Source organism: Euleptes europaea, chromosome 8 (assembly GCF_029931775.1).
Source record: "Euleptes europaea isolate rEulEur1 chromosome 8, rEulEur1.hap1, whole genome shotgun sequence".
NCBI classification, from domain to species: Eukaryota; Metazoa; Chordata; class Lepidosauria; order Squamata; family Sphaerodactylidae; genus Euleptes; species Euleptes europaea.
In genome coordinates, this window is record NC_079319.1 from 75,149,575 (window position 1) to 75,221,663 (window position 72,089).

A 72,089-nucleotide genomic window follows, 5' to 3' on the forward strand; every position below is an offset into this window, starting at 1 on the left:
ACAGATGCCTTTGGAAACTCACCAGCATGATATGAAGGGAAACAACCATCCCTCATTTTGTCCCCAGTAGTCCTGGATGGCCCAGGCTAGCCTGATCTTGTCAGACCTCAGACGCTAAGCAGGGTCAGCCCTGGTTAGTATTTGGATGGGAGACCACCAAGGAATACCAGGCTTGCTGTGCAGAGGAAGGCACTGGCAAACCACCTCTGTTAGTCTCTTGCCATGAAAACCCCCAAAAGGGGTTGCCATAGGTCGGCACTTTACACACACACAGTCCAAGAGGTACTCCCTCTGTACAGAGAAGTTCCATTTAGCTACCATGTTTAATAGCTCAACATGTCATTCTTCCAAGAATCTAAGGCTAAATCCTGATTACTTGAAAGAAATCTACTCCTTTTTTTTTTTTTAATAGAAAAGTCAAAATAATTTACTCTCTGGGCTCCCAATCCTAGACACGGGGTAAGTGATTCCTACCTACTCCATTCTGAAGAAAAATAAGGTATACTACTTTAAAACAAAAGTTCCCAAATTACCACAGGGAACCTCCAGAAATCCAACTAAAGACTTCTCAAATAGTAACTGAAACAGCAAATGGGCTGGTTGATAGTACTAATCTTTTGAGGCCCAAGGACAAACAAATACAGTAGAGAGAAGACACAAAACCACATCAGCTTGCAAGAATTCTTAACATCCTAAGGACATGCGCCCCAGAGTAGCATAGTGAGGTAACGTGCCCCAAATGATTCTTCTAGATCACTGGCTCCCAACCTTTTTTTGACCAGGGACCACTAGGACTTTTTTGTTCAGTGCAGGGACCCCAAAGTTCAAAATAAAAATTCCGAGAATTTGAAAATAAACTTTAATCATAACTGTTAGTTAAACATTAAACTTATAAAAATATATATTCAAATATTATTCTAATAGAGAACTTTTAATTGGAAATATTAATTTATTATGGGTTTATAACTTGGTTTCGCGGACCTTAATTTCGTACTCACGGACCCCCGGTTGGGAACCAGTGTTCTAGATCGATCTGAACACCTCTGCACAGATATCCCTTTTACAACCATGAAGGAAGGATAACTCAATATATCTCTTCTTAAGCTAATACAGATCACTGATCTGGGAACCTGTCCATTTCCCTACAGATGTAAAATTTCTAAAAAATTTGAAGCCACAGTTATTGGTTTTTCTGGGGTGGGTAGGGGAATTGAAATATATGCAATGCTTACTTCCCTATAAAGCCTATTTTACTGATTTAACAACATAAGAGGCATCGTTCCTAACTTTGCATATAAGAATATTTTGAACATTGATGGCATTTTAAAGTATAAATACTTGCATTCTCTGTAAGAAAAATTGCAAATATACCCAATACTTTATGAGGAATTACCCTATGCCACCTTAGAACATGTATCTTCATTTTTGCTATCTGAGAGGTAAGAAAAAATAAGAAGTGACAGTAGAAAAGTTCTGTAGTAAACAAAAGAATCAGTCACAAGAGCTACCAGAAAATCTGGGTATCAAGTTATTTATAACACTATCATTAAACACTAAGCATATTAATCGTTGCCAATTAAATAGGCCTATTCTTGAAAATATGTTGTGTATGTCTAGAATATATATAGGAATTACCATATGTAGATTGTCATAAAATCTTCATTACACATTTCCGGTAAACCTTGCCTTAAACATTTCACTCATTCTAAAGGAGAAAAAAAATCATACACTTTTTCCAGTGTTTCCAAAATTTCCCCATTTTTCCACCGGAAAAACTGGAAAGTCTTTGGGTTGGAATCTCTCTCCCAATTTTCCTGGTTTTTCTCGGCCTTCCCATCTCTACCCTTTCCTGGCAACCTACACCTCACCTAGCAACCAGCTGTAACCCACAAGGAGGCCTGAGTTTTTGTGAAGTCTGGCTTTAAACATGCACAGAAAGGTGTACAATTTCTCCACACCCCTCCTTAACGGGCGGTGGTAAGTTCATCATTAAATTGCAACTTACTACTATTATAATTACCACCTCATTATTAGGTTTAAAACAATCTCCCACCCTTCCTCCAAGGAGCTCAGGGATTCATACTGAATCAAACTTGGGTTTGTCCTGCATAACTTAATACTGGTACCCTCATTCCATTATATGTTCTCAACAGCCCTGTGAGGTACCTTAGGTTGACACAGACTGACACTAGCCCAAGGATATCCACTGAGCTCCTGAAACAAGTGAGAACCATTTCAATGGCTTTATCCACTGGCTCCAAGGAAGACTAGATTCTACCAGATAAACTTTTCAAAGACGGTCTACTTATTTTGAATTTTCATTTCTTGCTTGAATTTGAAGGGTGGAATCTATAAAAGGACTCATGAAATGGATGACCGAATCAGTTCATCATCCAGTTGCAGAGAGTACAAGTCTGGGAGTTAACTCATTCTTAGGATACCGCGCCGGCTGTTTTGAGCTTCAATAATAAAGCTAAACCAAAGCTGAAGTGCACATACAGAATTAGTTAAAAACAACCAGAGAGGAACAGGGGAGAACACAATAGATCCTATATGTCAAAATCCAGTCTATACATTAAGCCAATCTGAAGACAGACCTCCATTTCAACATCTTGACACTGTAAAATTAACTATGAACTCAACACAATTCACATATATTATCTCAATCATATTTAAGGGACTGAAACTAGGGTTGCCAACCTCCAGATACTAGCTGGAGATCTCCTACTATTACAACTGATCTCCAGCCAACAGAGATCAGTTCACCTGGAGAAAATGGCTGCTTTGGCAATTGGACTCTACAGTACTGAAGTCCCTACCTTCCCCAAACCCCACCCTCCTCAGGCTCCACCCCAAAAACCTCCCGCCGGTGTTGAAGAGGGACCTGGAAACCCTAACTGGAACCAAGAGTCATGGCTTAAGGGTCACCTAACCCTACGGGGTCACCATAAGTCGGGTGCAACTTGACGGTACTTTACACACACACAATGGTTCAGTGCTGATGCCACCACTGCCCCACTGCTTAACTGTGGTTTGGTATTTGAGATCAGCAAGTAGACATACAGGATCTTTCCCTTCTCCAAATATCCCCCCCAATTTTGGAGTTAGTGCTTCAAATACTATCTGTAGCTGTCTCCAAAACTAGAACTGGAGAGACCCCTACACGAGAGAGGAGCAGACCAAAAGATGTTATCAAATGATGATTAACCTATCACACAATGTTAACATCTGACCAGCCTGGTGAGTTGTTGGCCAAGGCAAGATTTGAAGGGAAAACTCCCCAGTTCCTTCTCTTAGCCACTATACTGGCCTCATTTCTGAAACTTGGGTTTGTCCTGCTTAACTTAGTGTGTGTGTGTGTGTGTGTGTGTGTGTGTAAAGTGCCGTCAAGTCGCAGCCGACCTATGGCGACCCCTTTTGGGGGGTTTTCATGGCAAGAGACTAACAGGTGGTTTGCCAGTGCCTTCCTCTGCACAGCAACCCTGGTCTTCCTTGGTGGTCTCCCATCCAAATACTAACCAGGGCTGACCCTGCTTAGCGTCTGAGATCTGACGAGATCAGGCTAGCCTGGGCCATCCAGGTCAGGGCGCTTAACTTAATATTGTTACGATAAAAGGGCCTTTTCCCCCCTCTGTGAATACAGTTTCCTAAAGAAAAGTCGATTTTTAAATAAAATAATCCCTTAAAATAAAAGTAAATGTGTTTCTGTCTCAAAGGAAGAAAGCAGATAAATATTTAAAGCTTCTAAAGACCATATTTAAGGGCAGACATTGTAGCCAACATGCGATACTAATTATCTGGGTATTTTCCATACTTCCAAATTCCTCACCCACCCACCCCAAAAAAACCAGCCTTCATCTCTCTCCCTTCCTGGAAACATTGCTCTATAGGGAATATACCAAATCAACACTTAATGCTCTAAACCTAAGCACTTATACCATATTAAAACTTAACCCCAGCAGAGTGCTTCAGAGATGCAGGTGTTAAGTACCTGGGAAGGCAGAGTCAGAGCCTTTTACATTTCAAATGGATGCATTTGTGAACTTGTTACAGCCCCCTTCCCCAAGGGTCAGTGGCATCTCAAAGAAAGGACTCACTAATTCTCTAAAAACAAGAATAGAAGGCAGACAAGGGACTAAAGCAGATGAAAAATAAACAAAACCCCTAGAACTTCAAAAGCAGATAATAATCCCTTATCAGAGTATTTAAGATGCAACAATGCCTTTGTGGGGGGTTTCAATTGCTTTGCCCTACCCTGTTGGTACCACCCTCCTGGAGGTCTGCAGGTGAATCCTTCTTAAAACTATTCAGCTAGCCTGTCTCAGAGGCCTTCAAATTCCCTTAGCATTACTTACTTGAACTGCATTGAATAAACAGTCCCCACCCATTGCCTAGTTCTTTTGTCTACAACACCTATTCACAGAGAGTTAGCTACCTTTATTGACTGCAAGGCAGGTTAGCATGAAAAGCTGGAGAGGTACTAAAAGCAAGATGCAGGGAAGGAAGAAGATCCACAGACTTGCTGTGTTGTGTGTGTGTGTGCGTGTCTGTGTGTTAAGAACCATCGAGTCACTTCCGACTCAGGGCGACCCTATGAATCAATGTCCTCCAAAACGTCCTATCATTAATAGCCTCGCTCAGGTCTCGCAAACTGAGGGCCGTGGCTTCCTTTATAGAGTCAATCCATCTTGTGTTGGGTCTTCCTCTTTTCTGTGTTCCACGGATGCAATCCATCCCAAATGTATTCTCCCTGACCATAAGATGGAGTCAGATCAGCCTGGCACAGTTAACAAGCCTGTGATTTTTCAAGCTCAGTCATACTCAGCTGTTTTAAGGCATGCTTTTTTACTTATTTCACAGCAGAGCAACAGTCATGGGGCATAGCTATTCATCTTTTCAACAGAACTTAGAAGTATATAACTTAAGGCCTTCAAGAGGCAAAATTCAAGCCACAAACAAAACCAGGATGCTTTAGTTTGGCTGTTTCTGCTGCAAATGGCTGTTGCTGTCTTAAATAATGCATGTCCTACCTTTAAAATGCTGCCCTATTTAACACCAACAAATGGCTGAATCTGGGTTGAAAGTGGAAAAGTTCCAAAGACTTGGATGGATTTAAATAAGAACTACCATCCAATTTCTGTACTAAGAAATTTAGTGGCACCCCTTATTTTTAATGCTAATGTCCCTTATTCCAGAGCAAAACACTCCATAAGGCAGATGTCCTTTGTTTCAGAACTCTCTGGCTTCATATTACTGCTACCAAAAATAGGATGGTTCAAAGTTGGAGCTTATTTTTGACAACTGGGTTTAGCACAGGCCTACTTGTTTCCTGAAACACTGAACAAAAAGCTAATCTCCCCAAATTCCTTCCACCCTTTTATACTCTATGAATCATCATTGCCTGCTGGTTCACCCAATATTTCTATCCTAGGGGAAGCAGCAAAGATGGACAACAGGATGCTAAACTTGCCTAAAGCCACATGGAAAAGACCGGAAGCATACATTCTTGCAGAATCTGGTAGCAAGCAGATGCAATATCAACTTGGCTTCCACCTCTACCCAATACTTTCCTTCCAGAAACAACATCAACAAAGAAATATGACCAAACAAGAAGTCCACCGAAAGCCAGTTGATATATTTTTGGTATTCCAACAACAGGCAGTGTGGTCTGGTGGGCAGAAATACAGCTATTTAGGAAACCTTGGACTAGATGACCTTTGGTGCATCACTACCATACAACCTGTTGTACCTCACATGGTTGCTGCGCTCAGAGAACCAGGCTAGCCCACCTTAGAGGAAGGCCAAACAAAGAGTGAATAGTTTTCTGGTCAATGTACTTAATAGGTAAATGAACAGTACATAGAATGCTTTGGGCAACAACTAAGCCCTACACTGGCAAAACAGGGAGATGTGCTGGCATAACACCCAGCTAAGGCTGTGCCAATTAAAGTCCAGAGCTGGTGTAACTGCACTGGTCCATAAACTGGTGATGCCAGGGGAGGAAGAAACTGGCATTCTAAGCCCATGTCCCAGCACTGATATAATGTTACATGGGTGAATATGCTACTGTAAATATAAGAATTCGCAAAGTCAATTGGTTTTCAGTTCCAAGTGCCCCCTACCTGCCCCATCCAGCTCAACTACACAGCCATGATGCACCTTAGGATACCAGCTAAGCCTGCAGTCAAAGCACACCTATTCACTACATAAACCCAAGGGAGGACACCCACATGTCACGTGACATGACCTAATGCATGAGTTTCATCTCTCTGACCTCATGGAGTGCACATGTAGAAGCCATATGGTGGGAACTCTTTGGAAGGGTACTCAGCATTTTTTTAAAAGCCATGAAGGAGAACACAGTTACACCCTATTGCTAGTACTACTATGTTCAGTGTTCGCTACTTCCAGATAGTCCAAATCAGGACACTAACAGCAGCCTGGATCCTCCATTCCTCCAGCTGGAGGGTGCAGAGACAGTACATACCACACAGGTAAGCAAGGGGGAGGGATTCCCCGCCTCAAACTTCAATGTGGTGTAGTGGTTAAGAGTGGTGGACTCTAATCTGGTGAACTGGGTTGGTTTCCTCACTCCTACACATGAAGCATGCTGGGTGACCTTGGGCCAGTCACAGTTCTCCCCGAACTCTCTCACCTACCTCACAAGATGACTGTTGTGGGGAGAGGAAGGTGATTGTAAGCCAGTTTGAAACTACTTAAAGGTAAAGAAAACTGGGGTATAAAAACCAGCTCTTCTTCCTCTTCTGCTAATGTCCACAGACACATACCTAGTGCAGAATGGCTTCCCAGCCCTTCCTGTTCACTCAGTAGTTGCTAGCAGTGTCTCTAGTGGAGGGGGTGCAAGATATATCTCCACAGTACCAAAAGGAAAGCCCACTTGGAGATACACCAAGGGCGAAAACACATGGTCGCTTTAGCCTCCTTTATTCCCTGTTTCAGCCAGGATCCAGCCAGGATTGAACGCATGCGTTTCGCCGAACGTGCATTCGATCCTGGCTACATCCTGGCTGAAGCGACCATGCATTTTCACCCTAACAGAACTTTACTATGATATCATGCTGGTATGTCATCACATGCAAATGAAATAGGGAACACAACAACATTTCTGGGTCCAACCACTGAAATTACTGGCCAAACACCACTTGTCTTGTGAAGGCAGAGCCCTGTGGAGAAGCCCAAACAAAAGCTGCAGAGTCTCAATGCAGCTCCTTGCAAGAGACAGGTAAGTATTAGCCCAAAAGCTACATCATGTCCCACAACTGGTAAATCCATTACATTCCACCTCTCAGCACCAGAAGAGTTGTATAGAATCAGCCCTGAACTTTCTGAGGGGATATGCTGTGTGAGCTGTAGAGATGTCTGGCCGTGCCTGATTGATGGGTAGGGTTGCCAGCTCTGGGTTGGGAAATACCTGGAGATTTTGGGAGTGGAGCCTGAGTAGGGCAGGGTTTGGGGAGACTTCAATGGGGTATAATGCCATAGAATCCACCTTTCAAAGCGACCATTTTCTCTAGGTGAACCATCGCTGTCACCTAGAGATCAGGTGGAATAGCGGGAGATCTCCAGCTACCACCTGGAGGTTGGCAACCCTATTGGTGGATCATGCTTCTTTCCCTGTGCATCAAAAGGGTACGTGTGAAGGATGGCATTCCAACCCACATCAGGAGTATAATAGTTACAGGTTTCATACCACAGTTCTTCTCCAGACTGTGTATGTGGATGAAGTCAGGGCAACATCAGGAATGTGTGCTGACATCACTGGACATTCATTGGCTGTTTCCATACAATTGCTAGCATGGGGGCATCAGTTACATGCCACTCTGTGATAGGAAAGTATGGGCAGGAAAGTATGGGCAAGGTCTCTAAGAATTCCAGGGCAGTCTCTATGCTTCTCTGATCACTGGAGCAGGGGGTGTTTTTTTGGTGGTGGTGAACCAAAGTATTATTATTGTTTATTATTTTATTCCAATTATACCCCGCTCTATTTCCCAGCCAGGGCCGGGCTCAGAGAAGCTTTTGGTCTCCAATCCTTACTATTAGTTTCAAGTCCAATGCTCTACTCATCCCACACCCACGAGGGCTAGAAACCTCAGGCTTCCACCTCAGATGTTGCAGGTGGCACAAACTCATTTAAGGACCATATGTTGCACACCCTGGTGTTGATACAACTATTCTTTGTCACTCCACTTCAGGCCAACATCCTGACCCACTGCATACATTAAGGCTGAGAATCTGGAATAGGATCCCACATTAATCAATAAGGTCCTGGTTACTATCATCATTTCCCTGGACAAGAATAGTTTAAATTAATATTAGTTTTCCAAAGACACTTCTTAACAAGGGGGAAAATAAAAATTTTAAAAGAGAAAAAAAGAAGAAGAAACAATTCCTACCACTTTCTAAGCTTCAGATTGCTCTTCGGAATTGCACTTTATATCTGTAACGGGAGGGGGGGGAAGAGAGAGAGATTCAGTGAAGGTACCATGACAAGGCATAAAGTGAAAAAAATTGAACTTTTAAGAAGCAGAAAAGCTGCAGCAGATAAATTAAACATCATTCGCTGAGCAGATTAAGCATAGTTGAGCTTAACTGAAGACCTGGGCAACAATGCAAAAAACAAGTGTCAATGTAAAATCACCAAAGCCACACATCCCTAATGGGACCTAACAGTCCAGTTTGTTTCCAATACACATCACATCTCCAATGTTGTTTCTTGCGCAAACATGACATTCCACCCATGTTTGAACTCACCACATTGCTCAGAACCTGCAAGCGGCAGGGGCGGAAATCAAGAGATTTGTATATGCAGATTGATCACGGATTTTTAAAAACTACTGCTATAAAGGAAGTTTTGTGATTACTCCTAAGCAATTGTGGTTAAGCAGGACTCACTGAACTAAGCATATTATCTGTTTCTGAGGAAACGCAGTAGGCAGCACGCTGCCCTTTATGTATGGCTAAGATGTCACATGTTTTAAAACATACAACTAAAATCTATCCTTTGTCAGGGATTGTATTAAAGCAATATCTCACAATAGAATTCTGCTAGTTACTTGACAGTGCCATCCTCGGCAGACTTATACCCTTCTAACTCCATTAACTGCAATAGGCTTAGAAGGGCGTAAGTTTGCTTAGGATGGTACTGTAAGTACATGAATTTATTCTCAACAAAAGTTCAAGCAAACATTCAGAATTTATTCTTCAACCAAAATTTTGAATTCTTGAACTGTCAAGTTTGGGGTTCTTTTTAAGTTAGAGATGTCACATATGTTAATTACGACCAAATAGGATTTCATGTCATTTACAAAAGAAAAAGAACAGGAGAATGAACCCCTGAGAGATGCACTTGGGTTAATTTTAGCAACCTTCTCTTTAGCTGCTTAGCAACACTTATCCTATGACCTTCCATGCACTATCTACTTTTGCAGGGATAACAAGTATAACCCCAGTGAACTAGCAATGATAGCTGGTTTTGATTGGCTGCATAAGACTACCCCCCCCCCACAAAAAAAAGACACCCAAACTAGTTCAGGACAATACATCTCTAACAAGACACTTCCAGAATGGGGAATGACATTTAAGGATGCAATCTGGGTAATAATAATTATGTAAGTGATGGAAACATATGGCAAGAATGACAATTCATAAAAGTGCTGGAGGGAGGAAAAAGTCTTCAGACACTGCATTTACCCTTGGGCCAACCACAGGTTCATCTGTAACGCACAAAGGACTTTCAGTTTTCACATCTGAGGTTTCATTTCAACAAGCTAGTGACCCTGAAAATACTAAAGGAGGACCATGTGATCAAAGGATCACCTTATGATGTAGGAAAGGATGCAGCTTTAAAAAGAGAAACTAACTGTATTCAAGTTAGCTCTTATTCAAATTGTTTTGACATTCACAGGGATTCCAAATGTTTCAAGACCAAGGAGCCTTTTGCATTTCAAACAGTTTGTGTTACAATTCCACTATCAGAAAAGTTTTAGTTAGTGGGCAAAATAGTTTGTGGAACGCTATTCGAATGATTAAACATTTCAGGCGCGTTCATTTTCTAGGCAACGTGGTGTGAAAAGCCATCCTTTAATGCTGCTGTTAAAATGAGGTATTAGTAACTTTTGGATTGTGATAAGAGACAAACACCCACCCACGATGACACCAAGCCCTGGACAACTGCACTGAAACAATTAAAACCAACTAGGTACGTCCTAAATGAAGGATGAGGAGAAGTGCTATGGTATCTTGATTGATGGATGATGGAGGCATGCTGCTTTTGAGTTTCTAACACAAAGGGGTCTATTCTCCAAGGGATGTACGTAACACCCGTTAATGCTAATGGGCATTACGGGCACACAGTATCTCACCCTAAGCCTTCAAAGGGAAAATAAAACCCTAAAACAAATATGGCTGGTGTGATCACGAGCCACGGGACACACCCTTCCCTCCTGCCTCCACGCAGCCATCTGCAGAAAGGGAATGCCTGGTTCAGCTTCCAAACACTCCTTGTCTGTACCAGAAACTTCATCTACCTACCATCACCAACTTATAAATTGTACCGTCAACCAACACTGGCCAAAGAGATCAAAGAGTTACTGGAAATAATTATCTTAAATTTGCCAGAGTGTAAGCAAGGAGGACGTAAGGTTCTCTCTGTTATTCTAAAGTACACTGAGGGTCAATGGACCAAAGAGAACTGCATTAACCACAGCTGATCTTGTTTAAAAAATAAGGTATATTCGAAGTAGGCCACTATAAAAGTTCAATTTTGAACCTCCTCATCGCTTAAGGACGAATATATCAGCCCTCTGGCCTGTATGTAGATCACCCACGTGCACAGCCATAGAAAACCCCACACTTTCTCCACCGCTTTCCTGGAGTCTTTTCTAAAACACACCCCCACGCTTGAAAAATGAAAGTGTACTTCAGCCGCTCATTTCAGCCAGCCCACCACAGGAGGAAACGGCCTCTTGATATACTAAACATCGTGCCTCCTTACAGACACGCACAACCCCTTAAAAAGTGTCCGACGGGGTAGTGTTGTGAAGCAGTGTAGAACTCCGCCACGGATCCAGATCTGGGCTCAAGCCCTCCCCATCTCGTGCCCAGGAAGGAGCAAAGAGAAGGTAAATCTGCTGAGCGAGGAGAAACGCTCGCCCTCCTCTTTTATAACCCATCAAGGATGCATTGCACAGCACGCACGGGGAAGGAGGGAGGGAGTGTAACTAAGAGGTGGGGTGGGGGGGAGCAGGCCCAGCGGAGAGGGAGGGGGAGCCGCAGCACCACTTATCAACCGACATGACAAAGTTCAATCCACCTCCACCATCCACAAGCGGCGGCTCCTCCCCTGCGCAGCCTCTTCTGCAAAGTTTTCAGCATCACCAGCCCGCCTCGGTCTCGGAGGCTCTACTCTGCCCGGCAACGAGATGCGTCTCGCCTGTTGCACAACTGCTCGCAAGCTGCAAGTTAACTTTAGCCAAGGAGGGGGGAGAGAGAGAGAGAGAGAGAGAGACCGACCACGTTGGCTCCACTCGTTGGGAAGTTTGCAAGTTGTTCCAAAGAGCAAAGGGGGGGATCTTTCGCAGAGCCCCCACGTTGCTACTTTACACTGGGGGGAGAGAGGAAGGAGCAGGTTGGGTTTTTTTCATAAGAGCTCTGGAAGGGTGCAACGTCCTTGCATTGACGCTTTAAAGTACGGGGGGGGGGGCAGAGAAACATGCCGATCGACCAGGGCGGGGGGGGGGGGAGAGAGAGAGGGAAACCTTGCCCTGCTTCTTAGCAACGATTAAGGTCGCAGTTTCCTAAGAGACGAGTCCCGACTAGTCTGCATCAACACGTGGGGGTGGGGGGGGGAGAAGAGACTGTTTTACAAGAAGTTTCAGATATAGCGACTTGGGGAGAAATTGAACACGACATTATTATATTATAACCCTAGGGGGGGGATGATTTAAAAACTACCAAAAAAGTAAAGAGATCTAGGTAAGAGACAAACACCCACCCACGATGACACCAAGCTCTGGACAAATGCACTGAGACAATTAAAACCAACTAGGTACGTCCCAAATGAAGGATGAGTAAAGTAAAGAGATCTAGATCAGTAATATATATATATATATATATATATATATATATATATATATATATATATATATATATATATATATATATATATATATATATATATATATATAAACACTAGGGAAAATGCATCGGGGTAGATTTTACTTTGCTGGGTCTCTTTCCAATATATATATTGAAAAGAGACCCAGCAAAGTAAGGACCCAGCAAAGTAAAATCCACCCCATGCATTTTCCCTAGTTTCGGATCCTGCAACCGCCTCTTTCCTGTATTCGTGACGGTGCGGTGCGCGTTTCCTCCTATAATCCAGAACTCAGAGATGTGCCTCTCTGGGGGGGGGGGGGAGAGGGGGAGAGAGGGGGGGAGAGAGGGGGGGAGAGAGGGGGAAAGATCAGTTTCCCCCCCCCCTTTTTTTTACAGTACCAGAAACTCCTTCCTAGGGTCTTTCAAAAAGGAGGGAAGGTTGCAAGGAGGACGCCTGCACCTTTCCCGAAATGGGGTGTGTGTGGGGGGGGGAGAGGACGGAGGATAAAGACGAGGCAGGCAGGATCTTGCAAGAGGCTCCCCCGCCTCCATCTCTCCCGGCCCGAAGGGTGGCCCAAGGAGGACCAAAGGGCGAAAGGCGAGAGAGAGACGCGGATGCTTCCAAGCAGCTGCCTTCCCAAGCAAGGCGGAAAGTTAGCAGGCGAGAAAGAGGGAGAGATGTCCGGGAAGGACCACACGCTTTTCTTTTCTTTTCTACCTTGAAAGAGGCGAGTCCACTGCAACGCATGCGAGCCGTCTCCCCAGGCCATCAGCGCATCATGCAAAGTAAAGAAAAATCCGGGAGGGGGGGACAGGGGGGCCCCGGAGGATGTTCTCGAGGAAGAGGCCAATTGGGTGAAAAGATGCTGCTTCCCAAATCGCTGGTTAAAAATAAACTCTGCATGGGGGGGGGGGGGAGAGAGAGGATCTGGACGGATTCCTGAGCTCAGCCAGTTTAATATGGATGAGCATCCAGGTCCTGCAGGCAACAGGCTGCAACGGGTGTTGCTGGTTGGTAGAGTTTGCAACGCGGAAGAAGGGTGGGGGGGGAGAGGAGAGAGAAAAGTGGAGGGGAGGCAGGGAGGAGCGGAGGATGGGGGTGGGAAGGAAGAGAGGAAGGCTGCGAGCCGACTCATCCTCCTCCTCCTCTCTCGCTGCCAGGCAACTTTCGGAAAAGTTCACCCTTCTCCCCCCAACTCAAAAAAACACACACACAAACAGACGCTGCAATGCAACAGCAAAACCTCAAAGTCTCATAAACACGGACGTGTCTACCTCTTGGGTGCAACGCCTCCCCCCGCCCCCCCCCCCACGATCGGAAAATAAAAAGTTTCTTTCCAGGCCGTCGCAACTCGACGTAGGATCCCCCACCCCCACCCCCAGCGCAGGTAGCCCGTTTGCACGGCCCGTACTTACGCCCCACTTCTCCCGAGCTGGGCTGCTCGGCTCGAGCCAGGATGGAAAAGCTCGAAGTGATGAGAAGATCTCCGGGGGGGGGGAGAGGAGGGAGGGGGGGGAGAGAAAAACAACCCGAAGCCACGACGGGAGGGGCCCCCAAAAAGAGGGGCGGGGGAAAAAAAAACTCCTCCAACACCCTAAAGAGAACTTTGTTCCGGAGGGGGGGGGGAGGAGGAGGAGAGGGGTGCGGAGGGGGGGGGACCAAATTCAAGATGGCGTTTCTATGGATGTGCAAAGTTCATCTGCGCGGACCTCCCTCCCTCCCTCCCTCCGAGGAGGCAGATGCAGGGAGCCGTGGGGGCTGCGCCGTCCTGGGGACTGCCCTCGACGCCCCCCCCCCGGCCCGCTCAGCAGCGCCCCTCGCCCGCCCTGCCCAGGAGGCGCATCACGCGCCGCCCCTGCCCGTCTCCTGGGGACGTGTTGCTCGGCCCGGCTGCTGCTCCTGCCTGTTGCAAGCGGCCGCAGCATCCCTGTCTCCTCGGCGGGGAGGGGCTCCTCCTCCTCCTCCTCCTCGGCGGAGAAGAAGAGGAAGAAGTGAGCAAAACTTTTCTTCTCGCCTCCTCCCAGCTGCAGGGAGCCGGCCTTTAACTCCGCTTAGTTACTTTGGGGAAAGCAGCAGGAAAAGAGGAAGACCCCGCGAGAGATGGACGGGGGGGCTCCATCAAGGAGCCTTCAACTTGCAGGATCTGAGCAGGGCTGCTAAAGATAGGACACTTTGGAGGGCTTTCATTCATAGGGTCGCCACGAGTCGGGAGCGACTGGACTTCACACACACACACTGTTGTGGCCATTTATTCATGTGGACGGTACTTAACACACACACACAGCCATTTATTCATGGGAGGTTTTGCATTGGATTTCTCACTCTCTAGATGCACATTTCCCCCCCCCCCCATCTGAATTCTCAAAACTCTGCATGGCGGCTTAGGGTTGAGTTTTTGAAGATATGGATGGGGGGGAAAGTGCCTCTAAAGAGTGGCAACTCCAAGGCCAAACCTCCCATGAATAAATGGCCTGTGGCCATTTATTCATGGGAGGTTTTGCCTTGGAGTTGCCACTCTTTAGAGGCACTTTCCCCCCCATCCATCTACAGTAACTTTGATGCGAAACTTGTCCATCGGGGCAAAAAAAAAAAAAGTCCAAAAACGGAGCGGCCTTAACTCCTAACGAGAGGCGGAGAGGAAGAAGCCCCCTCCTCCCTCCCCTCCCCTCCCCAAGGATGGAGAGGCACAGGGAAGAGAAAGAGGGAAGTCGCCAGACTAGAAAGCCTCCGGGTGGTAGTGTACCATCTGGCTGCGGCGGCGGCTCCCCTCCATTACAGACGCCCGGTTGCAAAGGGGGAGGCGCGAGCCGCGGGTTCGCGCCTGGTCGAGCGCCAGGGATGCAGGCGGCGCGGGAGCGCCTTTGAAGGGGCGGCGGCGGGGGGGGGGGTCTCTCGCGCCGGCTCCCTTGGCAGCCAGGTGCCGCGCAGCCGGCCCGTCTAATGAAGCAGGGAGGCAGGGAAGCCCCCGCGCCGTGGCGGACGGAGCCACCGGTCCCGGCAATCAGCCCCACGCTTTGCAACCACAGACGCGGAAGCCCGGGCGGCTGACACCTCGCCCGGCCGCACAGGTGAAGCCAGAGGGGCGGTTATGGCTGCTGCTGTGGTCCATTTTAGGTATCTTTTTATATATATATATATATATATATATATATATATATATATATATATATATATATATATATATATATGTGTGTGTGTGTGTGTGTGTGTGTGTATATATATGTGTATGTGTGTGTGTGTGTGTGTGTGTATATATAGTTATAGTTATATAGTTATAGTTATAGTTATAGTTATATACTTATATATATAGTTATATATATAGTTATATATAGTTATATATATACTTATATATATATATATATAGTTTTATATATATAGTTATATATAGTTATATATATAGTTATATATATATATAGTTTTTGAGGAAACTATATATATATAGTTTTTTATATATATATATATAGTTTGAGAGAGAGAGAGAGAGAGAGAGAGAGAGAGAGAGAGAGTGTTTTATATATAGAGAGAGTTTTATATATATATAGAGTTTTTTATTTATTTATTTTCTTGTTAAGTCACATACAATTTCATATTTTTTTTTGGTACAGGTTTATGTTGGTTTACTGTTGATGTTTAATTTAAAAAAAATATGATTGATCGCTGTTGTGGAAAGGGTCGTGATAAAAAACATCACGATGGTTTTGCTTAATGGAAAAATAGTAATGTCGTCGATCGCCGTGGTTCAACGTTTTGTCATAAAAACATAATTATGTTTTTTGCTGCTTTGCAAAAGTTGGTGCTCGTAAAAAAGGGAATTAAACCAGAATATTGTCGAAGGCTTTCACGGTCAGAGTTGATTGGTTCTCGTAGGTTATCCGGGCTGTGTAACCGTGGTCTTGGTATTTTCTTTCCTGACGTTTCGCCAGCAGCTGTGGCAGGCATCTTCAGAGGAGTCACACTGAAGGACAGTGTCACTGAGTAACACTGAAGGAGTAAGACACTGTCCTTCAGTGTGACTCCTCTGAAGATGCCTGCCACAGCTGCTGGCGAAACGTCAGGAAAGAAAATACCAAGACCACGGTCACACAGCCCGGATCACCTACGAGAACCAGTAATTAAACCAATTTGCCTGTGTGTGAAGTTAATGCCTTAATAGGTGAAATGTTTCAAAGTTGGACTTCTTTGCTTTTGCGGTACTTCAATATTGTCATCTTCGGAGTTACATAAAATAAAACAATTTCATACTAATCAGCCTAATCAGTATTGACTTTTCTGACTTCCCCTCTCCCCTCCTCTATCATATTAATATCTATATAATCCCCTCTGTATTTGTTTTCTAATTCATTATAATTCATTGTGTCATTTCTATAAACGACATATTATCATCCTAAATACTTTGTTAAATATTTCATCCTTTCATCATTAATCAATTGAATTAGATTAAGTCATAGCCTTTAACATTTCTCATATTTAATTCATTTTCACAATATGTTATCCATGCCTCCCATTCTTTCACATATTCTTTATTGTATCCATTTTAGGTATCGATGCTTGGAACACTTGATTAAATTAAAACACTGGCTTTTGATGGGAAAATCCTCGACAATCAGGAGCTCGGCCACCGAGACATTTTGAAGCTGATGATGCTGTTTAAAAAAATGTTACCCTGTGCAGAACCTGTGTCTTACCTGGTGTTAATTTGTTTTTTCATTCCTACTTTGTATGCATTTTTTAAATTAATGTATGTTACACTGCCATCTTAAGCAGAGTTGTACTTTTTTAAGCCCAAAGGCCTTCAAAGATGGGATGTGACTTTAAGATGGCACTTTAAACCTCTAAAAGTGTTTGAGGGTTTTTATTTTCCAGTGCTGGGTTTTTCATTATCATACACATGAAATCATTATCATACACATTACATACACGTAAATTGTATTATATATGTGCAGCCCAGGCCTCAAACTTTCTTCAAAAGTTGTTGTTCAATCAATTTTCCTGCAAGCCACTCCAGGTGTGACAGACATCTGTTTCCCCTCCTTCGTTTTACCTTTACAACAATCCTATGAGGTAGGTACGGCTGTGAGGATTATCAGCCCAAGGTCATCCAGCAAGTTTCTGTGGCAGAGTACAGATCTGAACCTGGATCTCCCCAGATCCTACTCCAATATCTCAATAGGACTCAATCCAAAATAAGTTTCCAAAGGTTTCCAACCTTAACAGGCCATTTGGTTTGCATCCTTAAATGACCAACAGGTACACAGCAGCAATACATACAGTTAGTTTTTTTTTCTGGAAGAGGACCATCCAGCAAAGTCCAAACAATCCAGAGTGCTCTCGAATTACAAAATGAGAGCATTGTAAAATGAGAGCAAAGGCCTATGAGTCTATGCTACTCTCTTCCCCATGGAAAAGTTCATGTGGGAAAAGTTAAGTGGGAGTATAGGAAATAATTGTTTTAAAAAAAAAATATAGACTTCTCAAGATTCAAGAAAAGCAGTATGACTCAATAATTTCTCTTGATGAGGCTCAAATGCATTAAGCCCCTATCTATGAGCCTCAGTTCTCCATCTGTAAAATGGGAATAACTAGGCACATTTAATGCATGGTTAATGATAACAACAATACTTCAGAACATCCCAAAATACTTTACATATGTTCTTAGACTATTTTCTTACTTATTAAAACATTCTGGAGAGCTGAACGACACAGCACAGATTTTTTAAAAGGTCCTTGTGAGGTGCCAACATTTAACACACAATCCTTGCAAATTAAAGCACTTGTATAACCTGCTCCCATAGACGTTTAGTGGTTAGAGTGTTGCATTAGGATCTCAAAGACCCATGTTTGGATTCCCACTCTGCCAACAGAAGTTTGCTGGGTGACCTTGGGACAGTCACACAAACACTCAGCCAATCTACCTCACAGGGTTGTTATGAGGACGGAAGAATGCTGTAAGCCACATTGAATTCCCATAGGGGAGAAAAGTGGAGGATAAATAAATAAATGGACATTTTCTCAACCAAAGGTGCACAGGATTGCAGCCTTAGACTCCATGGTTTAACGGGGAGAGACCCATTAATAAATTTATTTAGAACATTTTATGCTACCTCTCCAGGAACCTGCCTGAGGCAGTTTACAAAATAAAAATAATTAAAAATTAAAATATATTCATTAAATCCAGCATTAAAAATATGCAGCCCAGTTCTATGGATGTTTACTCAAAATAGGTTCCATTGAGCTCAAAGAACATAGAAAGCATATTTATCAGTGCCATCTGAAGAGTTAGTTTTTATACTCCACTTTTCTCCACCTTTAAGGAGACTCACTTCACTTTCCCTCCCCACAACAGACACCTTGTGAGGTAGGTGTGGCTCAGAGAGTTCAGAGAGAACTGTGACTAGCTCAAGGTCACCCTGCAGGCTTCATGTGGAAGAGTAGGGAAACAAACCCAGTTCACAAAATTAGAGTCCACCACTCACGTGGAGGAGTGGGGAATCAAATCCGGTTCTTCAGATTAGAGACCGCTGCTCTTTACTACATCACACTGGCTCTCTTCTAAATCCACTGATCTCAATGGCCTTGGAATGGTGTAACTCTGCTTGTATTTAACATTGTATTTTAATCACATGCTTGATTCCCACATTAAAATAAGTGACATTTAAAAGTGTTTAACTTTTGCTGGTTCGTGTCCTAAATATGGTACCCAAGTTAACTATGATTATACCATAATTCACTAGCATCTAGTTAAAACAAATGGTGCTCTCTCTCTCCCACAAGTGATATTGTGAAATCATGTGTAATTAACTATAAGCTCTAGAACAGTGGTTCCCAAACTTTTTGGGCCACCGGCCCCATGGTTCCACAAACTCAACCCCCAGCGCCCCCTACCTTATCCTATAAAAAGCATTACTCAAAATAGGGGTTTGCGTGACGCCCTAAAGAAGATAATAACAATAAAATTTCAAAACAGTAACAACTAATTGCACATCTATTCAAAATCAAATTTAAACTTTTTAGCTGAAATTTATTCAACAAAACTGATGAACTTGATCCAGTGGTACCAGCTCTTCAACGTCTTGTGGGGGGATTCTGATAGTTTCCACCAAATTTGCCAGCATGGTGCCATAGCTTGATCTATTGTAAATTAGTGAACAACACAGTTGTAGGGGCCCACCTCTAGCACCCGCCCCTCTGCCCCCTTGCCTCTTAGTGCCCCTTTAGGTAATCCCACTGCCCTCCAGGGGGTGGTACCGCCCACTTTGGGAACCACTGTTCTAGAATATCAGTATATCCACAGATTGCTAATAAAATAACAGGAATTGTAGTGGATACTTGTTAGTGATATCACAAAATACAGAAAAATACAGCCACGAAAGCACATTTTGATATCAACATTATTTTTAAAAGAACTTTTACTACATTTTATTTACAGGACATGAATACGTTTAAGAACAAGTAAGTTAATTTAAGCATACCTATTTTAGAACCTTTTGTTTGCCTGGCCAATTCTACTTACTTTTAGAGCAATGGTGCTAATAGTGTCTGGTTGTGAGGGAAAGGACCTCTAGTTGGTGGGAAAGAACATAATTAGAACACAGAAGCACCCCTGCTGGATGAGACCAATGGCTCATCTATGTCAGCATGTTGTTTTCACGCAATGGATAACCAGATGCCCCCAAAAGGCGTAAAAAACGAACACAGAGACCAAGGTCCCTCAACATTGGCATTCAGAAATTTACTGCATCTGAAGATGGAGTCTTATATTTAGTCATCCTGGCTATCCTCCATGAAACTGACAAATCTCCACTTTCAATGCACTTTGAAGCTGGATTTTACTGTGAGAAATGGCAAAATCCACTTGCAAACAATCATTAAAGTGCATTGAAAGTGCATTGTTCAGTATGTGTGAAAGTGCAGAGTTATCCAAGTCAGTAGCCATCTCTACTTCCTGTGGCACTGAATTCCACAATCCTCACTAAGGCATTGGGGAGCCGACCCTTTCTTGCTTACAGACAGCCTGCTAACCTAAAACAACTTCTCAACCACAGTGATAAACTACTGAACAGTAGCATGGACTCTGGTTCCAAGGCCTGCGACAAACCAAGGTGCCAACTTTGCTCTCATATAGATCCTAGCAACACCATTACTAGGCCCAGCAACGTCAGCCATACTAGCTCAGATTCATACTCCTGCTCATCTTCTAACGCAACTTATGCCATCACATGCCAGCAATGCCCTTCCACCCTCTACATTGGACAAACAGGCCACTCCCTGCGACAAAGATTAAATGGACATAAGTCTGAAATCAGAAACCACAACATTAAAAAACCAGTGGGGGGGACAATTTAACCTTCCTTTCCTTTTCCTTTTATCCCTTAGAAGCTCCTTGATCAATTGATCTTGAGCAGCATATATCTAGTGTTGGAGGGATATAAGGACTGAAACAAATCTTGCCACTGACAATGTAGCCTTGGGGTCCCTGTCGCTTAGTAAAAAAGGCATTATGTCAGTCACAGAGGCATTGGATTTGTATATTAAAAGGGGGGAAATATAGTGCGATCGAAGTTCCTCATAAAAGCGGCATTCCAAAAGGGCATGGGCTCATCAGTCAATAGAGCCAGAAGAGCAAGGGCAGATCCTGTCTGAGTATGGTATATTCAGAATTCTGTCCTGCATTACCATAGAAGGGTTAGCAAAAAGGTCTACAGAGACGAGGAGTTGTCAGATAATAAGTATAGGCAGGCAGACCATGCAGAGGGGGTATTCAATTTAACCTTCCAGGACATTCAGTTGCTGATTTAAGAGTAGCAGTTATCTTACAAAGGAATTTCAAAGGGTGATTAGAAAGAGAGACTGCTGAATTAAAACTAATAATGAAGCTCAAGACAATGCATTCTCCTGGATTCTGTCTCATTACCAATGCTGATTTCTCTACGCCTAACTACCACTCTGCATAACACACTTAATCCAATCATGCCTGCTATTGTCATTTACCTGGCATTGACATTTGAATGCTACTGCCATTGGGATGGACTCCTATCTGAAGAAGTGAGGTGAGACTCACAAAAGTTCATACCCTGCGAGAAATTTTGGGGGTTACCGCATTATGTATTCCCAGCGAGGTATTAAGAGTTTGAAAAGATTATTAAAAACATAACTTTAAAAGGGTTTTTGGATGCCACGGCTAAAAAATGGTTGGAAGTCATCTTCACAGCTAAAGGGGCCAAAGTGCGAACAGTATTTTTTATAACATTTTCAAACTCTTAATACATCACTGGGAATACATAATGCGGTAACCCCTATATTAGTCTTTAAGGTGCTACTGGACTTTTACTCCTTTTTACTATAGTCCGGCTTTTTTGTCCTGATGTGCTTTACTTGACATTTACTTACACTGAGCCTCATTTACTATGATATTGCCCGCTTACCACTTTGGAGAGCTCTAGTTTGGTCCATCCTGAATAAGTTGGTGTTGGTGGCAAATGTAGCCATTTCAGTGCTCGCCCCTAATTCCAGATCATGTATGAACAAATTATATAGAACCATCCTGTTTTCTGCTTCCTGTGATTTTTAACCATTGGAGGACCTGTTATCTTATGAGTCATCGTTGATACATTCCCACAGTGGCCTTTGATAAGGGCCTTTGTTGGAAGTCCAAGTACATAGGCTGGAGCCTACCAGCTTTTATGCTCTATCTGTTCTGATGTAATCACAATCTTGTGTGGCTTTGTCCACAAGGAGTCCCATGATCTCCAGTATAACCTTTTCGGTGGTCAAGTAAGAAGACCAGTCACAGGTTCCATATTTTTGTTAGCAGATCAACAGGTTCACATTTGAGAGCTAAAATGATTTAGTGCAGGGGTCCTCAAACTTTTTAAACAGGGGGCCAGTTCACTGTCCCTCAAACACTGTTGGGGGCCGGCTGCCCCCCTCCCGCCCAAATGGGAAGGCAGCCAGGCGCCCAGGCAAAGAAAAGTTAACTTGCGGCAGGAGGACGTGCCGCCCCTTCCCCAGGTGCCTCTCCATGGCCGACACTCCCCCCTTCGCTGGGCTGAGAGACACCCCCCCCCCCCCGCTGCCGCGCGCCCTCCTTTCCCACCTCCTGAAGCGGGAGGCGGGCTGGCCCCCTGCTTGGCAAAGAGCACCTGAGGGGAAGGGGGAAGGGCGTGGGAGAAGGCCGGCGGGAGACGGGGTCTCTCAGCCCTCCCCGGAGGCGCCGCCACCCAAGCCCCCCACGTGGGGCCTCCGGCGCTCGCCCGCTCCCTCACCCACTTGCCTCGCTCCTGCTCGCCTCGCAGGCAGACGAGGATGTTCTTCTTCCAGCCCGGCATGACTCCTTCAGGGCTGTGGCGGCGGCTGCGGCAGCAGGGGCACATTGCAGTCCGAGGTGGCATCTCCCGAGCCGCGCGTGCGCCTGGGGAAAGGAAGGCGGTGGCTCTTCAGGGCAGCCGCAGCAGGGAAGGTGCAGAGGTGGCGGCGGCGGCTCCCGTGTTGGCGCGGGTGTCGCCTCTCCGCTGCTGCCGCCGACGCTTTATACAGTGAACGGCCGCCTTAGTTTGGGGAAGGGACGGGCGCGGCGGCGGCTCTAGAGGGAGAAGGGGGCCGGGTTCAGTACCCTTACGGGCCGGATGCGGCCCGCGGGCCGTAGTTTGAGGACCCCTGATTTAGTGGTTGAAGTGTTATACTAGGATCTGGGAGATCCAAATTCAAAGCCCCACTCAACCATGAAGCTACACAGGATGGGTTACCGCATTATGTATTCCCAGTGATGTATTAAGAGTTTGAAAATGTTATAAAAAACATAGCTTTATAAAAGGGTTTTTGGATGCCACGGCTAAAAAATGGTTGGAAGACGTCTTCACAGCTAAAGGGGCCAAACAAAGTGCGAACAGTATTTTTTATAACAGTTTCAAACTCTTAATACATCACTGGGAATGCATAATGCGGTAACACCCCCAGGGTGAGTTACTGACCTTGGGTCAGTTACTCTCTTTTGCCCTAACCTACCACACAGCAGTAAGGTGGGGAAATTGTGCATTGCCCTTAACTTCTTGATGGCAAGGTAGGATAAACGTGATAGATTACAGTTCTTTAAGAACCCTTGTGTATATACCATCTAGACCTGATGCTTTGTTAGTTTTTAATTTGTCCACTAGAACCTCTCTAGTCACTTCTACTTGACTCAGTTCTTCAGACACCTTTTATGAAACAATGTCTCTAGCATGGGAAACTGGCCCCATATTTTCTGCAGTTCTGTAGTCATTTCACTTCTTTTTCACCCAAAGACCCAACTGCCTCCTTGGCCAGTGTCTTGATTCAGATTATTTAAAGCAAGTCACGAGTCTTGCAGGTGAGTCATAAGGCAAAGAGGGAAGAGGAATAGGATGAGCTAGGGCAGGAAGCTCTGGAAGACTCAACAGCAAATTTGGGTTTACTTCTGTGTAAGGTACAAAGTGGCCATGAAAGACAGCCAGTTCCTCAGTAATGCTACATATTTATTCAGTTCCTAGCACAGAACTCCCAGTACATATCTGGTTAACAGGACCTGCAACAGACACAGGAAGGGTGCAAGGGTTGTGTAGGCAGGGACTCAGGAAAGAGAGCTGGGCAAGAAAACTTAAAGAGGAGACCTTATGGGATCAGATGGACCAATGATCTTGCTCAGCATGAGATGGCTTCATGAGTTGCAGTTGATTCCACTGTGTCTGTTCCCATTGAACCAGGAAATAGGAGCAGGTAGGGCTGCCAACCTCTATGTGGTGGCTGGAGATCTCCCACTATTTCCACTGATCTCCAGCTGATAGAGATTAGTTCACCTGGATAAAATGGACTCTATGGCATTGAAGCCCCTCCCCTCTCCAAACCCCACCTTCCTCAGGCTCCGCCCCAGAAATCTCCAGGTATTTCTAAACCTGGAGCTGGCAACTCTAGGAGCAGGCCACACTAAACCCCTTCTAACATGTACAATACAGGAAGTACCATGTTGTACCCCTTGTTAGGAACAGGAAGTTCACAGTTCTACTCTGGACTGCACCCCCCAGCCAAACATTTCTCTTTTTTCCGATCTCTCCACCCCATGAGATTTTAGAAATAGCTTCAAGGGAGAAAAGGATGGAATACTGCTTCCAAACTTTTTCTTCCTGCCCACTTCCTTCTGTGGAAGTCAACGAGGAGATCTTTTTCCAAGCTACATCAGGAAGAGGGGGAAATAAACCTTTCTGGTAGTGATGTGATCCAGTAGTTTCATGCCCTCTCCCTTCTGGGAAGGAAGGGAGGAGAAGACAAGGCCAAAGAAAGATCCTGAAGAGAAGTAATCCTCTGCTTCTCTGCAATCCCAGGCACATTCATGTCTTTCCCTTTGTTCCTGCCTTTCTTCAGAAACTGAGCAGGGAGGAAGATCAAGGGGTGTGCCAGACCAGAGAGGAGAAATGCTCCATCTTGAGCTCCACCTCTCCATCAACTGTCCATCCCCAAATCCAGCACGGAAGGCAATCAATTGCAACCCCAGCTTCTACGTCGGCTGCGTGCAAAGCTTTCCTAAAGCTGCCCTGACAGGACAGCTAGCTCCACGTCTGCTGAATTTCTCAGCAGAGGGTAACTAATGTTTGCCAATCCCAGCTTTAACCAGCCAGGGCAGGCTTCTTGGATGGCACAACAGCTGGCAGCAGGCGGAGAAGTTGAAGAAAGCAGAAAGACAATCGCTCAAGAGGGTGAAGGAATGGCTGACTGAGCAATTCCTGAAACTGCAAGGCTGAAGTAATGTATGGTATATAAAACCCAATATGACTCAATGAAGTCTGACCAGCCCTCACTAGGTCCAATACATGATTGTTCCCACAAGATCAGAGATTCTCTGCAAGGCTGAAAACTTAGCATTTAGACACCATAGTGCATTTATTCAGAGCCCTTCATATATATTATTTCAGTAATACTTATAACAACCTTGTAAAGGTAATGAGCATTATTCACCCATATTTTATTTATTCAATTAATTACTTCATTTATACACTCTGTCTCCCCAAGGGGATCCAAAGTGTCTTATATTGTTCATCTATCTCCTATTTTATCCTCACAACAACACTGTGAAGTATTAGCCTGAGAGTGACCAGTTTACCAGCTTACACACAGAGAGAGAATCTCACACAACCATATTTAAAGTTTTGTTAATATGCAAAATTAGTTAAATTTAATAAATTCATTGACTTAATAATTAATAATAATGTATTTAAGATGACTAACCAACTACAATTCTTTAATTGGTTGACTGCTCTTCTATAAACTTTAATATATTTCTGTAGACTTTCTGGGTAATAAATATATCTAGTAACAGGATGCAGTTATTATAATTTAGTCATTTGTAATGATCCTAGCAAAATAAGAGAGATTTAACAAAAATAATTAGGGTGGAATCAAATGGTCATGTTAGTAATACAATTACTGCTGCTGTCATATTATAGCCTCATAATTTGCAGATTTCGACACACTGCCACAGGAAGGTCATCTCATCTTCTAAGAAAAATATTTTACAATGGGAAGAAAAGACCCTTAATTATAAGATTAGCACCATTTAGATATACTATTAACTGGCCATCTGAATGAATGACTTCAAAATAGGTTGATGGTCACTAGTGTGGATAACTGTTTTTGAAAAGGCTTGAGCAAATTCGTGGAAGATTGATCTATCTGTAGATATTTGCCATGACAGCCAGAAATGGGAACATGCTTTTTGTAGAAGAAATATCTTGCATGTCAACTATTGAAGACAAGTATCAAGCATTCACCATCATGATCCTGCTTGTGGCTTTCCTAGAGGAATCTGTCTGACAAATGCTGGGGAACTTTATTAGATGGAAAGAGCAAGAGTCTAGTAGAACCTTAACGTCTAACAACGTTTCTGGCAGGATATGAGCTTTCGTGAGCCACAGCTCACTTCTTCAGATGCAGCTAGAATGTGATTCCATCTATATTTAAGTACAGATGAGTGAATTAGACCAGTGGTCCCCAACCTTTTTTTGACCAGGGACCACTAGGACTTTTTTGTTCGGTGCAGGGACCCTAAGGTTCAAAATAAAAATTCCGAGAATTTGAAAATAAACTTTAATCATAACTGTTAGTTAAACATTAAACTTAGAATAATATTTGAATATATATATTTTATAATAGAGAACTTTTAATTGAAAATATTAATTTATTATGGGTTTATAACTTTGTTTCGCGGACCTTAATTTAGTTCTCGCGGACCCCTGGGGGTCCACTGACCCCTGGTTGGGAACCAGTGAATTAGACAAACAATGGCAATGTAAATGTCAAAAGCAAGTAAATGACGTTAGCAAGCTTGATTGGATTAGGTGTGATATGCAGAGGGGAGAAGAGGCATGGAGAAATTAGCATTAGTAATGAGACAGGAATCCCAGATTATTAAATCCAGGAGAATGCATAGTCTTGAGCTTCATTATTAGTAGTAATTCAGCGATCTCTCTTTCCAGTCTCCCTTTGAAATCCCTTTGTAAGAGAACTGCTACTCTTAAATCAGCAACTGAATGTCCTGGAAGGTTAAAATGTTCACTCACTGGTTTTTGAACATTGTGGTTTCTGTTGTCAGACTTATGTCCATTTAATCTTTGTCGCAGGGACTGGCCTGTTTGTCCAATGTAGAGGGTAGAAGGGCACTGCTGGCATGTGATGGCATAAATCACACGAAAAGATGAGCAGGAGTATGAACCTGAGATATTAGATGGATTCATGATCTTACCCAGGAAGGGGTCTGCATGTCCTCAAAAGCTTAATGTGATATAAAGCTGTGGTTGCTCAAGGTGTCAACATATTTCTTTCACCCCTCCATCTTTGGTCAAAGTCAGGTATGGCATGTTTTTGAAGCATTAGTAGAAACTTGTCAACTTCTGTCTGGACAGAATAATGAGACGAGTGTGCAACCATGGCTTTATCAGTAACAGCAAACAATTGCTTATCTCCAGCCTCTGGTCTCCCTAAATTCAAACCACATTGCTAGAGAAGAAAGAATAGGAAGTAGGAAAGGAAGTAACAAGGGTTGTGTCTGTGAGGCCTAGGGGAAGTGATCCAGCAGGCAGGAAAACATCAAAATTCAGGGTGCTCCCTAAAGAGAAAGACAGCTCAGACCACCAGTGAAAGAAGAAAGATGACGGAGCATTCTTCAAATGGGAAACTGGCCTCAGTGAGGGGGCATAAATAGCTACTAGGAGAAGAAGGTGCACATAGGCAAGATTCTGGAACTTTTCCACATTTGCCCAGGGTGGAGCCAAGGTTGCACTGAAGACAGATACTGGCCTCAGAATGGTACCAAATAATGAAGGAGACATGGCCAAAAAACACTGAAGTTTTCTGAAGACCAAATGTTAACATGGGGGCAGGGCTCTTGTGCACAAAAAGAATTAGGGCAAGTGCTTGCAGGCTCTACAGTAAATAATTGTCCTTCTTTCACTGTTTTCATGCACTGCTCCTAAGTGCTTTTGCCAATTCACCGTCAGTTGGGAGTGGGACACACCCACTGTGACTGGCTTTTTTTATTTTCAGCTTAGATCGTATTTTCAACCGCTTGCATAATCACTGTGCCTTTTGGGCACACTTATCATCCTGTGAGTTTCATGACTGATCAGGGATTTAAACTTGGCTTTCTGTGGTCCGCATCCAGCACCCTGCACCCAATCTTTCTCTCCCAATCATCCCTCTTCTACTTTTGATGTTCACAACGGGGCCACACCCTAGAAGCAGAACGCCACCTTTGCTCCTTGTGGTGTTCTTGTCATGTGGCAGGAAGATTGATGTATTTATTTACTTTATTAATATCTTGCTTTTCTTGCTGAGACTTAAAGCAGATTGTCCAATATACGATGATGTAATTAAATTGCACGAGACATCCAATAAACAAGGCAATAGGATGGTTACAAAAAATAGAAACAATGCAAAAAAAATTAGACATTATAAATAATAAAAAATGGTGAAAATTGAATTACAAAAATAGAAGACCATGGAGTAAGAATAAGGCAACAAACAGTGGAAGAGACATAATCCTGTTGTCTTTATAAAAGCACCCACCTGAATATGATTACATGCCCAACAGACAGGGTTACCAGGTCCCTCTTCGCTACCGGCAGGAAGCTTTAGGGGTGGAGCCTGAGGAGGGGAGGGTTTGGGGAGTGGAGGGACTTCAATGCCATAGAGTCCAATTGCTAAAGCAGCTATTTTCTCCAGGTGAACTAATCTCAATTGGCTGGAGATCCATTGTAATAGCAGGAGATCTCCAGCTACTACCTGGAGGTTGGAAACCCTACTTTCAAAAATCATCATAAACCTGCCTTGGGGAGGAAACTTGGAGGGGCTGAAGCGAAAGAGTCATCACAAGTAAAACCTTGCCAGATAGAGTTCTTCCTTTATGTCACCCCATCTACTCATCCAGGAAGAATAACAATTATTTTAAACCAGGAACATGCCCATCCCACTATTCAAAGACATCAGGTGACATGTTAGGGTTGGGTGAGTGGCCCAGGGCCAGTAAGTTTTTTTTTCTTATTTGCAAAGTTGGTCAGATTGCCCAAGTAAATTTACTACAATAGGATGGGAATCAACAGTCAACAAATATAGTACAGAAGAAAGATCATTTGTTCATAAAGCAATAGGGTATGCGCACAGATAATGAATGCCACACAAACATTTTTATCTTTTAGTGATCAGAATATATATTTTTGGGCCTGTTTAGCCCATCAAGGAGTCCAGGATTTGGTTCATTCATAAGGTTGACAGGTCCCTCTTTACCCTCAGTGGGAGATTTTGCGGGCAGAGCCTGAGGAGGACGGGGTTTGGGGAGGGACTTCAATGTCATAGTCCAATTGCCCAAGAGGCCATTTTCTCCAGGTGAACTGATCTCTATCGGCTGGAGATGAGTTATAATAGCAAGAGATCTCCAGCTAGTACCTGGCGTTTGGCAACCCTATTCATTCAAGGCTGAGACAACCTCCCTATGGGGCCTGGAGTTCTCCAGAATTACAACTGATCTGCAGACAACGAAGATGAGTTCCCCTGGAGAAAATGGCTGCGTTGGAGGCTGGCCTTTGTGGCATTATACCCTGGTTCAATTCCTCCCCTCCCCAAACCCCTCCCTCTACAGGCTTCATCCCCAAATCTTCAGGAATCTCCCAACCCTGATCCCAAAACAACAAATGATGGTTACATGAGACATGTGCTTTAGCAACACACACTCACTTTGTTGGGTCATTTTCAGATCACTGTTGGAATAATTACATGGGCCTGTATGCTAGGTATACATGCCTATAAGGCACACATGCAAAAGTTCATATAGAGTTACAGTCTTTTAAAAACAAATCCGGCTTAACCTACCTCACAGTTGTCACAAGATTAAAATGGAGGAAGGGAAAAGTCTGTATACTTTCCTGAGCAGTATAAAGAAAGGGAAGGGGGTTGCTCTAAATTGCTTTAAAGTAAAGGTACAAACAGTAAAACTATATCCTGAAAGGTAACCAGTACTAGGGTCTGAATAATCAGTAAAATATAGCATATCTTACTGAATTCCGTCAGGGCTCTGCTCATAACCCATTTGGTTCTGTGCTAGCTCAGCCAGACCTTGTTGGTTATACCTGGTTTCTGTTCAGTGATGCAGAGCTGTGGGAGCCAGTCTTCAGTAAATCAAAAGTTGGCAACCCTAGCTGAACGAAATGGCACTTGGCAGACTTTGTGGCAATAGAGAAAAAGAATTTGGCATCACCTGTATTGCCTAGCCCAGGTTATCTGTGAAGTAACCTCTTATCCAGTGAAGAACGAGAAAACACAAATAAAATGGGAGGCTTGTTGGGGCATTAGCAGTATACTGGGACTGACTATTACCCAGATTTTATTTTTTTAATTTACTCCTAACTGAATTTATATGCATCAATTATACTTGCAGCAATGCTGAACGTAATATGACTTTATTTATTTTAAAATAAAAATTAAAAAATAAAATGTTGATGCACAGACATGCTCAACTTCCATTTATTTTATGATTTGTTTCCCCTTCCTAACATACTGCTAAGTGATAAGATCCTAATTAGTGGGTTGCATGTGCCATTTCTTTCCTGCATATGGGTGGAGATTAACCTTAGGAAACCCCCTCACTCACATATACAGCTTTCTTGAGCAAAATTAGCAATAAAATAGGGGGGAATTAAGTGCTGTTTATCTATTAAGAAAGGCCAAGCCAAGAAAGAAGGATTGGGTAGACATTGTTAATGAAGCTGATGGCATGGTGGATTAGGAGCAGACCTAGCTTATTACCTCTGAAACCTGGATTCCAAGCCTGATTAAGGAGACAAATGAAAATAAATTTGATGAATGCATCCTAACCCTGACCTGACATCTGTACATCAGGACACCCTAACACCACCTGTTAATATGTATATATATATTTAGGGACAAAAGCAATATCACATATAGCTCAGAAAACAACTCAACTGGGTCAGGGTCAGAAGAATCGCAAAAAAGTATGTTAGGAAATAACAGGGATATTGTAACATGTATATACAACTACAAAATAATTGACAATATACAAGAAACTTTACAATAATTCACTCCTTATTAATTACAATAATTCGCCCCGTATTAAACCAATAGAATCTTTTCAATATTGCTGCTGCTTCATATTTTTTTATTATTCTGCTGTTTTATGTGCTATGTTTTCTCCTCTGTTGTATGTTCTGTGGCTTTAAATGTATTTGCATTCTACAGTGCTTTTAACTGTTTAATTGTATTGGTAACCATCCTGGGTACTAGTTTTCTGGCTGAAAGATGAAATAGAGATGTTTTATATAAACAGATAAACCCATTCATTCATATTTCATGTTACAAATGTAGGTGAGGTATGTTATTGTCATTTGTAGTCTGCCCTGCTGTGGCTCAGCTGTATAGCATGTGCTTGGCATGCAGAAGGTCCCAGGTTCAATTCCGGCATCTCCAGTTAGGGACTAGGCAAATAGGTGATGTGAAAGATCTCTCTACCTGAGACCCTGGAGAGGCACTGCCGGTCTGAGTAGACAATGCTGCCTTGAAGGCCCAAGGGTCTGATTCGGTATAAGGCAGCTTCATGTATACTTGGTGGGGAGAGGGGATCCCCCATTACTTGGGTTGACTTCAGGAGACCAACATACATTCGAGCCTGATGTTTTGATGATAAAATATATTATACTTTTAAAAAACTATTAAAAGAATCAAAACACAAACCACCACCACACTGGACAACTTGCCTTGATTTTAGGTTTTGCTGGTTTGTTTTTTACCCTTTTCAGAACTGAAAGTCTGTAAATGATGTTTCAAATCTAGATTATAGATCAGATTAATAAGTATGATTCACAGTGGGAAATTTCTAAAATATTTAACTCCTGTGGATAGGGTTGCCAGGTCCCTCTTTGCCACTGGCGGGAGGTTTTTGAGACGGAGCCTGAGGAGGTTGGGGTTTGGGAGGGGAGGGACTTCAATGCCATAGAGTCCAATTGCCAAAGTGGCCATTTTCTCCAGGCGAACTGATCTCTATCGCCTGGAGATCAGCTGTAATAGCAGGAGATCTTCAGCTAGTACCTACAGGTTGACAACCCTACCTATGGACTAACTATAATTAAATGTATATATTATTTTTTCTTGAAACAAAGGCCATGCAGTACCTTTCATTCTTCTGCTTTTCATCACCAAAAATATGCAAGCAAGTTTCAATAAAAGTGATTCAAATGTGGTCAGTAAGGGACAGCAAAGACATAGAGCACAATAAGTTTTTAGTATACAATTAAGATCTGTCACCACGGAGGCAGCTGACTCGGTGAACCAGTACTAGACTGAGCAAGCAGCTCTGCAGAAGTCCTTTGATTGGCTAACCAACTGCATGCCTTTCCCTCCTGGGAGTTTTAAAGAGGAAATCAGGAAACGGGAAGTGTCTGGCAAATGTTCTGACTTCTTTAGATGCTGCTGTGGTGGAGAATATCTATTGTTTAATGCCTTATTTGCATTTCACTCCCTTCTCTGTCTTATCCTTCCTGTTCCCATCTTGCACCTGCTTCTCACCTTCCTCACCTGCGGGGCTAACTTTGTGAAGAGGTGAGTGGAGGGCAGAAATAAGAGGTTAGGTCTCTTAACTCTTTCCTCTCTTTCTCTAGCCCAAATTGCTCTCCATAGGTAAAACACATTGGAATTACATGATCAGATAGGTGTTTGCGAGTAATGTGAAGTTCGCTCCTTGCCTTTTCTGCCTGGCTCATTAATATTGATTGAAATACTTCCATCTAATCTTTCTCCATACAGGGTCCCCAAAGCGGCTTACAAAATATGAAAGTAATAGTATTTTTACTGCTAACTGTGAAAGTCATAGTGCAAACAGTAAAAATAAAATATATAGTAAGAAAACAATACTTTCAAATAGGGTTGCCAGGTCCCTCTTCGCCACTGACGGGAGGTTTTTGGGCGGAGCCTGAGGAGGGCAGGTTTTGGGGAGGGGAGGGACTTCAATGCCATAGAGTCCAATGGCCAAAGCGGCCATTTTCTCCAGGTGAACTGATCTCCGTCTGCTGGAGATCAGTTGTAATAGCGGGAGATCTCCAGCTAGTACCAGGAGGTTGGAAACCCTACTTTCAAAAGTTGTTTACAAAATGGTTTACAAAATAAAGTAATAGAAACCATCAGATAAAATGACATAATTTTTCAAATGGTAGATTGTCCTTCTCCCCAACCTAAGCACCCTTCTTCTCTACTTTTAGTTTTCTGTTTGGCATCTGATTAACTGGTCCCTGATACTCCAGACTGAGATAAGATTTGAACAGAGGACTTGCTGATTCCCTTGTTAACCACAGTATTCATCAGCTTTTAAATCTTACCGCAGATTCTTTCACACACTTTCATCATTGTTTTTAACACATAATTGTTGTGGTTAAAAAACAAGGAGAACATGGTTTTCTTTGTACCTTTTCACTGTGTGCTTTGTTTAGATTGTTGATCCAGATCCACATCAGCCTATGCCAAAACTGAACTGAAGGAGAAAAATAAGTATTTTGGATTAATTCCAGAGGGATAGCCATGTTAGTGTATTGCAGCAAAATTAAACCAGAGGCCAGCAATGACACCTCAAAAACTAACAACATTTATTCCAGGCAAAGTTTTTGTGAGTCAAAACTCACTTTGTCAGATGCAGCTCTGACTCATGAAAGCTTATACCAGAATAAAGTTTGTGTGTCTTTATGGTACCACTAGGCTCCTTTTTATTTTGCATTAATTAATCTAAGGGGGTTACCACACTTTGTATTCCCAGCGATGTATTAAGAGTTTGAAAATATTATAAAAAACATCGCTTTAAAAGGGTTTTTGGATACCACGGCTAATAAATGGTTGGAAGACGTCTTCACAGCTAAAGGGGCCATAAAATAACCAAAACCATTCATCTCAGGCCAACAGGACAGACATGGCTTGGGAGCATGTGGGGCTGTGTGTTGTGGGATTCCAGTTGTCATAATTCTGGCTGAGTGCGTGAGCTTGGACCATACATCCAGGGAGGTGGTTTGTGAGTCATGTAAATTTTGGGTTGAATTTTCTGAGTTTGCTTCTTTTATTTGGCTGACAACATGACACAAGTCCTGGAATAATTGACAGTAGGGTTCTGTTGCAATTTTCCAGCACGACATGCCATTTTCGCTTCTGTTTTGTCCCGTACCCTCATGATTCCTTTAGATTGCCAACTTTTAAAAAAACTTAAAAATACTTGCCTCTAGGCAAGTTCCGGCCACTGAAAAGAAAGTCAGGGCAGAGCCAGGCAAGTGAGGTGCGGAGCCAGCAGAAAAACTAACCCTTCGGAGGTGGAGCTGGTACAGAATGTTGTGGATCAAGGACACCGCCAGGGTGGATTCTGGAGGGTCACGAGTGAAAAACCTGTCAGAATCTTGACTTGACTCGTTTTTAAAAACTTAAAGCTGGCGGCTTGGCAGGACAGTTGTATCGAAAGGACCAGTAAGGCACTGTCTGATTGAGAGTCCTACTCCTCATCTGTCCAATACTGCCATTATTTAAAAGATAGACCTGTTTCTGATTATTTCTAAAAGCGTAGCACCTATGGTAATATGAGCCACATAGTACCGTGTTGAGTCATTCAGGTTGCATTTGAAATACAGTGACAGTGAGGACTTGTCCATAACTTAATTTGCAGACTGTGACTGAACTCATTTTATATCTGGTTCTTGTAGGTTATCCGGGCTGTGTAACCGTGGTCTTGGAATTCCAAGACCACGGTTACACAGCCCGGATAACCTACAAGAACCAATGAACTCTGACCGTGAAAGCCTTCGACAACATTTTATATCTGTTTGGTGCTGGGGTTTTTTTTTTGGGGGGGGGGGTTAATACAGCATATATTTTCATTTGGTTTTATTTTTCATTTTGTTCAGTTTTTAAATTTTTGTACACCACCTTGAACTTCAGTTTGATTGACATTTTTAAAACAAATAAACATTAAACTTTTTAATCTTAACCTGCTCTGCAACTGAATCTATAAAACATTTTTGTGAAAAAATATTTCAGCTATATTTTCAGCCTACCTGGTCCTAGTTTGCAAGAACATAATCCAGGATATGTACAAGCATCTTCTTAACTACCAAGTTGCAAACCATCATTAAATATTTTTAATGCACTCAAATAAAATTATCAGGAAAAAAATTATTAAGTGAACATTCGTCTTCCATTTTAGAGTTCTAGCACTCTGGTTACAAAACAAGGCCCTCTAGCACATGGGTCTTATGAAAAAGTAGTCCAACTGGTTTTAAGACATCTTTTCGGGACTGATAAGAGTTTGCATAAGTAATTCTGAAAATTATAGAAGCAAAACAATCCGTTCCTTAGACTTTTCATTCAGTGACGTTCAACCACTAGACAATATCACATTTTCAATTGTTCTTGTGAACCAGAAGTTCTATACCTGGTTTTAAAGTGATTAGAAAGTCTTTGCAATGGTTCATCCGTTGTTATCTGGACCAGTGTCTGCTTTTAAACCTGTTTTGCAAGTATCAAGAGTGATTGAATCTTCAACTGCAAAGGGCCGTTGATTGTGTTAGCCAGTTTCAGAATCAGAATCAACAAGACATGCTGCTATAACCTGGAGGACTTTCTCAATCACTGAAGTTAATTATCTGAACTCTACTAATAACTTAGGAAATACCTTAACTCTGACGTAATTAAAACAGTAATAAATTGGGGCATCTCTGCACATGCTTATTTGGGGGCTTGACAAACACAGCCTCTGCAGCTATTGTTTCCAATAGTTTGTAAAATCTGGTCTGGTAAGAATAAGATGGCAATTTAGGAAATGAAATTTGGGTCTGTGCCATCTTCCAGTTTCTTTCTAAGCTCAACACAAAAGGCTAGCTTTGATTCTGAAGGCCTTAATAGGTCCTGAATATCTAAGGGACTGTCATCACCTATATTGCCTGTCCAGGACCTTAGGGTTCCAACTCCGAGCTGGGTAGACCCTGGGGCGGTAGAGTTTGGGGCAGGGAGCAGGGTTGCCAAGCTCCAGGTAATAGCTGGAGATCTCCCGCTATATTACAACTGATCTCCAGCCGATAGAGATCAGATCTCCTGGAGAAAATGGCAGCTTTGGCAATTGGACTCTATGGCATTGAAGTCCCTCCCCTCCCCAAACCCCTCCCTCCTCAGGCTCCATCCCAAAAACCTCCCGCCGGTGGCAAAGAGAGACCTGGAAACCTTAGCAGAGGGACTTCAGTGGGATATAATACCATAGAGGACTCCCTTCAAAGCAGCCATTTTCTCCAAGGGAAATAGTTATTTGTCATCCCCCCCCCCCCCGTAGAGGTGAAGTGGGTGGAAACCAGAAACAGGGCTTTTTCACCACCTTTGGAACAAAAGTATGCATTCAGGTATTTTTGATCCAAAACAGTGCCCAAAATTCCATTTAGTTTTGGATCAGGTATTTCAGACCCAATACTAAACAGGGAATTTTGGCCACTGTTTCAGAGCAGAAATAGCTGAATGCACCCCTCTGCTTTAGAGTGCTCTCTTCCTTGAGGCTTGCTGGTACCTGCTTTACCGTTTTTAGGTACCATGGCAAAACACTTATTTTATCTAGGTTTTTAACTGAAGGGCTTTATCTTTTTAAAGGTTTTTTAAAGGTCTGCTTCCAGCCTGAGAGCAGCCAAAATAGCTCAGCTTAGCCTGGGCTTGTCAGAGCTTCAGAGCGAAGCAGGGTTGACCATGGTCAGTACTTTGGATGGGAGGCCACCAAGGAAAATTGGATTGCTATGTGGAGGAAGCCAATGGCAAACCACCTCTACTTCTCCATTACCTCGAATGCACTGTGGATGGGCCGTTAGTCAATTGCGACTTGACAGCACATTTTTCTTCTAGCCTAGGTGATCTTTTATAGGTATCTCTTTAGGCGGCTTAATGCTGTTGTTATGCCCCTGTTGGGGTCTTAGCTTGTTTTTATGGCTCCTTTTCATATTGATAATTTTATTGTTGCTGTTTTTATGCTTGATTATATTTACTTTGTGAGCCACGATGTGCATGTCTCTGGAGAGTCAGTGAATACATCTTCTAAACAGATGAAAAGCCAACCTGTTTATTTACACAAGCTTTTAATGCTTAATATGCTTATCTGGTTGTATAAGGGTTTTGAACTGCTGTTTAGTTCCTGTTTATCACTTTCACTTGACTGATGATTTAATTTCTGTTCTGGTTTGTTTGATTCATTTTGGCCTTGAGAATGTTGCATTAAAAGAACCTATATAGTCTAAGTAAACAAATAATGTAATTAAAAAAACTTAGAGACTTCCTGTAAGCATGTTTAAGAGTTTGGGCTTTTGACATTTATAGAAACCAGTATAATATAAGGTGGTGAGACTCACTTAGTGGCTCAGGAGACACAAGTAGCTCTTTGACACGCCATCTCTGGCTCTTCAGAGCACCATATTCCCAATGTGGTACCCACACCATATTCTAGAAAAGTGGGCAAGGCTATTCTCCGTGGGGGTGGGGGTGGTTGGCAGGTCATTCCCATGTTGAAACAGCTGTTGCTGGAAAAACTGGAGGATGGGTAAACTGCTAAGCTTTCCTGAGCTACAGGCCTCATGCCAGAGATAGAAGTAGAGGGACAGTCCTCTCCAACAACCCTCATCCTTCTTCGCAGCCTCTGGTTACATATATAATATCAATAGTATATTATTGTATTTGAGTATTTGGTGGGGTGGGGTACATCACACAGTAATCACACAGCTCCTTTGGTTGATGCTAATGGGGTTCTCTGAGTGAGATACAGAGTGAGAATCACTGACGTAGAATATAAAGCAGTTGTGCTCAGACCGTGGAGACCTCGGTTCAAATCCTTGCTGTACTCTGCTATTTATTAGGGTTCCTGGGAACATATTTTGTAAGCACTGCCAAGAACCACCAAGAGCCCCAAGATAAAGAGTCTTTCTGAGCCCCCCTAAGTACAGCCAGCTCCAACCCAAAGTTCAATCAAAACAGCACATGATTTTCTCAGCTCTGAGAGCCCCCGGGGAGCTGGGGGATCCTGAAATTCTGTCTCCCCCCAACTCGCAGTCTGTGTCTCATGCTCCTATCTCACAGGACTGTTGTGAAAATAAAACGGGATAACCTCACGTACATTATCCTGAGCTCCTTGGAGGAAGCGCATGATACAAGTATGATGAATAAAATAATAAATACTTTTGAACAATAGCTCCTGTCATGGGAATCCATTAGAACAAGGGACAGCTGTCAGCCCAGCACTGGCTCTGAATTCTACTTTTTGCAGCAACTGATTAATTCCACTATAATGTATAATAGCCTTATAAAAATACAGTGATATGATTCATCTCTAAGTAGAAGCCTAAGGGCATGAACCTACTTGAAAATGAGCTAGTAGGACTAGTTCCCACAGAAGCTTTTATTAAGAATGGTGAAGATATTTTACTGTTGTTGCTCCCTGCTGAAGGTACCTTGGAAGCAATATAGTGTATTTGAACAAAAATCTACAGATGCCTCCCTAGATTATTAGAAATGCAAATAAATCCCAATCATACTTCCTTTGTAATCAAAGAGCATTTTTTCCTTCCCTTGCTTCACTCATTCAATTTTCTTTCTGAAAGAGCAACTCCAGTCAATCAAACAAATGTTTATTTATATTATTTAAGGCACTGAGAACAAACTGGGAGAAATTCAAGAAATGAAACCCCGATGGCATTCTGCATGTGATTATGAGCCATACAAGAGTGAAGAAGGTACTCTCAAGGCAATACAGAAGAAACTTCCAAAAGAAATAAAGCAAGAGCTAGTGTGGCAGTGACTCAATAAAGGAAGCCATGGCCTTCAGTTTGCAAGACCAGAGCAAGGCTGTTAACAACAGGATGTTTTAGAGGTCATTAATAGGGTAGCTGCCCTGACCTGGATGGCCCAGGCTAGCCTGATCTCGTCAGATCTCAGAAGCTAAGCAGGGTCAGCCCTGGTTAGTATTTGGATGGGAGACCACCAAGGAAGACCAGGGTTGCTGTGCAGAGGAAGGCACTGGCAAACCACCTCTGTTAGTCTCTTGCCTTGAAAACCCAAAAAGGGGTCGCCATAAGTCGGCTGTGACTTGACGGCACTTTACACACACACAATAGGGTAGCCATAAGTCAGAAGTGAATTGATGGCACATAACACACACAGACACACACACAGTGTGGTAGGATGGTTACATTGTCACACTTGGACTGAGGAGACCAGCAAACCTCTCCTTGGCCATTGGGGTGACTTTGGGCCAGTCTCTCTATGGCTACTTTATAGCAGGGGTGTCGAACTCAATTGTTACGAGGGCCAGATATGACATCAATGCCACTTGGTTGGGCTGGGCCATGCCTCACCAGTAGGGTTGCCAGGTGGGTGGTTTAGGTGGGCAATTGCCCGCCAATCCACCCAGTTGCTCCGAAGCGGCGGCTGCACGCATGCAGTGACATCACTTCCAGGTTCACTTCCGGAAATGCCGCATCACCGTGGCCGATTTAACACTCAAACACCAAAATTGAGAGCTACGTTGGCCGCAGTGATGCAGCGCTCCTGAAAGTAAAACCGGAAGTGCTGTCATAGCACACAAGCCCACAACCACCCCAGCCCCGTCCCCAAAATCCTCCTGCTGATTAGGGGGGACCCGGCAACCCTACTCGCCAACCCAGATCAGGGGAGGTGGCTGCCTTGGCCAGCCCGTGGGCCGGATAAGAGCTCTCAAGGGGCCAGATCCAGCCCACAGGCCTTATGTTTGACACCCCTGCTTTATAGGGTTGTTGTGAAGATTAAATGGAAGAGGGGAGACTAGGGTTGCCAACCTCCAGGTGGCGGTTGGCAATCTCCTGCCATTAAACTGACCTCCAGCTGAGAGATCAGTTCCCATGGAGAAAATAGCAGCTTTGGCAATTGGACTCTATGGCATTGAAGTCCCTCCCCAAACCCCACTCTTCTCAGGCTTCGCCCTAAAAACCACCCACCGGTGGAGAAGAGGGACCTGGCAACCCTATGGGAGACCCATGTGTGGCAGTAGAAAGATAGAGCAGGGAGAAAAGAGGAATATCACTTAATAGCTTATTAGAATGGTTAAACAATATTTCCCTCTGTTTATGGGCATGATTCAATTCCCTTAGAAGAGGACAGAGTTAAACTATGTCTTTTCATAGAAGAGCACATACCTTCAATTGTTCTTCAGTTTATATCTCTTTGTATTTCCTATATAGATTGAAGGTAAAACTGGTTTAGTATCTTACCATGCAATCCTAAACAGAGTTACATTCTTCTAAGTCCTAACAAATACAGGAATCCATGGGGCATTTGGGGAAGAGAATGGCTCATTACTCAAGAAACCTAGACATTTAGAAAATGAGGGAGTCATTTTGCTGATGGCTTAATCTTCTGTGTATTACAGATGCAAAACAGCCTGCGGGGAAGGAACGACGTCAATAACAGGCAAGAATGTCTTCCTGAATCGAAGGCTGCAATCCTAAACAAACATAAATGGGAGAAAGCTTAAGTGAACTCAGCAGGACTTACTTCTGCAAAACAATGCACAGGAGCTGGGCTGCGTGTCTATTCTGGGTTACGTGTCCTACATTTTCAGGCTCCAAAGCTTACTATTGTCCCTTGTGATTAGCAGCAAGACTAGACAAATGCCAGGCACATGCTGTCTCCTAAAAGAAAACGGATGATGTTGTTTAGGAATATAAAACATTTTTCAAGACCTGTTTACAATTCCACTGCCAGGAATTTAAAGTGCTGATTTTGACTTATAAAGCATAAAACCAGCTAAAAGGCTGTCCTGCCACATACAAACCTGTCCATATACATAAAGCATCACCTGGGGTCCTGATCCAGCTGCCCTCTCCTTCAGAGGTCAGACAGGTGGAGTCCACAGATAGAGCTTTTCTTCAATGTTGCCCTTGGAATACCCTCTACCGAGATGATAATTTAGCACCTAGAATTTTAATTATTTAAATGGTAAGATAAGACTACTTTATTTTCTTAGGCTCTTGTTAATTTTGGTGCTGTGGTTTTTGGATGCTGTTTTTATATTGCTGTATCTGATTTTATTGGCTTAATTTTGGTTTTTTTTAAAAATAGTTATATGTACTGAAGTCTAGTTCATAAGTGACATTGAGCACCCATGATGGAAAGCTGGGGGTTGAAAATATTCTTAATAAATAAATAGAGGACCGATGGGAATCAGATGACAGGAGACTGAGGAGATTATTGCATGTTTGGAATTACTGCTAATAGTTTTGGTTTGTAGCTTCACCTGAAAGCATCTCATAAACAACAGTGGTACATGCTCTCCTTCCCTGGAGGTTTTTAAGCAGAGGCTAGATGGCCATCTGTCAGCATTGCTGATTCTATGACCTTAGGCAGATCATGAGAGGGAGGGCATCTTGGCCATCTTCTGGGCATGGAGTAGGAGTCACTGTGGGTGTGGGGCGGGGAGGTAGTTGTGAATTTCCTGCATTGTGCATGGGGTTGGACTATATGACCCTGGTGGTCCCTTGCAACTCTGATTCTGTGTAGATTTGCCACACAAGCCTCCCCAATGCAGCTCCATTGGTTTGTCCCTTACCCTGAGGACATCTGGAAAACACAGGAGGACCGATAGCAGCACTAAACTGCAGAAGGATTTTTCAGGGTGTTTTTTCCTCCATTCCAGTGAACGTGAGTTGGTTTGTCTAACCAGCTTTCCAAGAAATGCTTAAGGCCAGGTACTGTAACATGTTCAATCGGCCAACTCTGAGGGTGTGTCTACAGGGCATGAAAAATGGCACTTCATTTCTGCAAAGTACTTTCAAATTAGTTTATCAAGGGCAGGAAAGTGGAGAGCGGGAATTACAGCAGGAAAGGAGAAAATTCATGCACTGAGGCTTAAGGCCTCCTGGGCAGAATGCGTTGCGCTAGATCTTCAGTAATTGCTGGAGGCCTTTACCACTTGAAGTTTCCTCCTCCTCCATTTCAAAATGCTCACCTAAGATATTTACTGCATCATTGCCTCCAAGCTAAACTTGGCTGCAGAAGCAACTAAAGGGTCGTCCCCCCCGCCCGCTTTCTTCTCTAAGGGTCACAGAGAAACACACCACAATCCCCTGGTAACCATCAGCCAGCGGGGCTGAGGAACATAAGTGGTGTGATGCCTGTTTTCTATCCTAAGGCAGTGCTGCTTGTGTCTGAAACTGAAGGGGGGTGGTGACAGAGTCTAGTTACATTCCTGACCCACTTTCACATTCCCTCCCTCCTCCATCCCTCAGGGAGCAGCCAGTAGAAGCAGGGAGAGCCTCCACTTACAAGATCCATGATACACACCTTCAGCTATCAGGCAGTGAGCTATCTGCTTGGCACTACTGCAGTTTCTCATCAGCTATGATTCAACTCAAAACATGCCTTTTCGGGAGGATATATTATACCAGCGATCCTGTGATACAGATGCAAATCCTGCGGTACAGGTGCTGCAACCTATGGAGCGCGAGAGGACTCTTTCCTCCCCTAGTCACCGAGCTGAGTGTTTATGTATAAACCAGTAAGTACAGCCCTTTCATTCTGTAAGTAGACATGTGTTGCTGGCTGCTACTCCACATCCCAATTAATCAGAGGATTGTCAAAGAGTGTGTGAATGTGATGGAGAGACAAACCTGGGCCAAGTATCTGTGGCTTGATCTGCTTTGAGAAATAGATTCCTGGGTGCTACTTTGTGGCCTGGCTGACACATGAAACAAAAGATGGTGGTAATGACATGGCAAAAGTGTTGAGGTAGAAGGGACTGTACCACTTTAGACTACAGGTGGTAAGCTCCTGCTCTGAATGCTTCTTCACACAAAAATTCCAGAGGAGTAGCCATGTCAGTCTACTATACAAAACGAAACAGAAGTCCAGTGGCACCTTAAAATATATACTTTCACACATGCAAAATAATAGTTGCAATCCACTTTAACGATCGTTTGCAAGTGGATTTTGCCATTTCACACAGTAAAATCCAGCTTCAAAGTGCATTGAAAGTGGATTGAAAGTGCATTATTCAGCATGTGTGAAAGTGCCTTTAGCACGTATTCCAACATGAGTTTTTGTAAATCAGAGCTCTAACTCACAAAAGCTCATACTGGAATAAATGTGGTTAGACGTTAGGGCACCATTATATTTCTCTTTTGTTCTTCACAGAAAAGCCTCCGTTAGGATTGCCAACCTCCAGGTGGTGGCTGGAGATCTGCTATTACAACTGATCTCCAGTCGATAGAGTTCACCTGGAGAAAATGGTCGCTTTGGCAATTGGACTCTATGGCATTGAAGTTCCTCCCCTCCCCAAACCCCTCCCTCCTCAGGCTCTGCCCCCAAAATGTCCCACCGGTGGCGAAGAGGGGCCTGGCAACCCTAGCCTCCATGCAAATACAAAACTAACACAACAATCAAAAGATTGGACTAGAACCTTTCTCTTTGAGCTACGGCTTTTATACGTAGGGAAGCAAGTAAAACTATGACTCTCCCCACTGTAGTATCAAGGGCTATTTGCCATTTCACCACCTCATTCTTGCACACGTAGACCAGGCCTGTGCTGGCCACAGTTATGAAGGAGAGAGAAGGAATGGCCTCTTTTCAGACTTTTCAGTGATCAAGGCTTGTTAGACTACGTGCTTATCAATAAGTACTGGAAATACCTGAACAATTTTGGTAACTCCATCAGCGTGTGGTTGAGTTATATTTGTATCCTGATATATAAACAGTACATCCGGATGTACTTCACGTTTTCACTGCCGCGGGGGCAGCTTCATCAGCCGTCCGTCTCTCAAGAGTCAAAACTCCTTAAATGTAAGTGAAATGTTTCACAAAAAAGTCTCGTCTTTCTATGCACCTGTAAGGCTGCTTCGCTGTAGACTGTACATCCGGACGACGAAGTACATCCGGACGGCGTTTCTACCTTTTCCCGTTCTTGCCTGATGTTCTAAAAAACTTGAATTATGTTTAAAATGGAAATATGAGAGTCTCATGAGACCAATAACAAACTTAAAACCTTTTGTAATACTCTTGTAGTAGAAAGAATTGTAGCTCAGATTGTTAGCTGCACTCTGTGGTTTCTGTCTGGTTCTGTCTGATTGTCAGTCTGTAACTAGTGATCTTTAATGTTTGTATAGCACTTTTCACATTGTCATCACATTAATACATGTTGTTTTGTAGATTCGAGTGAGCCTTGTACTATTCTTTTTCACAGCTTGTCTAATTAGTACCAGTGCCTAGTTTTTTTCTAACCTCCAGGTACTAGCTGGAGATCTCCTGCTATTACAACTGATCTCCAGCCAATAGAGATCTGGAGAAAATGGCCACTTTGGCAATTCGACTCTATGGCATTGAAGTCCCTCCCCTCGCCAAACCCCATCTCCTCAGGCTCCACCCCAAAAACCTCCCGCCGTTGGTGAAGAGGCACCTGGCAACCCTACTCTATGGCATTATACTCCATTGAAGTCCTTCCCCTCTCCAAACCACACCCTCCTCAGGATCCATCCCCCAAATTTCCAGATATGTCCCACCCCAGAGCTGGCAACCCTGCCTGCTACCTGTTCTCAGAATTACAAAAGGGTCCACAGGCTCAACAAGTTTGGGGATCCTTAGAGACATCTACTGCCTGACTAATGCTTAATGTAAGAGACACTAACTTCACCAAACCTAGGACTGAGTTGACAGTTCACAGGTTTATATTCTGTTCTTCTACGTTATACATAGATTGTGAACCTTTTGGGGCAAGAAATGCATTTAGGACTGCAAGGACACCATTCTGAGTCTTTGGGATAAAAATAATCAAATAATATTTAAATTAAATTTACTTGATGGAATTGTGGGATTTTAGATTGTTTTAAAATGTGGAGTTTTAGTTTGTTTTAATATCAACATTCTGCTGGTTTCAAGAGTTGTGTGTCCACTTTTGAGGAAATCAGAAATGTTCTCTCACATTCATAGTGTGATGTTTATGGAAAATTACTGAAAAGTGTTCACTATGATGAAGCTGAACGCCTTGAAATATTTCCTATTAGTATTTGTAGACAAGCTATAACTATGTGAAATGTCATCTTTCTATCCATATTTTCTCTGTGGATGATGTTTTGTGAAGGCCTATGTGGCCACATACAAATAAATGCTACTACTATTTAGAATATAATTAGAAATTAGGTATAATGTCCTTCTACTCAGGACAGATATTATAACTATATGCATTGTTTGGGTTGCCCCTCTAGAATTGTCAGTTTAACTCTTAACTCTTTTCCAGTGCTCTTACCAAAGATATTTCTGACACACAAAAGCTTTAGGTGAAGCTTTTCAACCAGTTACTTATACGCCAGAAAAGAAGTAGTGTTGGTTTTTATATGCCAGCTTTCTCTACCACTTAAGGGAGACTTAACCAGCTTACAAACACTAACCCTAACCCTTCCCCACAACAGACACCCTGTGAGGTAGGTGGGGCTGAGAGAGCTGTGACTAGCCCAAGGTCACCCAGCTGGCTTCATGTGTAGGAGTGGGGAAACAACCCTGTTCTCCAGATCAGAGTCCACCGCTCCAAACCACTACACCACGCTGGTTTTCTCCACAATATGCATAAAGGCCATAGAAAAAATGTGGCCAGCATATTCACACAAGGATCTTATCAGGTAGTTTTGACTGAGAGTTATAGCCCTAGACCAGGGGTCGGTAAACTCATTAGTCAAAAGAGCCAAATATCAACAGTACAACGACTGAGATTTCTTTTGAGAGCCAAATTTCTTAAACTTAAGCTATATAGGTAGATACACTGTTTATTAACTTAATAAACTTTAATTAAAGTTTTAAGTCTTAATTAAACTATAGGTACACTGAATAAAACTTGATATCATACTTAATAGTGATCTTATTTATTGATAAAAATTAAATTGTAAGTCCCTGCCATTTCCCCCTCCCCGTCCGGAGTCCTCTTCTGGAGGCCTGGTCTACCGCCATAAAAGCCTATTGGTAGACCTGGCCTCCGGCTGAGTCCCATTGGGAGGCCATGTCTACCCATTGGCTTTCTTGGCAGTAGACCTGGCCTCCAGAGGCCCATAGAAGCCAATTGGTAGACCTGGCCTCTGAAGGGGGACTTTTCCCCCTCCTCGGAGTCCAGGTCTACCGCCAAAAAAGCCAGTGGGTAGACATGGCCTCCAGAATGGGACTCAGCCGGAGGCCAGGTCTACCAAAGGAAGCCCACCCCGCCCAACAGCTGATAGGCGGGTGGGGCAGGATCCGCCGAGCCGCCCACCCAGCAATTGCACGGCTAGAGGGGAGGGGAGGCTTTAGCCTCCCAACCATTGAGGGCAAGGGAAAGGGGGACCTGGCCATTCTTCACGGCGGGGGTGGGGGAGAGAGACAGCGCGCTTGCTCTCGCTCTCTCTCAGGCGCACCAGCTCTGCAGCCCGGCTGCTGACGCGAGCGGGTGTGAGAGCAGGGGCTCCCAACCAAGTTCGGAGAGCCGCACTCAATGGGCCAAAGAGCCGCATGCGGCTCGGGAGCCGCAGTTTGCAGACCCCTGCCCTAGACTACCCAGCCAGCCTTACAGCATGGGCTCATAGAGATGCCTTTGATTTTCTTGTGAAGTGTTCACAGTACCTGTGAATGAAAGGCCACACCCAAGCAGGTAATTCTCTACAGGTCAGTTTGCAAGGCACTCTAAATGGCAAACAGAAACGTTGCAATGTCGTGGTGAGGCCTTCTCCACATCAGGGTGGGATATGTGGTCATTTAGTGGTGAGGGAAATGCATCAACGTATGCTCGGAGCCCCTCTCCTTTTATTAAACCGCAAGGACCTTAGGCTTAGACCCTGACAAGCATAATGCAAAAACTCTTGACCAAGAATTTACAATGGATCCGGGTTCTTTTTCTTATCTGCACGGGCTTGTATGGCGCATTTCAGCTCCAGAAACCCTTCCAAGCACAGCGATGCACGGGAGGAAGGACAACCCCAGCTACGTTAGACCTCCTCCCCTCTGCGTGACGGGGGTCGTGTCTAAAGCTGGTTCCTGCACGTACTTCGACTTCCCGAGGCAGTAGCGTTAAGTCGTACTTGGAAAGCGACGCGCCGTAGAAAGTGTCGGGATTCTCCCAGGCCCGACATATTTTTTTTTTAATTTTTAAATTATTTTTCAAACTAGTTCACCTTCTATTATATCGTTCCATTCATATAGTATATACCACAAACCATTTCTAGCTTATCATTAATCAAATATATATAGTTGACTTCCCCTCCCCCCGTCCTGTCCATTTGATATTATTTCTCTCTTTGTATTTAGTGGCCAATTCATTGTAATAAACCACCTTTATCGTTATCTTAAACTCTACTTTTTAGCGTTAGTATCTTAATTACTTCAGAAAATTTGACTTAGTTCAAAACATATCCCTTCAGGTTTCCCAAATTAAGTTCATTTACAAAGTATGTTGTCCGTGCCTCCCATTCTTCCACAAATAGGCCCGATCTGGGGTTAAAACGCATGGTCGCTTTGTCCTCCTTTAATCTCTGTTTCAGCCAGGATTGAGCCTGGATCGAACGCATGCGTTTCGCCTAATGTGCGTTCGATCCTGGCTAAAACAGGGATTAAAGGAGGATAAAGCGACCATGCGTTTTCGCCCATAGATTTCCACTCGGGAAGACCGCGACGGGACGAGCTGCAAGGCTACCTGGTTCGAGCGCCTGACTTGGAAGCAGGCCCCGCCGGATTTTGCTTGCAAGTGAAGACAGAGGCCCTTTACGCACGGGAGGTTTTGCCTGGGATTAGGCCGCTCCCTAGATGCACATTTCCCCCGTCCGGGTTCCTGCGTTTGCTGTTGCTGAATAATAATTTGCTGTTATTGCCATTGATTCCAACGGGAAATATTTCAAGCTGTAATGTGCACCCTTCCCTGCGTGATGGAGATGACCTGGCCAGGCACTGAGGGTCTTGGGGGCACCTGAACCCCCATCTCCCCCAGCCACATCATCGGTGCTGTTTTACTAATTGCGAAAAATGAGGTAGTGGAGCTCCACCTGGGGTTGCCAACCTCCAGGTAAGGCTTGACGATCCCCTGTGTTACGAGTTATCTCTAGCCTGCAGCGATCAGTTCCCCTGGAGAAAAGGGCTGCTTTGGAGGGTGGGCTGGGGAATTAATTTAGAACTTGCTGAAGATTCCGGACGGGGGGGGGGGGGGAAAGGTGCATCTAGGGAGCGGCCAATCCCAGGCAAAACCTCCAGTGCGTAAAGGGCCTCTGTCTTCACTTGCAAGCAAAATGTGCGTCTAGGGAGCCGCCAATCCCAGGCAAAAAAAACCGTGCGTAAAGGGCCTCTGTCTTCACTTGCAAGCAAAATCCGGACGGGGACTTGCAATGGGAATCCGGACGGAGGAAATGTGCATCTAGGGAGCGGCCAATCCCAGGCTAAACCTCCCGTGCGTAAAGGGCCTCTGTCTTCACTTGCAAGCAAAATGTGCATGTAGGGAGCGGCCAATCCCAGGCAAAACTTCCCGTGCGTAAAAGGCCTCTGTCTTCACTTGCAAGCAAAATCCGGACGGGGGGAAATGTGCATCTAGGGAGCGGCCAATCCCAGGCAAAAAACCCCGTGCGTAAAGGGCCTCTGTCTTCACTTGCAAGCAAAATGTGCATCTAGGGAGCGGCCAATCCCAGGCAAAAAAAACCGTGCGTAAAGGGCCTCTGTCTTCACTTGCAAGCAAACTGTGCATCTAGGGAGCGGCCAATCCCAGGCAAAACCTCCCGTGCGTAAAAGGCCTCTGTCTTCACTTGCAAGCAAAATCCGGACGGGGATTTGCAAGGGGAATCCGGACGGGGGAAATGTGCATCTAGGGAGCGGCCAATCCCAGGCTAAACCTCCCGTGCGTAAAGGGCCTCTGTTTTCTCTTGCAAGCAAAATGTGCATCTAGGGAGCGGCCAACCCCAAGCCAAGCCTCCCGTGCGTAAAGGGCCAGGGTTGGCGGCGGAGAGGCAACCCACCCCGACGATAGTGCCAAAGGACGTGTGCAAAAAAGGCTGGGGGGGGGCCGCCGCGCTCTCCCGCCCCGGGGGTGGGCCACGGGCCTCCTCCCCCTCCGCGCGGCACGTGCGTCCCCCCCCCCCCCGCGCGCGCGCGCTCCCGCCCTTCATAAACGTGCCCGGACGGCGGAGGCTGCCCAGGCTCGCGAGCGCCTCCCGGGCCGGCTCGGCTCCCTCCTCCGGCTGGGTGGCAGCAGCAGCAGCGCGCGCGACGCGGCCAGAAGCCGCAGCTGCTCGGCGGCCGGGTTCCCCCTTGGCGGGCTTAGGAGGAGGAGGAGGAGGAGGAGGAGGAGGAGGAGCGTTGCCCCGGCGCAAGGCCGAGGGGTAAGGTGGGCGGCTGGGCTGGAGCGCCCGGGAAGAAGGGATGGGGCGGGCGGCTGACCGACCCCTGCGCCCTTACCGGGGGCCTGGAGAGCAGCGAGAAAACACCGCTGTGCCGACGCGGGGCTCGTTCCGGAGGGCTCGCCGCCTTGCAGGAAAACATTAAAATGGATTTTTTTAAAGGTGTGGCAAGACTCCTGTTTGCTTCTTCTTTTTTCCCCCTCCCCTGCAGGGTGATTCCCAGTGGGTCGCCGTGTTGGTCTGTCTGCAGTAGTAGAAAAGAGCAAGAGTCCAGGAGCCACAGCTTTAGTCTTTAAGGTGCTACTGGACTCTTGCCCTTTTCTACTACTGTAATGTTTAAAGTGAGCTGTGGCTCACGAAAGCTCATAGCCGATCAGAAAATATTTTTAGTAGAAAAGGGCAAGAGTCCAGTAGCAACTTCAAGACTAACCAAAAAAAAAAAAAGCTCCTACCCTACCAGAAAATATTTTTGTTAGTCTTGAAGGTGCTACTGGACTCTTGCAGGGTGAGGCAGAGATGGGTTGCCTCGTTTGGATTTGTGCCGGTCATTTAAATTATATGGTGACGGAGAGAGCTCTGCCTTACAAAAGCGGATGCTGGGACAAATGTTGTGAAGGTGTTTTCCCCCCAGCAGACTCTTTTATCTGCCTGCCATTGACCACCCACCTGGCATGTAAAAGCTATCGGAGCTTGTCAGAAAAAGCGTAGGATGTGATAATTACTATTTCTGTGCCCTGTTATTCCCCCCTCCTCTTTTTCTCAAGAAGAGCAAGGCAGTGTGCGTGATCTCTACCCTGTCTTTTCTGTAGTCCTCATGAGAACCCTGCAAGGTAGGTTAAACTGAGATATAATGAGTGGCTCCAGGAGACCAAGTGAGCTTCATGGTTGGGGTGGGGGGTTCAAACTTTGCACTCTATTGTGATAACTCAACTCTGTCACCTCTGGGTCTTTACTGTGATTTTTATCTTTTTATTTTTATTTTATTTTGACGTTGACGTTTGAGAGACAGCTGAGGACCAGCTGACTTGTGTGACTTGCTCCTGCCGACCCAGCAAGGGGAACTGGTCACTATGTTGATGATGTGCTGTCAAGTCTGTGCAGCAATATTGCACACCTGTGCAGCTGTCAATATGTGCAGCAATATTATGTTGATGATGTGCCGTCAAGTCACAACTGACTTATGGCAACCTCATAAGGTTGCAAGGCAAGAGACGTTCAGAGGTGGTTTGCCATTGCCTGCCTCTGTGTAGCAACCATTGGTCTTTCTTGGTGGTCGCCCGTCCAAATACAGACCAGGACTGACCCTGCTTAGTTTCCGGGATCTGATGAGATTGGGCTAGCCTGGGCTATCCAGGTCAGGTCACCCCATTATACTTCCACATGAAAAGTGGCATGGCATGTTTCCACATGATGATGTGTAATGGTAGTCACCAACTGTCCGCAATTACCACACCAAGGCTAGGTTCTTTGGGGGTGGCGGTGTCCCAATGGATTTGTTCTTTGGAGGTGGGGGTGTCCCAATGGATTTGTTCTTTGGAGAGGGGGGTGTCCCAATGGATTTGTAAGCTGTGCCTCGCACTTCAGTTTAATGCTCAGAAAAGAAGACATAAACGTTGGGACAATGTGACCTAGAGAATTAATGACAGCGTTTGGGCTTGATCCTAGGTTATGATTTCCACATGACCGTTTGGATTGTCTTCAAAGCTTTTGCCACACAAAGGATTTGTGGCTTTAGCCAAGTAATTTAATAATTTCCAAAGGGCTATTACTTAATTCATATCTTGTACTAGCAGCCTTGTGGTGAAGCTTGTGTAGCAGAGACCTTATTTGAAATCCCTGGTTCTTAATTTCTGCGTTTTAAGAATTTTTTTCTGGGAAGAAGGACCCTCTGTTTCCAAAATAGTGGCTATAGATGAGATTATGCAGAATTAAGGAAAAGGAACTCGGTACATGTTTATAGATGCTATACTATTGCTGTGTGACAGAGGACGTAGCAAATAGTATGTTGCTCCTGAATTATGAAGATGTAGATTCTATTCTCTAATCAGCTGTTAAATTAATTGGGTGACATTGGGCATTGCTCACTGTACCTCAGAATAGCTGATTGTATGGATAATATATTAACCCCGTATATGCCACTTTAAGTTTCTTGGAGGAAGAGTGAGATACAAATGAAATAGTGTCACTCTAAGATTCTAAATCTTGGCTTAGATTCCCAGCTAGTAGTCCATGTGATTGCAGAAGATTTGCTTCCTTATGGCCAAGTGTTTGGAAACTAGCAATTCCCAAATATGCCATGCTAGCAAATCAGTGTAAGTATAGTGCTTAGAGTGTTGGGGTTGGTATCTGGGCGACTCATCCAGGTTCAAATCCCCTCACTGCCAAGAAGCTTCACTGGGGGACCTTGGGCCAGCCGTATTTGCTCAGCCTAACTAACCCCACAGGGTTGTTGTGAGGATTAAATGGTGAAAGAAGACCCATGTATGCTCCTCTGAGAAAGGATGGGATTAAAAACTCACAAGATAGGTATATCAGAAATCAGTTTAAAATAATGTTGAGACATCAGGTGATAGGTCTAGCAGGTTTGGGGGGGATTTGGCTGATAAGCAGCCTTTCTTTTAGGCCTGTTATGCATGGGTTGTTCCCATCGCAGTCACTCCCCATTACTTTGGGGCTCCGTTTTAATTATGCATGTATTTTCCAACTGTCAGAAGTAGCCTCGCTCTCCCCTCGAGTTCCCTACGTTTTCAGGATGTGCTTTACCCCGAGTTTAAAGTCTGCTTCGATCCCAAATTGAAAGTTGGTCCTGTGCATACTTGACACTTTGGGTTTTTCTTTCCACGCCCATTCTTACTTCTCCCTCCCACATGTCTGTCCCCCTCATCCAACCCCTCCCCTCGAAGCCATTTGCAAGTGCATTAGCAAGAGAGTAATACTGGAACACCATGAGGCTGCTTATTTGGTCAGTTTCACAGCAAGTGTGGGCCAGTTTCAGTTCTCAGCAGGATGGAACAGAGCAGGGTTGATTTGCTGCCCTCCCTGTATACGGTAGGTCCTCTTATAGGCATGAAAGCCCTTTTTTTAAATTTCTGACTGCAAGACTAGTGATGGAATGATGAAATGGTCACAAATGACCAAGCGAGTGTTTTAATGTTCTTATAACTCTTGTATTGAGATAGCCAGAAATAAATTTGTTGGGGGGGGGGGTCTGGACCTCTGCTTTGGCTGTAAAATAGCCACTTGGTTCAGATCAAATGAAAGAATTCTGCTGGCTGGGGCTGGTGATGTATTTAAAAAAAATACACTACAGCCAATTACAAAGTGGCCTTTTCAGGGGGGAGGGACACACGTGGTTCAGAAGCTTCGTATTTTTGCTGGGGATGAATAATTGATCACAAGGTACTCCTGGAATTTCTTCGGGGGGAAAGCCCCTGTGCATAGTGTTTTGAGAATTCGACTGCAAATACCGTGCAGTTAGAGAGCAGCAGACCCAGTGGAAATAGACCATGCATAAAAGGCCTTAGATAAACTGCAGTTTGAATTTGTTGGAAGGTAAGGTTACAATCAGTCCTAAACGTATTGGTAAACAATTACGTTGCACTATAGATGTAAATTAAAGTTCAAGCTGGAAGGGTGCCTTCTCTTATGAAGCTTAAATCACTTCTGGGTTGCATTTTTACTGCACGCTGATCCACTAAAGCATACCTTTGAGTTCTCTTGTATGTTTAATCCCAAACGAATAGCATTTGCACATAGCACAACTAGTGTAAGCGTTGTGCACATAGCACAACTAGGTGCACTTATGTCTTGTGTGTGAAAACATTCTATTGGCTATTTAAATTAAGTAAAAGAATAGCAAGTTGCAGAGCAAGACACAGCCTGTATTATGATTTAAAGTACTAATTCACTTATGAGGAACAAGGGTTTGACCAGCATGACTACACAGTTAGGTAAGAATTGCTTCCTCCCCACCCATTAATTTCATATTAATTGGCTCTTGGCAGATCGTAGGTATACACCATTCAGTATTTCATAGACATGGCCATCTGTCTGCCTTTTAAATTTACAAGAGGACATATGCTTAACCAAAAGTCTGTGCCCCCCTACCTATAGAACAAATTGATGGTGATCGTTTTCATGAGATCTCACATATTTAGAATGCAGTGATATGAATTCGCCTCCACCTGCCACGCATCAGTTTACTGATGCAAAACATGCTTCAGAAAATTTAATGCAAACGAATTTCCGAGCTGTTACGAATATTTCAATTGCATCATGTATAGCCTCTTTATTATGCTAGTCTTATTGAATTGTGGGAAATGTAAACATGCCATCCTAAAACTAGTGTGGTTGGAGTGTTAGACTAGGATCTGGAAAACGCAGATTCAAATCCCTACTCTGCATTGAAGCTCACAGGGTGACCTTGGGCCAGTTACACACTTTAACCCTAATCTACCACACAAGGTTATTGTGAGGATAAACTGGAAGAAGGGGGAAATGATGCATCCTGCCCTGAGCTCCTTAGAGGGGTAACATAAAAATGTGCTAAACAGGTATACTAAAAAATGAATCCTCCTAAAATCAGTGGAATTTATTTGGGGTGTTGCCATTAAATAGAGCCAGCGTGGTGTAGTGGTTAAAAGTGGTGGTTTGAAGCATTGGACTCTAATCTGGAGAACTGGGTTTGATTTCCCACTCCATATGAGTGGCAGACGCCAATCTGGTGAACTGGGTTGGTTTCCCCACTCCTCCATATGAAGCCAGCTGAGTGACCTTGGACTAGCCACAGCTCTTTTAGAGCTCTCTCAGCCCCACCCACCTTACAGGGTGTCTGTTGTGGGGAGGGGAAGGGAAGGTGATTGTAAGCCAGTTTGATTCTTCCTTAAGCGGTAGAGAAAGTCGGCATATAAAAACCAACTCTTCTTCTTCTACCTGTAATTCCTACAGCAATAGTTGAACAAACAACTAGAGAATGGCTCCCATTTGTGGGCTGATCTTTCAATTTCCGTGTGTGTGTGTGTGTATATAACTTAGTGTACTATGAGAAATTTTTCCTGCTGAAGAGAGAAAACGAATGACTCCGTGATCTAACTTTGGTAGTACAGTGAAAAACCACACAGCCACATGCAGGCAGTGACTTACCTTAAAAGTGATCTGGACAGACTTAAATTGGCATTAGTTGGAAAGAGAATAGTGCATTGTTCTGTAAGTAATATGCAAGGGGAAGGAGAATGTAGGAGACCAATTTGGCTGGAATTAAAAGGAAGGCACCATACTGATTCAACTTCTGTGTATAGTAACAGGAAGCAAAAACTCGGCCTGTCTTTCTTTGTGCTATTGAATGTTAAAGAATGCCATGCTCCAACCTTCCTGACTGAGAACCAGGAAAGGACTTCAGATTTAAGCACATGGGTGAATACAAGACTTCAATTCAGCCAACCTAGCCATAGTATGCATATCACCACATGAGTTAGTCATCCATGCCCTTTTGCCTAGTGCTGAGGAGGATCTTACTGTGCATCAGCTCCCTAAGATGTGCTAAAAAAAACTGTTGTCTGTAAGCTGGCTGTCCTCAACAAGAGCCAGGGCTCTCTGGTGGAATACTCTGCCTAACAACATCAGGGCTAGGGTTGCCAGGTGCCCGGTGGTGGCAGGCAAACCCCCGGTAATTTGCCCCTCTACCCGCCGACCACCTGAGGGTCGGCGGGCAAACGGAAGTGCCACCTCGCGAGGAGCCTTATGCCACTCAGACTCTTAGTTTGAGTGGTAAAGGGCCGCTTGCGATGCGGCACTTCCGGGTGTAAACGCATTGCAAGGGGCAAGGCCCATTGCAAGGGGCAAGGCGCCTCTCTCCTGGCCCAAAAGCTCCCGCCGGAGGTGAGGGGGGACCTGGCAACCCTAATCAGGGCCCTGTGGGACCTGAAAGAGTTTCGCAGGGCCTGTGAGACAGAGCTATTCCACCAGGGCTGTAAATGAGGGCAGCCCCAGGTGGTATTAATGCTGGCCTCCCTATCCCCCCTTCTCTTATAACTGGTGTATTTTATAGGGGGTGGCCTATCTGCTTGGCTATGGCGCTTATTATGATGCAGCAGGCACTGTATTAGTTTATGTGCCATCTGTTTTTAATAATTGGTGAGTCTGTATTTTATTGTTTTAGATGTTTATTGGTATGTATATATACATAATTTGTGTTTTTATTGTTGTTACCCACCCTGAGCCTGGGAGGGCGGGCTAGAAATTTAAACAAATAAAAAAATTAATAATCAGTGTAATGTTCAGAAGTATTTTTGTCTGAAAAAGAAACCGCTTGCCTTTTCCTTCCTCAGCATCTCCATTTAAAAGAACTTCGTAAGAAGGGAAGTGAAAGCGACCCAAGGGAATTTCTGCCACTCAAGAGTATACAATAATGACCTTGATAGACGGATAAGCTGACTCAGCATAAGCCAGCTTTCTGTGTTCGTGAAGAGTAAAGTGTTTTACATTTTTTAAAAGGTTTTTATTCATCCATGGGTACCCATACCAGTGTTGTGTAGTGGTTAGGGTCTGGGATATGTAGGTTGGAATCCCCACTTGGCTCTGAAAGCTTACTGGGTATGCTGCCAGTCTAACCTACATCACAGGGTTGTTGCAGATAAAATGGAAAAGGGGAGGAAGCTGTTTTGGGTCCCCATTCGGGAGAAAGATGGTGTATAAATGATGTAGATGATTCTTTTTTTAATGTTACCTCTGCCTCATGTTTTCCTAGCTGGCTGAAATTTTAACGCCTATCCTCATCCTCTGTTAAGATTCTTCATACTGTCTAGCTGCACATTCTGCCCTAAACGTTGGTCACCCTGACTGGGGGGTAGAGTCTTGCAGTTCTTCCACAGCCTGAGACAAGCAGAATAGGAATAGGTTTATAGGGCAGGGCTGTGCAGTTTGAAAAGAATCCTGGATGCACATTCTGTTAATAAGGTATCAAGTGGGAAAGAGTGATCTTTGTTTGATACCATCTGTGGTCTTTTTGTGGCTGGGGAAGATTAAAATTGTTAGATCAGCTTTCCCCCCTTTAATCCTGTCGATTTATAAAGTCTGATTAGAGTGTGGGTTCTTTTAATATGGGAATAATATGTTTTAAAATGTGTTCTACACTTATTGAGGATATTAAAATTATTCACACGCAGATATGTGGATATGCATGTCTGGATATGCATGTCTGGATATGCATGTCTCCTTCAGTCCCCCCCACCCCAGAAGGAAGTCTAGCCCACTGATACAGCATATTGTAAGGACAAGATACTGGTAGGGCTGTCATCAATATATCTAATTCTCAATATGGCCAGGTCTGTGGCTACCTAATTTCAGAGACTGGAGTAAGAACCGATAAGACAGGACTTTATACAAGCGTGGAAAACACCCTAGGTGTGTGCAGAAAAATCTGAAATAAATAGTATGTTACTTTCCCCTCAGCAGTAAAGGGTGCTACTTCTAAATGTCTGAAAAGTTCTCTCAAGCCTTTTGGTTTATCACAGCATCCAGCTGGTAAGAGAAGCAAAGAAACAGCAATTTGAGATTGGGCACAGGCAGAACTTCGAACTCTTTGGCTAAAACTGGGTTACATCAGAGTATAAGCATCAAGAGTTGCTCTGTGGAAATCGGATGCTGGATTAGCAGTCATGCTGCCTGCTTTAGTATCTATTTACATATAATATGCTGAGCGTATATGTATGTAAATAAAGAGATATTACAAAGACACCATAGTCTCCTGTGTGATCTCTAACTACAAGGAATTGCACCCTATCAAAGGCAATCTTCAAGCATTATTTGTATCTATTTATGAAAATACTCTTATCCCACCTTTTGGCAAGTGGTGCCCTCAAGGCAGTTTACAGGAATATTACAGTCGTCATCCAAAAATCCCCAATAAAAATTCAAAATGAAACTGTTATTGGCTTAACTGTTAATGGAGAGCCAGCATGGTGTGGTGGTTAAGAGCAGAGGACTCTAATCCGGAGAACCGGGTTTGATTCCCCACTCCACTGCTGGGTGACCTTGGGCTAGTCACTGTTCTGTCCGACTCTTAGCCCCACCTACCTCACAAGGTGTCTGTGGGGAGAGGATGGGAAGGCGATTGCAGGCTGGTTTGAGACTCCTTCAGGGTAGAGAAAAGTGGGGTATAAAAACCAATTCTTCCTTATCAGCCAGGAATGCTGCAAGGCTACTTATGTATAAAAAAGGGAGATACTAGTCCAAGTAGACTTGTAAGGGAGCCAGCCTTAGTCCCACCAAAAGCTTTGAGAGTCAGCAAGTACTTGCTGCCCTGCTAAAGACTTCAAAGAAAGGTTCCAGTTATGCGTAACGGAGGAGGTCCCTTAATCTTAGTGCTGCTGAGGTCCTGTCGTGTGTTAACTGTCAACCCTTGCATGTGATTGTACCAAAGCCTGATCTTGGCATCTGGTTACGTTTATATTGAAGGAGGTGATCTTTCAGGTATCCTGTTCCCATGCCCTTTAGGGATTTAAAGGCTAAAACTAGTATTCTGGACAGAAATTGGTCGCTAATGCAATTGGATCAAGAGTGGTGTATCCTGGTGGTACCCCAAACGAAGACTAGGTAACCACATATTAACCACTAGGTAACCACATTTTAAATTAATTGAAGTTTCCAAGAACTTTCACTTCAGGAACAGGGATAAGCTGTTACGTTTCCCAAAAGATGAGTATTTTTGACCTGGTCCAGTATGGCATAGAAATGTAAACTAGCTCCTGTGGTAAATTTTCACTAACACGGTAATGGGAAAGAATAATCTTTGCCAGTTCTCCCCCCCTCCACTGCAGACCTCTGATCTCTCCCCATGTTCCTGGGGCTCCCCGTCCCCCAGAACCAGCATTTTGGGTTGCAGTGAGGGGTGGGGGGGAGCACCATTTGGCTGATGGAAATGACTTCTATTAGGAGGTCCTAACGTGGGATTCAAGCCCATAGTTAAAGAAAACACCCCACATTGTCAAATATTTTAAAATGGGGAGAAGTAGTACATCTATATGTTTATGTAGAAAAGGGCAAGAGTCCAGTAGCACCTTAAAGACGAACAAAAATATTTTCTGGTAAGGTATGAGCTTTCGTGAGCCACAGCTCACTTCTTCAGATACCAACCTGGTTGATATTGGGCGAAAACGCATGGTTGCTTTATCCTCCTTTAATCCCTGTTTTAGCCAGGATCGAACGACATTAAGCGAAACGCATGTGTTCGATCCAGGCTGAATCCTGGCTAAAACAGGGATTAAAGGAGGATAAAGCGACAATGCGTTTTCACCCACTGTTAGTCTTTAAGGTGCTACTGGACTCTTGCCCTTTTCTACTACTGCAGACAGATTAACATGGCTACCCACTGTGAATTATCTATATGTTTATGGTTCATTTTAGTATATATGTTTACGGTTTCTTTAATTGGCAGGATTTTATCAGCCATATATTTGCATTTCCTTATTTTTATTGGCATTCATGTTGGCACAATCTAATACAATGTGTTTTTTGTATTTGGTTCTTACAAGAAGAAAAACTATCCAGTGTTATTGGAGGAAATCGCAATGAGCCGTTTGTTAGTTCAGGGGTTTTCTTTCTGCACGGAAACTTTTTTTAATGAATGTCCCCACCTGCAGTCTAAAGCAATATGCAATCCTTTTAACCATCTTGGCACTCCTTTATTGCCAGCATGTTTTGCTGGGTGTGTCTGCTCTTGATCTTAGCGCCGGGCTCACTCTGGCCTGCTCTGCGTGAGTCTATGCAGCTTTGCCAGTTTGCATGGATGCTCCATTTTCTCCCAGGCAGCATTCTTCCATTTTGTCTTGTACCTTTCCCCAGAAGTGCAGCTAGACACAAGGTATGACTTGCTGCCCTGTACCCAGAAGTAGTAATGTTCAGAGAAAATTAGGTAACTTGTTGCAACCGCCACTGTGTGCTCAAGACAAAAGCCAGCTCCTCTCTGCTGTTTGCTGCCTGAGGCTCTTCAGGCAGGTGCAGGCACCAACCTGTGCAAACTCTGCCGCCAAGGCCATGACGTCAGCTGCCGCCTCCTCCGTGCATTAGGCCTTATTATTTCAAGAAGGGTATGATTAGTGAAGGGAAATATTCTTTCCTGGTTGATATTAGCAGTTTCCTTGCACGGCTTCGCTCTTTCTGCTTTTCAGTTTATAAGAACATCAGAAGGGCCAGGCTGGATCAGACCAAGGCCCAACAAATCCAGCAGTCCGTTCACACAGTGGCCAACCAGGTGCCTCTAGGAAGCCCCCAAGCAAGACGACTGCAGCAGTATTGTCCCTCCTGTGTTCCACAGCACCTAATATAATAGGCATGCTCCTCTGATCCTGGAGAGAATAGGTATGCATCGTGACTAGCATTCATGTTTAATAGTAGCCATGGATAGTCCTCCATGAACATGTCCACTCCCCTCTTAAAGCCTTCCAAGTTGGCAGCCATCAACACATCCTGGGGCAGGGAGTTCCACAATTTAACTATGCGTTGTGTGAAGAAATACTTCCTTTTATCTGTTTTGAATCTCTCATCCTCCAGCTTCAGCAGATGAACCCGTGTTCTAGTATTATGAGAGAGGGAGGAAAGCTTCTCCCTGTCCACTGCATAATTTTATAGACCTCTATCATTATCACTATTATGCCCAAAGGTACTTGGTTCAGGACACATGAAGTGTAGTTTCTGAGCAGATTCTGGATTAGATCACTGACAGCGATTTTGCCATCGTAAAGCCAAAACCAAGAGGATAAATTTGGTGTGCGTGCAGCCGTTACTATACCTGGTTGATGTTAGCCTAATCCTTTCATGTCTAGGAAAAGATATAGCCAGTCAACATTCATATTTGCTGCCTGGTAGGCTTAATCCCTCCGCCCCTCCCCCATGTGCAAATTGCAGACGTGTGCATTGGGTTCAAGCAGCAAAGGGAGGGTTTTTTTTAACCCTTCAGCCACCACTTGGTATTGCTAATCAAAACCAGATTCCATGCTTATTTACCATTTTTAAAGGGGGAAAATGTTTTTGAAGAACAATTTAAAATGCATACAATCACCAGATTAAACCAGCAAAAGCTAGTAAAGTTTGAAGAATTAAACACCCCTTTCTCCCTTCCCCACATGGCCCTGGTGCAAATTGGGGAGCCCAATCCTGCAATATGCATTTTTAAAAAAACAAGCAGAGATACTTAGATCTGTTTTTGCTCTAAGATGTGGCACATCTGTGTGTGTGTTAAGTGTCATCAAGTCGCTTCTGACTCCTGGTGACCCTATCCAAAATGTCCTATGTTTGACAGCCTTGCTTAGGTCTTGCAAACTGAGGGCAGCAGCTTCCTTTATACACAGCCAAATCCCATCAAATTGAAAACACAAGTTTGCATGATAATATATCTCCATATCTAAAACAGGTGGTGGTGGGGAGTCCCTGCAGCTAGAAAACAAGCCTGTCAAGGAACAGGCTAGGCTCAGCTCACCTCTCTCCCTGAATCTAATTTTGTGAGTGGAGGGACTATATGGGACAGAGTGCATTCAGTCATGAGCCTACAGTCTTTTAAGACAAAGGTTCACCACTTCAGTAAGACGTAGTGGCACTGTTATCATAATATCACTTGTTCGAATGTTCTGGATATAGCATTATGGTAAAAAAACAATGGTCCAGGATAGCATCTGTGATCATATAAGGCAGCAGTTCCCAAACTTTTTGAGTCATGGAGCACTTTTCAGAAGAGAAATTCGTCACGGAGCACTAATTTTCACCTAGCACCTATACACTAAACTGAATGACAGTAGTATTCTTTCCAATCTCTTCACGGATCACTAGGAAATGTTTCGTGGAGCACCAAGTGTTCCATGCAGCGCAGTTTGGGAACCGCTGATATAAGGCTTCCCTTTGCAGAACTTGGCAATAGGCACTATTGCGTATTCTGGCTGGTTCAGGTTTTCCAGGATCTTCGCCTTTCCTAGCCCCATCTTCGGTGATCCTTTAGGTCTTGATATTACTAGTGAACCTAGGAATTTAAGTATACAAAGAATGTGCTACTACTGAGCAATGACCTCGCCCTTCTCCACCCTCAACCAAGTAATCTCATCAGTATCTTTTTATCAGACCTTTACCCCACCCTTGTCTCAAGTATGCATGCATTCAGCTACGTGAAAAGACTGACTGCCCAGAGAGACTCGGGGCTGAACAAAAAATCGGAATCCCCAGTCCAGGATATATTCTACATGGATGTACAGCTATTGTTCAACTATAATCCTGTTTGTGCTGCATTAAATGGAAGTGTCAAAAAGAAACTTGCTGTGGATATCTTCTGGTCAGATGAATTGCAAAAGTCCTAGGACTTGGAAACAAATGTTACGAAGATAGCATACCAGAGTCCTGTAGCATCTAAAAAATCAGCCGTTTATTAAAGTAAGAGCTTTTGAGGACTAAAGATAGGGTTGCCAGGTCTCTCTTTGCCACCAGTGGGAGGTTTTGGGGGCAGAGTCCGAGGAGGGCGGGGTTTGGGGAGGGGAGAGACTTCAATGCCATAGAGTCATGTACTCCAGGTGAACTAATCTCTATCGGCTGGAGGTCAGTTGTAAAAGCAGGAGATCTCCAGCTTGTACCTGGAGGTTGGCAACCCTATCTAAAGACCACTTAATCAGATTATAAAATGGATCCTCAGGTGGCAGACACATTTAAATAGAAAATAATAATAATAAATAGCGGCATCAAAAGTCCGTGGAACATAAGATATGCTTAAAAAGGTAAAGGTCCCCTGTGCAAGCACCGGGTCATTCCTGACCCATGGGGTGACGTCACATCCCAACGTTTCCAAGGCAGACTTTGTTTGTGGGGTGGTTTGCCAGTGCCTTCCCCAGTCATCTTCCCTTGCGCCACAGGGCTTAGATATGCTTAGTGTGACATTATTATGTAAATTCAACTGTGTTCAAGATAAACACGGTGACCATTCACAATAGCAGTAATTGGTGATAACACAACCTCCTTCGTTTTAATAAACCGATTAACATCTGTGGTTGGGTGATAAATTCAGGAGCTTCCCTTTGAAGTCATTTTGAATGTATCCTCCATAATCTACAGCTATCCTTGACAACCATAATTTTCCATAATTTTCTGTCAGAAGCCTTGGGTGACAGGCCCTTCTTTGTTTCCAGACAGGCCCTTAATCTAAAACACCTCTTTGCTAGCAACAGCTTCACAGACACACCCAACCACAGACCCCATAACCAAACCGAATGCCGGTTCTGTTCCCATATCCACTCAGCCAGTGCTATTACAAGAGCTAATAGCATCAGTTGTACTATGAAGTTCAATCACTTGCTTATCCTCCAGTGTGACTGACAAAAGTCATCATCTGCTAATAGTTCCTTTCTGCCTACATTGAACAAGCCAGTCATCCTCTATGCAAAAGAATAAACTGGCACAAAACTGATTCAGAAACCACTGGGAGGATGTTACAGTCTCCATGGACATTCTACAAGTCACCATTCTTCAACAAAATAATTTTAAAGGATGGCTGTGGATAAAACTGTTGAGTTAGGATTCATCAGCATGAACAAAGACCAGATATTTCTCACCCATTCCAACTATTCATATACATCCAAATTATGCTAAACCAATCATTATCAATGCTCCGTTAATGATCGCTCTAGAAATCTTGAATATATTTGTATTTTACATAAAACCACAGGCTGTATTTCATGGTGTTTTAAGCCTACTGTTTACAAGTTACACTTTTTTACTCTGTATCTCTACATGAATATGTCTCAGGGTGGATTTGCTTTAATTCAAATCGATTTAAACCACAATTTAAATCACTAGTCAGTAAGACTAGATTTCAATCATGATTTTCTACGGAAACAGCACTTCTCATGATGTTGTTTCATTCAGGCCACCAGATCTTGCATTTCTTTGCTGCAGTGTTTGCATTTTGCATGCCTGCCTGCCCGCCTTACCTATAGGTAGAGCAACTTCATTAAACTTCATTAAAATATTCCCAAACTGGGTCTCTTTTACGGCCTGCTGCTGTTATAGTGATTCAACTATAGCCTCACATTGGGATTATAACAAGCTTTTTACCCTTAGGAAGGTGGGTGGTGATCCTACGGGAATAAAGAATGTAGAACCGCTCTGCCGACCTCAGTATCCTTCCTGTCTTGCAGATCAAGTAAGTGCAACTATGTTTTGTTATCATTTAACCTCCCGCTCCCACATAGTTTTCAACATTTTTCTATTTCAGGGAACAACGTGGGATGGCAGTGCAAGGAAGCAGCACCTACTCCGCTCTTCTCCTATTATCATCAGAGTTGCATGCAATCTAGATGCTCTTCTGGAATGGAACTGAATCCTGAATATACTTCCCTGATCTTTCTGGCATGCAGGAATAGGGAGCAAGAACATTATCATTAACAGAATCAAAAAACAAACGCAACACCACTTCCTAAAGCCAATTAAAAGATTGGCTTTTGATATTACATGGCATTTGGTTTGGGATTTTGCTATGGAACAATGCAGCTATATCTACTATGATTACCGGTGGCGGCAGTTCTCAGAGCTGTGAGTACATGGGTTGCCTACGGAAAGTGAAAGTTCTCTTTATGTGCCATGCATAGTGGCCAAGATTGGACACTGTTATTCACAGCACTAGCTACTGCTAGATAAAAGCTTCATTTCATTCCAGGGCTTGTTTGAACACTGATAAATAGGCACAGGAGACTGATGTTCATTGCTGATATAACATGAGGTTCGACAGCAACCAGTGATCTTGCGTGCTTTGGTAATTCCAGTTTCACCTACAGATTTTAAATCACTAAGGCTCAGAAGCTCCTCTTTTTGAGAGCCGGTGTGGTGTGGTTGTTAAGAGTGCCGGATTAGGACCTGGGAGACCCAGATTCAAAACCCCAACCTGCCATGACAACTCACTGGGTGACCTTAGGCCAGTCACACACTCAGCCTAACCTACCTCACAGGGCAGTTGTTGTGAGGATAAAATGAGGAGCAGGAGAATTATGTAAATCCCTCTGGGTCCCCATTTGGGGAGAAAACACAATACAAACACACCTTACATAAAAAGATAATTATAACAAACAGACCACTGAAAGTGAACTACTTTGTACATATGGCACTAGAGTTACATAGTAAAATGGGCCAGTTCAGGTTCCATTATTGCCTTGTCAATTCTGGGTTGAGAGAGAAATTCCAATCACTTGGATGCGCACCTATGAGTGAAAATTACTTTAAACAATATAGCACCTCTGCCTTGCCCAGTATTTCACTCCCATTAGTGACTGTTTCCTTGTACGAACAAATCCAGAATGTGATCTGAATTCTCCCTCTACTGCTATTAGGCAACTACAAAGGCATCCCAATATTTGCCCATGACTCGTCCGTGTGCTTTGCGGATTACCACACTATCTGCATGAGCTGTGTGCAGATCCGCTACGTGACCTGTAATTTTTTGGAAAAATCAGAAACCTGACAACAATCCAATGCCAAAACAAAAAAAAAGAAGTCTCCATTCCTTTAATTCTGTCGATATCATTTTGGAAGAATGGTTATTATTAAATAAAGAACGCTGATCAGCCAAGACAACCTGGGCTGGGCCTTTTATGCAGCTGATCTCCTTGCTCAGCCTTTTCCCCAGCTCGGCTTTACCAGGGGTAACTTGATAGCCGACAGCTGTTTTGCTGTATCATTCAGTGACATCCTTCCTTTAGCGTTTGCAGCTAAACATTCCCAACCTAAAGCCAGCCTTTGTCCAGAATCTCCAGAACCACAGCACATGTTCCAAAACAACAAAATCCTTTCCAGCCTAGCTTCCTAGCACGGTGCACAAAATTCCCTCCCTCCAGTCTGGGACCCCCACAAACTTGCTAGTGCCTTCTGCAGTCTCTTGTGGGGGGGATCTCTTTTGCTGCTGTATAAAAACTCCAGTGGGTTTGTGCAGTTCCAGGTAATCTGCTCTGCAGATGGATGTTTCCGGATGGGGCTCAGGGGCTAGACCCCCCCCTTCTTTATGCTCGTCAAGTAAGGCAGAAAAACAGCACTCATTCAAATAAGCTGAATGAATAACCGAAGAGACCAGACTGATTCCAGCCTTAGCTGTGAGCTCTAAAAAGCACATGACCCATCCTGCGCGGAGCCTCCTGACAGTTACTCATTACCAACAAGATCTGTAATCAGTTTTAATAGAGAGGCACTGTGGGTTAATTATAAGCTGAAAGGAGGCCATTGATGAATGGACAACCATGGAAAGAGAAGCAGTGAAATATCATGGACAGAGAACTGGACTTGGGCCCGAATTTAAAACCTCATCCGGCCATAAAAGCTCTGAGCATCCTCCTCTTTCGTGGCGCTCTCTCCTGTCCCCAGAGAAAGGCTGCCCTCGGCTTCTGGGTTCCAGGAGGCTCCCCTCTGTCCTAGGCTGCAGAGTGTGAGGGGGGCATGCTGTGTGTGTGTGTGGGGGGGGTGCTAGCAGACGCTGGGCAATGTGTCGGGGCAGCTGCTGCACTTGCCAGAGCGTCCGCAGGGCCCTGCAATCTTTCCAGCATCTTGATCACTGGGGCTCCTGCAGAGTTTTACGTAATTTGGGCCTGCTGCTCTGCCGCGCCTTAGAAGAGCTCTGCAAGCTTGGCTGGGGTTATTCCTGTGCTGCAGATGTGGGGCAGAGAACTGCTTGGTTGTGGGTCACCTAGCAGGCACTTGTTTGGCTACTGTGTGAACAGACTGCTGGACTTGATGGGCCTTGGTCTGATCCATTGCCAATGGCATTTTATCTGAATGGAGGGAGATGTCCAGCGGGGTGCCTGCCACAGGGTTTGGTTCCGGGGCCAGTACTTTTCAGTATTTTTATAAATGATCTGGATGAGGGTGTGGAGGGACTACTCATTAAATTGGCAGATGGTACCAAATTGGGAGGAGCAGCGAACACACCAGAAGACAGAGATAGAATTCAACAAGATCTGAACACACTGGAAAAGTGGACAGATGTGAACAAGATGCAATTCAACAAGGATAAGTGCCTAGTTCTACATCTGGGTAACAAACATGAGGGATATCCATTCTGAACGGGGGATATACTTCTGGGTTAGCAGTGTGTGTGTGAACAAGACCTTGGGGTATGGGTGGACTGTAAATTAAATATGAGCAGCAAGTGTGATGCAGCGACAAAAAAAGCTAATGTGATCTTGGGGTGCATCAACAGAAGCATAACATCCAAATTGCAAGATGTCACAGTTCTGCTGTACACAGCATTGGTCAGGCCACACCTGGAGTATTGTGTGCAGTTCTGGAGGCCTCACTTCAAAAAGGATGTGGACAGAACGGAACAGGTGCAGAGGCGAGCAACGAGGATGATCAGGGGCCTGGAGACCAAGCCCTACGAGGAAAGGCTGAGGGAGTTGGGAATATTTAGTCTGGAGAAGAAGAGGTTGAGGGGGGACATGATTGCTCTCTTTAAGTATTTGAAGGGCTGTCACTTAGAGGAAGGCAGGGAGCTGTTCCTGTTGGCAGCAGAGGACAGGACTCACAATAATGGGTTTAAATTGCAGGCGGAGAGGTACCGGCTGGATATCAGGAAAAAGTTTTTTACAGTAAGAGTTCAACAGTGGAATCAGCTACCTAGGGAGGTGGCGAGCTCCACTGGCAGCCTTTAAGCAGAAGCTGGACAAACATTTGTCAGGGATGCTCTCTAGGCTGATCCTGCATTAAGCGGGGGGTTGGACTAGATGGCTATGGCACCTTCCAACTCTATGATTCTATCAATTTTATTTGAAAAGGTATTTTTCAATTGGATGTTGCTTCTTCCCAGAAGACCAAAGGTGTAACCTGATACTAGTGGCACCCAGCACCATTTTATCTGTGCAAACCTGCTCACCATTCTATACAGAAGCACATCCTGAGACGCTGTTTCTCGCTAACCCCTTTTAACATCCAGAATTCTGGATAACTCAAAAGCTTGCACATTATTTATGTAAAAAGTATTACATGGCTTTCGGTTTTGGATTGAACTGCTTTGAATTATTGTTATTATAGAAGTTATTATATTGTTATATTATAGAAGCGGAAGGAAATAGGTAAAGTATGTTTTCATCCTGAAAGCATCCATTATAAAAATCTTCAGCTGTCACTGGTTTCATCAGAATTTATGGAGGAAATATCAGGCTTTAATACTGCATTATAGTCTTGTTTCAATTCTACAAAATTGTTGCCTACAGTCTGTTTTCCATTGTTGTGTTCAGTTTCAAATCAAGATGGGTCCAGTTTTTGTTGTCCAAATCACCGGCTCCCTGTTAACAGTTTAAGCAGCTACGTTAATATGCTAATAAAACGTACATCCATATTTTATAATTCCTACAATATTTTCCCAGGGCCTTTTGTTATAATATAATAAATTGACTGGTGAAACTTAATAGCTATTGGTTTTTGGCTGTATGCCTGGTAGCAACATCTTCGTGGTGTATCTGTTATAGTAGTAGCCTTTACAGGTGTAAACAACTGCTAGTTAAGCATTTTACACTCTAGGATTTTAATGCAATTTTTTTTTAAGCTGCTAGGGTAAGAGGGGTGTGTGTCTGCGTATGTGAATGAACGTCATAACACATGTGCTTACATTTTGTGGGTTGGAAGTATTCCCAGATCAGATAGAAAAGGAGACAGGAGTTTGTTTTGTTGTTTAATGGTAGTTAATAGAAAAGGAGCCCCGTGGCGCAGAGTGGTAAGCTGTAGTACTGCAGTCAAAAGCTCTGCTCACAACCTGAGTTCGATCCCAACAGAAGTCGGTTTCAGGTAGCCGGCTCAAGGTTGACTCAACCTTCCATCCTTCCAAGGTCAGTAAAATGAGTACCCAACTTGCTGGGGGTAAAGGGAAGATGACTGGGGAAGACACTGGCAAACCACCCCATAAACAAAGTCTGCCTAGGTAACGTCGGGATGTGACGTCACTCCATGGGTCAGGAATGAACTGGTGCTTGCACAGGGGACCTTTACTTACTTAATAGAAGAGGGCATTTTGGCAGGTACAGCTTTTCTCGCCTCTCTGTGGCAAGCTGGCACTCCTGAAATTTCCAGTTTTATAACTATAAAAAACAACACAGTCCCAGTGCTCCTTAAAAACTAGCAGCTGGGTGAGGGTCTATATTTTCATGGGCTCTATCAGACATTTAGCCCACAAAAAAAGAATGACACGGTTTAATTAACTGCTAAGAATTCTTTACGCGGTTTTGTACAGAAAAAACAGAACAGATCTGCTTTTCTAGAATGTATAACTACTAAATGCCTGTAGTTCTAAATATGCTTGGAAACAAGTTTAACTTCTGAGGAAACCAGGATTGGGCTGAAAGATGTATTCCTACTCACTGAGCACCGAAAGTGTAATTAGTGCAATCATATGAACACTTTCCTGGGAGTATATTCCATTGAAGAGACCGGAGTAGGATTCTAAGTAGACCTGCATAAGGCTTCTCTCTTTGGGAGGATGGGCTGGGGAGGCAGTTCCTCGCCCTCCCCTACCTCCACGCTTCAGACCATCCGTGGATTATGTTACCGGGGTTCCCCATTCCCAGTCCAATATACAAGGAAGAGAGATTGAAAGGATGCTGTTTATGGAAGACAAGGGGGCAGAGACCTCACCACAGCTGTGGCCCCATGTGATTATTGTTCAAGAGTACGTATGGCCTGCTTCTTATGAAATCACTCCAATATGTTCTCTCAAAATACACTTTGATTGCAGTTTAATTTTAAGTGCATCCTAGAACAAGCCCGCTGTGTTTTCCACCCTTCTCTGAGTGCTATTTTATTACAATTTTATGTACAAAATTTATATCCTGCCTTTCTGCCCAATCAGAATCACCAAGGTGGCTAACAATTAAACACAAAACATTTAAAAACAATACAACCGGTTAAAAATCAAACTACCAAACGTAAATAAAAACAAAAAGCAGTAATTAAAACATAGGGCAGAAGGGGCACCAAGATCACTGAGGGAACAGAAGCTGGCAGAAGACAGTGATAAAAGGAGACAGATGAATATCCCTGGGGAGGGAGCTCCACAGTTTGGTGCCACGACTGAGAAGGCCCCGGCACTCAAAACCGGCAGGTATGTTCATATGGTCCATAAGGTATGCTGGACTTACCGGTAAGCCATACAGGGCTTTAAAAGACAACACCAGCACCTTGAATTGGACCTAGAAACAAATTGGGAGACAGTATAAATGGGCCAAGACTATGACTCACTCCCGTTAACATCCTGGCTATAGCATTCTGTACCCATTGAAGATTCCAAACAATTTTAAAGGGCAAACCTACATCAGCTGGAAATACACACACACACAGCTACATCTGAAGAAGTGGGCTGTGCCTCAGGAGAGCTCATAGCCTGCCAGAAATTTTGTTAGTCTTTAAGGTGCTACTGGACTCTTGCTCTTTTCACCTACACCTGAAATGACATCCCTGGAGTGACTGATTTGCATTTATAGCAATCCACTAATCTTTACGACATGTGTATAAAAAGAAAGTAAATTCACTGGATAGAGTTCTGCTTTTAGTTACCAGGTGGTAGTCAGAGTTGCCAACTTTTTAATTGGCTACTGTAGCTGTGTCTTTAATGAAGTTTTATGTGCTACGCTAGTATATAGTGGAAGTCAGTCACTCGGGTATGAATGAATACACAAAGAGGGAAAGTCAGAGTTGCAGGTGCCTCTAACTTCTGAACATTCATGACTCCCATCTGCACAGGGCTCACACGAATGCATCCATTTTCCAGGGTACAGGATTGCATAAAGAGGCAGGAGCCCATCTATGCACAGGTTTTGGGCAAAGGGACTCTTTCATGCACACAGCCCAGAGCTGGATCCTTTGGTATCGGCCTGACTGCAGCATTCCATAAAAGCACACTCACTGTTAGATTAATTCCAGGTTCATTTTTTATGGACTAGAGGGAGACAGTTCAGTACTGATGATAGCACAGTAGCTTGAATTCTACGATACTTGCTTTGAGTTATGTGTGAATCATGATGTTGCAAGCCAAGGCAAATTAAAACAACAACAACATTATCCCTTTGCCCTGCAATTTGGAAGAAACATATTGTGCTTTATTAACACATTTAATGTCAGATGCTCAAGCTGGATTCAGAAAAGGAAGAGGCATTAGAAATTAAATAGCAAATTTACATTGGTTAGTAGAACATATGAGAAAACCTCAGAAAAAAATCAGGTTGTGTTTCATAGATTACAACAAAGCTTTTAACTGTGTGGATCATGAAAAGCTATGGTTGGTTTTAAAAGAAATGGGTGTGCCACAATATCTGATTGTTTTGGTGCGCAACCTGTACTCTGGATAAGAGGCTACTGTTAGGACAGAATATGGAGAAACAGAATGGTTTCCAGTTAGCAAAGGCATCAGACAAGGCGGTATTTTATCTCCCAGTCTGTTTAATCTATATGCAGAACATATCATAAGGAAAGATGGATTACATTTAGGTGAAGGTGGAGTAAAAATTGGTGAACGGAACATTAACAAACTGAGATATCCAGATGATACCACATTACTGGCTGAAAACAGTGAAGACTTGCAATGACTACTGATGAAGGTTAAAGCAAAATGTGCCAAAGCAGGATTACAGCTGAACAGCAAGAACAGAAAAATAATGACTACTGGGAAATTACACAGCTTTAAGGTTGACAATGAAGAATTGAAAATGTTCAAGATTTTCTGTTCCATGGCTCCATCACTGCAACCAAGAAATCAGAAGGAGATTGAGATTGAGAAGGGCGGCCATGAAAAAACTATAAAATATTCTTAAGTGTAAGGATGTGTCACTGGCAACCAAGGTCAAGTTAATTCATACCATAGTATTCCTCATTATGTATAGGTGTGAAAGTTGGACAATTAAGAAAAATGACAGGAAGAAAAGGATTCATTTGATATGTGAAGTTGGAGAGTTTTACAGATACCATGAACTGCCAGAAAGACAAATAATTGGTTTCTAGATCAAATCAAGCCTGAAGGCTATCATACTCTGCTCACATTATGAGAAGACGAGAGTCACTGGAAAAGGCAATAATGCTAGGAAAGATTGAAGGCGGCAGGAAAAGAGGAAGCCCCAACATGAGATGTACTGATTCACAAGGAAGCCAAGGCCCTCAGTTTGCAAGACCTGAGCAAGGCTGTTAACAACAGGATGTTTTGGAGGCCACTAATTCATAGAGTCGCCATAAGTCAGGAGTGACTTGAGAGTACTTAACACACACGCACAACACATTTAGGTTTAGAGCAAGGGTCGTAAGTATCTGGATATACAGTCCTATCTGTGTTCAACATACCTTCCAAGTCTAAAAGGAGGAAGCTGTTTAAATGAGGAACAAACAAGGCTGCTTCTCTAAAGATGGTATTACTCACTTCCCTGAGCAGAAAGAAGTTCCAGGGAACCTACCGGTTCCCTTTGGAAGAGAGAGCACTGGAGACTTATGGTGTGTTTAAGGTATTTGTTGTGTTTACAAATTTACACATGGAACACAGTTGGAGGCCCACTCCTACAAGGCAGCCAATCCATGACCCCGCATCAAATCTCCAAAGAGATCCTGCACTCCCCAGATGCTTCAGTCAGTCCAAAAAAGAGTCCACCTCGGACACCTATTTGCTCCCTCCCTCCAGCTAGGCGGGAAGTTCCCTTCTTCTAGCCAAAACCATTTCCTGACACTCAAGGTAGAGTAGCTACTACAATTAGGGTTGCTAGCTCCAAGTTGGGAAATACCTGGAGATTTTGGGGGTGGAGCCTGAGGAGGGCAGGGTTTGGAGAGGGGAGGGACTTCAATGCCATAGAGTCCAATTGCCAAAGAGGCCATTTTCTCCAGGGGAACTGATCTCTGTCACCTGGAGATCAGTTGCAATAGCAGGAGATCTCCAGCCACCACCTGGAGGTTGGCAACCCTACCTACAATTCTTAAGACACATGACCAATCTTTTTGTCACGGGCTCCGATTCCTCAAGGCATGCCACTTTAGACTAAGCCTATGGGACAGAAATATTCACAAATCCTAACCTTGTTACATAAATAGGCTTTTTA